The sequence below is a fragment of the Homo sapiens genome, chromosome 13, assembly GCF_000001405.40.
Source record: "Homo sapiens chromosome 13, GRCh38.p14 Primary Assembly".
NCBI lineage: Eukaryota > Metazoa > Chordata > Mammalia > Primates > Hominidae > Homo > Homo sapiens.
The window spans coordinates 45886195-45946090 of NC_000013.11; the positions used below are offsets into that span (position 1 = coordinate 45886195).

Consider the following 59896-nt stretch of genomic DNA (forward strand, 5'->3'; position numbering starts at 1 on the left):
ATGAAGCTTGAAAACATATGCTAAATGAAGGAAGTCAATCACAAAAGATCACTATCTTAGTCTGTTTTGTGTTGCTATAACATAATACCTGAGACTGGGTAATTCATAAAGAAAAGAGGTTTAGACTGGGCACCTGTAATCCCAGCACTCTGGGTGGATCACTTGAGGCCAAGAGTTCAAGACCAACCTAGCCCACATGGCAAAACCCCATTGCTACTAACAAATACAAAAATTAGCCAGGCGTGGTGGCATGCACCTGTAATCTCAGCTACTCGGGAGGCTGAGGCAGGAGAATCACTTGAACCCAGGAGGAGGAGGTTGCCGTGAGCTGAGATCACGCCACTGTACTCCAGCCTGGGTGATGGAGTGAGACTCTCTCAAAAAAAAAAAAAAAAAAAAGAGAGAGAAAAAAGGTTTCATTTAGCTCATGGTTCTGCAAACTGGGAAGTTCCAGGCATGGTGCTGGCATCTGCTGAGGGCTTCTGTGCTGTCATAACGTGGTGGAGAAGGTTAAAGGGAAGCAGACACATGCAAAGAGGCACAAAATGGGAGGAGGAATCTCACTTTATAACAATCCACTCTTGCAGGACGAATTCATTCCCAGAGAATAAAACCAGTCTCTTGAGAATGAGAACTAAGTACTGCGCGAGAATGGCACCAAGCCATTCCTGAGGGATCCACCCCCATGACCCAAACACCTCCCACTAGGCCCTACTTCCCAACACTGTCACATTGGGGATCAAATTTCAACATAAGTTTTGGTGGAAACAAACCATATCCAAACCAAAGCAGTCACATATTAAAGATTCCCCTTATATCCAAAATAGGTAAATCTGTAGAGACAGAACACAGGGGCTGGGAGGAGGGCAGTATAGATAATGACTGCTTAATAGGTATGGAATTTCTTCTTGGCGCAATGAAAATGTTTTGGAGCTGGCTAGAGGTGGTGGTTGCACAGCAGTGTGAAGGTACTAAGTGCCACTGAATTGTGCAATTTAAAACGGTTAATTTTATGTTGTGTGAATTTCACCAAAATAAACATAAATTTTTTAAGATCTAATTTTTATTCCTCATAGTGCATTATTTTCAGTTTAATGTCTAGAGTTGTATGGGCATTCAAAGAATCTATAATGTAATGGAGGAGACAGACAACAATCTAGAAATGGAGGCAATAATTTCAATATCATTGAGAGCTTTAAAGCAGAAAAGTACATGAAAACTATTCATGGATAAAAGCTGGACGAGGAATAATAGAGAATTTAGGCACCGTGGTGTTCATGCCTCATGGCCTTAGCCCCTTGATTAACAGAGGGTTTTCTTTGTTTTTTTTGGGGGGGGGCGCGGGGTGGGGGTTTAGCAGCCACCAACCAAGTTGATGGAGGAAGAGAGAAATAAAATGATGATGGAGGCACAGATTCTGCCTGCCCTCAATCCCACCTGCTGTCCACTGACATTCTAATGAGGGACAGAAACCTGCCCACAGGCAACTGGAAAATGAGGTAAAATAGTCAATGCTCTGGGAGGAAGGAGACATCAAGCTCCGTGCAAGCCCAGGAGGAAGGGAAGTCATCTCCATCCAAGAGAAGGAACCACTGTCTACTCATGCAGGGCTGATGGTACATGCCAGGGCTCTGTGCCCCAAAGGCTGTTCTGAAAAGAAATTCATCCCATCAGTAAAGGAGGCCAGTTATGCGTGTGGCAAATTATTTTCCAGTTAGATCAGCAGCCTGCGGAGAATTTAGGACATGCTCAAAGTGCCAGCTGATTCTGGTCTCCTTCTTAGTTTTCTCTCCCCAAGAGTTGCCCATCTGGCTTCCCATATTCTTTGGGGTTGGGTGTTGAAGGTGGGAAGCATCAAGGACAAGGAAACTCTATTTCTGGGTTTTGCTCTCAGCCGGGACAGGTGCTCAATGTTTCATTTACAGTATCTCTCACAGTCATCCTTTGAAATAGGGATTATGACCATCCCTCTTTTGCAGATGAGGCCCGGAAAAGTTCAGTGATTTGCTCAAATTCCACAGTCTTTTGACCTTTTGGTAATGAAATCAGGATTGGAACCAAGGCCTGTCTGATAGTCCAGGCTCTGCTCTGTGTACTTCACCCTACAGCCTCCCAGTTTGGCTAAGAATCAACACTATCGGGCATAAACCTTAATTAGGAGAAGTTTCCAGTTGAAAACATGAAAGGAAAAATTAGTGTGAAGCTGGAAATGTTAAGGACCAGTAGTTTAAAACATCATGCACAGCAGACGTCGTAATTCCCTGGGTGACTGAGGCTGACTCCATTGAGACCTCGGCTCTCCTTCCTATGATAGGGTCCAACTTGACCTTAGGGTCAGGTTGCAGTGGATCAGAAGCCAGGAGCCTGGGGGAGGGGAGGGAGAGTCAATTCAGCCCTCAGCTAGATCATGTCTGACCTTTTAATGTTTTTGTTTTGTTTTTTTGTTCTGTTTTGTTTTGAGACAATGTTTCACTCCCATCACCCAGGCTGGAGTGCGGTGGCCGGATCACGGCTCACTGCAGCCTTGACTTCCTGGGCTCAGGTGATTCTCCTGCCTCAGCCTCCTGAGTAGCTGGGACTACAGGAGCATGCCACCACACCTGGCTAATTTTTTGTATTTTTAGTAGAGACGGGGTTTCACCATGTTGCCCAGGTTAGTCTTGAACTGCTGGGCTAAAGCAATTAGCCTGCCTTGGCCTCCGTGCTGGGATTACAGGCATGAGCCATTGCACCTGGCCTTATTTTTTTTCTTCAAAAATTTTTTTAGCATTTTTGAACTTGAACCCAGTGTTAACAATTCAGGAGATTTTACATAAAATACTGATTTCTGCCTCCTTTTGACAAACGACATTGGACCTGTGCTCCTAAGCATTCTGCAGGAGTTGGGCAGCAGTGCTTCAGTTGGGTGGGCTCCCTTCCCCGCAGGATCTGCCTAGCTCCCTGTGCATCTGTGACCTTGGTTGCCACCTGAACTCATGCCCTCAGCCCAGAGCCGAGGCCTCAGGGGAGGCGTCTGATGAAGAAGGAGCAAATTGTATGCAGACCTGAGTTCACTCTGCTGTAAGGAAAAGGCCAGAATTGACATTTTTAAAATTCAGTATCGTCTAATAATAAAACTCTGTATTTACTGAGAGCTGTGCTTCTGAGAGCACCAGGCTTTGTACAAACATCACTCTGGAATGACAACAGAGGCTCGGGGAAGTGAGAAGGTGACTTGGACTAGGATCTCCATAGTTAAAAGAAACAGGCATAAAGGAAAAGTGGCCTGCTCCAGGCAGGATACAGAGAGGCCAAAGCATCATGACGTGAATTCAAAGAACAAATCTTTGCTGAGCACAGACACGTAACAGGCACTGCAGCAGGCAACGAACAAGACAGTCTCTGCCCTGCGGTGCCTCTGCTTCCCAGGTCTTGCGCTCAGTTCTCTACTCCTTGACCACAAAAGAGATGAGGGAGGAAGGCCGCCTCTGTCCCTTCCCACAGGTCCACACTCCTCTCATGTTCACCCTCTTTATCTCAGGCTCTTGCATCTGTGATCTTTGGTGCACCCTAGTCCTCCTGAAACTTGTCCAGCAGCTGGGGCCCTGCTCATCCTCTGGCCTTAGTCCAGACACCACCTGCTCTGTGAAGCAATGATTGTATTGTTTTATATAAGTCTTTTTCTCTCTTCCCGCTGGGCTGTTCCCTCCATGGGAGGAGGGAGCATATTTGATAGGGAGGCATCTCTATTTTCCTGGCTGTGTTTCCAGGTGGAAGGGCTTCAGCCAGAACATTCCTGCCAACCCTACCCTGCCCCCAACATTAACTCCTTCTTTGAAGAAGAGTAACTGACGTATCTAGCTGATGAGCTGAAATGCCTGGTGCACTGGGCTCTGCCCTTTCTCTCTGTCTCTAATCTGGCTGCCCGTGGAGGAGGCAGCATATGCCCATCAGCCCTCAGCCTCATAGCAAGCTCCCTGGACACACTCAGCCCTTTTGGGGAGGACACTCAAGTGGTCTGGCTCTGCAGTAATGGATTGGACAAGCTTGTGAAGTAATGGGAGGTGGAACATCTAAACCACATCCTTCAATCCATTTTTACCAGTAATAAAGCTGGTATTTTAATCTTCCTCCTTCAGACTCCTGAATATCTCTCCACTGGTTTCAAACTCAGAGGATGATGACAGGAGTGTGATTTCTTTCTCCCTTAGAACTCTACTAGGGTCTCCTTATCGCTTCTATCCTCATGACTAGTGCGGGGCCTGGTACATAATATAGGCGCTTGCAATCTGTTGGATAATAAATTAGTCCAAGATTCTGGGATGGGAGGCCCCTACTTTCCTTCCCCACTGTAGGAAAAGTGCAAAGCACACCCACTGTCATGCAACACTGGGTACACGGGATTTCCAGGCAGGGGTAGGGCAAGGGTGGGGCAGGAGACGCCTCCCAGGCTGAAGTATGAGGGTCTTCTAGCTTTGATAAGATTATGTATGAAATGGAATTGTTCCAGCCCAGGGCAAAGACCAGTAAGGAACTTTCTGTTGGAAGAATAAAATCTACGTGAATTTGATGAAGTTGAATTCTTTTTTTTTTTTTTTTTTTGAGACGGAATCTCGCTCTCTCGCCCAGGCTGGAGTGCAGTGGCGCCGTCTCGGCTCACTGCAAGCTCCGCTTCCCGGGTTCACGCCATTCTCCTGCCTCAGCCTCCCGAGTAGCTGGGACTACAGGCGCCCGCCACCACGCCCGGCTAATTTTTTGTATTTTTAGTAGAGACGGGGTTTCACCATGTTAGCCAGGATGGTCTCGATCTCCTGACCTCGTGATCCACCCGCCTCAGCCTCTCAAAGTGCTGGGATTACACGCCCAGCCGAAGTTTAATTCTTTTGAGGGAAATGGAAATAACGGTCAAGTTTTTCTTTAAAAAGCACTCATCTGTCTAACTCAAAAGCAGCAAATGTTGAACACAGGATGCAACCAGATTTCAAAAGATAAGTCCCCTCACGTTTGTCTTCCTCCCTCCATCAACAGAGTCAGAACAAGAGAAGCCCTGGCTGTAAGGAGATGAGAAACTTCATGGGAGATGCCAGTGGCCAGAAGTCAGGTGTAAATTTTAATGTGGTCCAGGGAGAGGAGATCACTGAAGCTGGGAGAGTTTGCATAACCCCCAGGCAATGACAAAAGTTAAAAAAAAAGTTTGTTTGCTTGTTTGTTTGTTTAAAGCATGAAAATAACAAGGGAACATAATAGAGATCTGAAGACCTCCACCCACAGCACAGAGGAGCAGAATGTGGAATTTTCGGCAGGAAAGTAAACAGAAAATAATGTGAAATTTAAAATGAATTGACAAAATAAGTAGCCCATAATCATCATATATTTCTGTTGTCTTGGTGCTAGAGCGGCATTGACTCCTAGATCTAAATCTTCTGTGGGGCAGGGGCTGCCAAGGTTAGGGAGCAGGAGGTGGCAGGGCTGCTGGATGGAAAAAAGCCCACGCAGACAGGGACCCACTGATGAAACTCAGGTCTCTTCCAGATACGTTCCCACAGCTTTCTGCTCTTTTGGTTGTGGCAACTCCGTGTGGTAAAAGGTGGGGTTGCTGCCAATTCATGCCCAGTTATAAATGTTGGCTTTGCCACTCACCCAGTTGTGATGTTTAGCAAGTCCCTCAGTTTCCCCATTTGTAAAATGAGGATAATTGCATCTATTATCTCAGAAATTGTTACGCAAATTATGTAACCTAAACTAATACTATGTGCCACAACCTAAGAACATTTTATCACCTTGTGGATCCAGAAATTCCATCTTGTCAAAAAAAGATTCCCTCTTGTCAAAGACTTGTAGTTCTCTTAGGAAGGGTAAATTCAGGAAGTCCTAATAATCAACAGTACAGATTGCTTCCTCTCTCTCTCTCTGTCTACCTTGTGTATGTTTTCAGTTTTTAGTTCCCGGCTGTCTTAGTCCATTCAGGAAGCAAAACCTTTCAGGGATGGGCCACAGCGTAGCCCTAAAGTGAATTACGATAACGTGATAGTAATGCTTTCATTAATTAGCCGTTCATCTGTTTCAGGCATGAGATAACCCTCTCAACAGTGAGAGAGACGCTGTTATCATTCTCCTTTTGCACATGAGGAAACTGAGGCCCAGAGAGGTTCTGTAGCTCGCTTCAGGTCTCATACCTAGTAAGTTCTGTCAAGTCCAGCCCTGCTGGGCGTATGCCCTGCCTTCATCTCCCTGTGCCCTCCTTCCTATCTCCCTCAACTGCATTCCTAGCTGGGACTGGGAGGAGAGCATAAAAGATAAAAAGAGAAGCCAGTGGAAAGACCCAGGAACACTGGGGTGGCCTCCCTGGGTCTCATCCTCTCTGCTTCATGGTCCCCTCTGCATAACAGAGATATGGGCCTCCTAGGACTGTCATGAGAATTAAATGAGGTAATTACAGAATGTGCTTGCCAGGGTGCATGGCATGTATTCAGCATTCAATAGATGTTGGCTGTTATGATCATTATTGGCTTTGTCCTCTCAACCAGAGCATGCCTAGAGGGAGAAAGAGAGAAAGAAGCAACAGGAGGAAGGAGGAGGGGGAATAGGAGGAAAGGGGAGTAGGGGAGGGAGGAGGGAGGAGGCAGAGGAGGGCACTACCCTTGATCATTAGCACCCTGTACTCAGATCTTAGCAGACTCTTGTCTCAGAGATACATGGGGGTGATTGCTTGAATCTGCTAAAAGAAATAACTAGTGCTTGTGGTCACCAGATTAAACAGCTAATCATGGCTCTGCATCTGTGATTATAAAGGAGCGAAAGCTGCTCAGAATGGAGAGCTTGTTAGGTAAGAATTGAATGAGCGTTAGTCACTTCTAGAGGCAAAACTTGCAATGAACATCAGAAGCTGTTGTGTCTTATGCATGAATCAAGCAATGTCTTATGAGGGTTTATTCTTTTTAAGTATCCAAGGCCAAACCTCAAATGTCTTAAAAATGAGGACCCAGGATAAAAAATGAATCTGAAACATAACAGGTTATTATTCAGTTCAAAAGACTGGCCTCTGGCTTCAGCTACTAATTAAAGTGTTTAAAATACTTTTTTCCTCTCTCTTTCTCTCCCTTATGTATATTTTTAGTTTTTGTTTTGCAACTGCCCTAGTCGATTCAGGCTGCTATAATAAAATACCTTAGACTGGGTAATTTATAAACAATGAAATTTACTTCTCATAGTTCCAGAGGCTGGGAAGTTCAAGATCAAGGCGCCAGTGGGTTCAGTGTCTGGTGAGAGCCTATTCCTCGTAGACGGCAACTTCGATGTGTCCTCACATGGTGGAAGGGGCAAAAAGAATTCCTCAAGCCTCTTTTATAAGGTCACTAATCCCATCCAGAAGGGCTGCACTCTCATGACCTAGTCCACCTCCCAAAAGCCCCATCTCTTACTACAAATACATTGGGGATTAGATTTCAACTTATGAATTTGGGAGCCACACCAGTAGCAGATCATAGCACCAGTAACTCTGGGCTCACCTGTAGTCATTTCATTTCTCCCCAGGTCTCATCTGCAGTGTGTCAGAGCTTTGACATCTGAGGAAATGAGCTGCCATATCTTCTGATCACCAGGTTTCTCTTGCTGCTCTGACTAGGGAGCAGAGTGCCTTTCTTCCTCAGCCTTCCCTAGTTGCAAGGTCATGGCAGAGGGGGGCATTGATACTATTGGACATGTCTGCTGTGGTGCCTGCCTGACCAAGCTCCCACTGCTCACACCCATGGTGCACACCTGCCCCTGCTTCCTGGTCTCTGCTCACTGATTCAAAGGAAGGTACCTGTCCCAAGGGCTGTGATCATCTGGCTTACAGAGATGGGCTGGACCCATCCCAATTTTTTTTTTTCTCAGAAAGTCTAACCAAGAAAGATACAGTGCATGTGCCCACTGGTTGCAGGAATTGTAGCCAAAAGGTCATGCAGCAGAGTCAGGGATAAGGAGACCTTATCTAGGTGAAGAGCCCTGCTGGTGGCTCCACAGAAAAAAAAAAACAGATGTGAAGTGTGTGGCTGCGTCCAGTCAAGGTGGAACAGCAGAATAAAGTTTCAACCCTGTGGCAGAGTCCTGTGGACCTAGAAAGAAACTAAGGCATGGCTTAGGCAACAATGAATGTATGTGAGCCAAATTTGAGTGACCACAGCCCAGGAAACATTTCGAAGTTACTTTGGGAAGTGCTCCTGAGAACAAAAATGAAGTTCAAGCTTTTAAAGAAAAAAGGCCAAACCAGTGGGGCAATTTCAAGAGTTGTTTTTCAAATATTACAATTGGTGTGATTGTATCTAAAGCAGCCTTGGAGTCAAGGGGTTGGTTGTAACAGTCTAAAAGGGCGCCTGTGGTCAGGGACTGCCCAGTTCAGCAGGAAATAATGAAGGTAACAGCAGGTGTTTTGGCAGTTGCTCAAGCAGGGGCTGTGATCTCCAGGGTCTAGTGTTCTCTACTTAAGATGTGCCTGAGGCTCAAGCCAAAATGGCCTCCTGGCTTCATTTTAGGTCCTTGACTAAATTTTTGCCATCTTCCGCCATCTTCCTCTGTCAGTCCCCAGATCCGGGTGAGTCCCCCGGGAGCTTGGCCTGATTACAGCACCATAGGGGTCCTCGGGGCCAAATAAGATTCTCTTTCTTGCAGCCAAGTGAACCCAATCCTGGTACTGGGTACAGAGAAAAAGGATGCCACTATTCCTGTGGCTAGAATACTCTTCTAGAAATGGGGAGGATTTCGTTCTGATGCCACTTTTCTCTTGTCTGCCCAAATTGCTTCTACAAGACGTCATTGAGTGCAGATCCCTGGCCTCAGAGCAAATCAGCCTGGCGTGGCTCTGGGCATGGAGCAGGCTGATCTGTGGGAGCATGAGGCCATGGGGCAGACTCAAGTGACTGCCCGTCTGCTTTCGGGTAGGGTGTGCGAGTAGCTGCAACAGTGGAAACAGCCTCTAAAACAAGGGCTTTAGCCCCACTTACAGATAAGTGGCAAATGTTTCTTATTTCTGAACTTGCTTATTGGTGCCAGCATACACATAGCCATTCAACAGGTACTTTCTGAGTCCTCTGATGTTCGAGTCACTGGGCTAGGTGGTAAGTGTGATTCAAAGATAAAATATTCAGGCAACTGTTGCTCTAGACTTATAATTTGGAAAACAAAGGGCATGTATTACAGACATCAAGACAAAACGTGTTAATTGTCATAAGAAGTACAAATAAAATGCAATAGGCATTCACAGTGGGGCTCAACTACTTCCTTCTGAAAGCATTAAGGGAAATATGGGGGCTGAGCTGACATTTTGTTTAGCTTCGACCATGGGGTAGGATTTGAAGGCTGGTGCAGGAGGCATGAACAGGAAGCACTTCATGTTTAGCTGGAGAGTAAAAAGCAAGAGAAGGAAAGAACTTCATCAAGTGGTAGGGGCAGATTGAGGGAAAATCCTAGGTGATGAAAAATACCACAATGTGGAATTTGGTCTTTATTTTGAAGACAAATTTTCTCATGGAAGGTTTTTGAGCGGAACAATGGAAGGCAGAGCCAGCCCTTAAAAAAATTACCAAAAATTGTAGGAAGGAGAGAGGCTCCAGATGAGCATGAGGAATTTTCCATGTCTCACTGAGTTGAGGGGAGGGTTGGCACACTTGCCCACCCTCGGGCGCCTCCATCTCTCTTCCCCGTGCTGGAGTCTAAGCCACCTGACCATGTGCACTTTCCCTCCATGACAAATGCCTTTTCTCTTCCTGACGGACCCCCGCCTGGCCTCCCTCCACTGTAAAACATTGCCAAATGGATTTAATTCAAATTCTGTGTAATAAAAACATAAAGTAAGGCAAAATAAATGGGAATGTTTTAAGTAACATGCTCTGGCATCTCATAAAAGCCTCTTAAATTGATTACAAAGAGAGCATGGTGTAGACTACAGAAAAAGGAGGGTTTTATGGGAACTCTGGCAGAGCCCCAAAGTGGAGCTGCACTGTGGTTGCTGCAATCATAATTCTTCCTCATATCAGGTTTTGTGCTTGAAATGCAGGGCTCTGCACAACTAGTTTTCCTTCCATAACCAGGGCATATATTTAAAAACAAAACCCCACAGTGGTTAGAAATTCCAGACAGCTCTGACCAGGCGCATATCGGGCATCTAAGCTGCTGAAATCTTGAGGTGTGTTTTCCAATGATTGGGAAAACCAGGAGTGTAAAAGCATTATCCCAGTAGTTGGGGAAGATCTGTTTTTGCACCAGTCTGGCAGCCCTGGTGGGGCTGATTTTGCATGGTGCTTAGCCTTAAGCCTGGTATTCAGTACAGAGCAAAATGATGGCACTATGCCTGCCACTGGAAAGCTCCTCCAGAGATTGAAAAGATCCCCACTCTGGAATCTTCTCTTGTCTGCCCGATCCTATTCAGCAAGATGCCAGTCCTGTGCAGACCCTTGACATCAGAGCAAATCACCCTGGCCGTGGCTCTGGGCTTGGGGCGGGACTGACAAATGGAGGCATGAGGAGGAACCCTGTGTTCTGTAGTGACATACGGACCGCCTGATGGCCACACGATTGCTCTGAGAATGGGGATACTTGGCGAGGCTTCCACTTACAGAAGCGGAAACTGGGTGTCAGACTACCAGAGAAGGTGATGTACTGCAGGTCAAACTGAAGAGGCCGATTGAGGTGTATTTCTATGGATGGTTCAGATTGGTGCTTACCCAATAACTAGAAGAAGAGGAACAACTCCCATGGCTGGACTGTGCCCACACACTCAGCAGATACCAGTACACTTTTCTAAGTGTATCTATCTTCTGGTTTCTATCTTCTTGGGAGATAGATCTGGTCCTTATAGCTAAACCAGGGGACATCTTTTCACAAAACTCCCTGTATTTGCAGTATTTTTCCCCCAGAGTGTAAGATTCTTCCAATAAGTCTAGAACTCCTCTACCTTCTCTGTCTTTCTCTTTCTCTCTCTCTTTCTCATTTGCTCTCACTCTCTCTTGCTTCCTTCCTCTTTCCTTCCTCCTTCCTTCCTTTCTTTCCCCTCCCTCCTCCTTCCCTCCCTCCCTCCCTCCCTCCCTCCCTCCCTTCCTTCCTTCCTTCCTTCCTTCCTTCCTTCCTTCCTTCCTTCCTTCCTTTTTCTCTTTCTTTCTTCTTTCCACATCACCTGGGAGTCTACTAAGTGCCACTCTGCTAAGGGCAGGGGGGACAAAAATGAACAAGATCCAGTCCTGGCCTGCCCAGAACTCCCAGTTCCGTGTGATGATTCTCAACCAGATGTGCACTTGCTCAGAGTCACCTCCAACACTTAAGAAAAAAAAAAAGATTCCTGAGCTCTACCCCAGTCCAGTCCTACTACATTGGAATCTTCAGGATTGCAGCCTAAGAACAGGTATTTTGAAAAAGTCTTCCTGTGTGTCTTTGTTATGTAACCATGGAAAGAACTACTAGCCTGCTGGAGAAAAGTAGTTACAATATTATATGATAAGTTCTGGAATAGAGGTATGAACACAGAGATGTGTCAGCAAGGAGGGAACTATTCAGTTAGGAGAGGGATGTGGTCAGGGAAAACTTCAGAGGTAATGCTCGAACTGGGTCTCACGGGATGAATAGGAGTTTGCTAAGAGGTTATAAGGGCAGAGAAGGGAGAGTTCTTTAGATGCACACACAAGAAGAGAAAACTGATTCATTGCAGGGGCTCCATGCAGTGGAATGAGCAAATGGGGAATGCTTTGGGGCATGGCCAGATGGGTGGTTTGGGGCCAACTGATGCTAGTTTTAGAGGTCTTGCCAACTCATTTGTATTTTTCCCCTATAAACCATAGGACAACTTTGAAGAGTTTTAAAGAGGGCATAATTGAATCACATTTACATTTGGAAAGGATAAACTAGGGGCAGTGTGATGAGGCTGAAGTAGGCAAGATCAACTAGGAAATTCTTTTTTTTTTTTTTTTTTTTTGAGATGGAGTCTTGCTCTGTCACCCAGCCTGGAGTGCAGTGGCACTATCTCGGCTCACTGCAAGCTCTGCCTCCCAGGTTCTCGCCATTCTCCTGCCTCAGCCTCCCAAGTAGTTGGGGAGGCGCCCGCCACCACACCCAGCTATTTTTTTTTTTTTTTTTTTTTTGTATTTTTAGTAGAGATGGGGTTTCACTGTGTTAGCCAGGATGGTCTTGATCTCCAGACCTTGTGATCCACACGCCTCGGCCTCCCAGAAATTCTTAACATGAATCCAAAAGACAAATTCGGCATCTCATATGACCCAAAACCATAAGGACAAGATGGATTCATCAGAACCTTTACAAATGTGTCCAGGTTCTTCAGTTTTCACTTATTCTCATGAAAATTTAATTAACAGTCAATTTTCTATCTCCCCATTACTCCATCAACCACACACACTTGGTGGGAGAAAAGGGTTTACAAGCCTCAACCAATACAGTCACTGCTCTTCCAGTCCTGGGTCCTCAAGATTGCAGCAAAGATAATGCTGCTGTTCCTGAGCCAGTCAGCCACTTTACTTCCTGCTCAGTATTCACCGAGTGTTTGTTGATCAACTATGGCAGGTAATCGCCATAGAAATAATCAATGCCTTCATTTTGTGCAAAAGATGTTTTCAACAAAGTACAAGCTTTCATTTCATGGTTAAGTCAAGAACAGCTTGTTACATTTATTGTCTTGTGAACCCATCCCCTATTTTATGTTTTTTTTTTTACTCAAAATATACAGAATTGATAAAGAAAATGCCAGTGAATGAAAAACTCAGAAGAATTCCCATAGAGCACACAATATTCATAAGAAGTTATTAAACAGCTCAAAGATCACTTTTAAATCAAATGCTTATCTAGATCCAAGAAGTTTGCTTGAGTGTGCTTCAAAAAGCTGTATGACCTAAAATTAAAGCAAATATAAAAAGAACAAGTTAAAAACTTCAAATGAATGAGGTTAAAACCATCTCTAAGAAGAAAATTTTAAATGGAAGAGCAGATTTGTTTATGGGCCAACTACTGAATAAAACAACTAAAAATCTAAGGATTACACATTGTGACTGAATGTTACAAAAGAATTCTTTAGAGATGGCAATAGATACAGTGATGTTTATAATATATGCCAGGTTTGTTAATTGGGGTCTATTATTTTGTACCCAGGTTGCTATAAAAATGGCTTTTTCTATGGTGAAGAACATGAAAAAGCAGCAAAAATGGACTGAAAATTGCCTGGAGACTTAAATTAGGCTCATCAGTCTAAATTGTGATTTTTATATGCCTAAACAATGACGAGATCATCAGAGGTCAAAGCAAGCTGCAAAGCCCTAGAGAAGCTATTAACAATTTAGCATTTTCAGATCATGTGGAAATTTTAATTCTGTTTACCAAAGATACGTGCAGAAATGGTTTTCATGATGATTAAGACCTGTAACTGTAAAAAATGTGAAATTTATAGCATCATAAAATGGTTTGTATAAAATGCAAATATCCCAGCTGGGTGGGTTGGCTGTGGAGGTCGCAGTTGGGTTCCTGCCTGAGCTCATTACCATTCCAAGTTCAGCATGGGGATTGTTTGTTTTTTTATTTTTAAAAAGGGCATGTGATTTTCAAGTAGCTTCTTTGATTATCTTTTGAGCATTGTGATGACCTCTTCAAATGGTGAACAGCTGTGCAAAGCAAACACATAAGCAAAAAGTATGTTAATTCAGGGGGTAAATTAGGGCATTTTCATATATTCTTGTGATTATAAAGTAGTATGTTCAAGTTTTAGTAAATTAATATTACGTTATCAGGTATGCAAGAGGAGTGAGAACCACTAAGGTCACATGTTTATGGACATAAAACATTGAAGGGGGTATAGAAAAATGCAAAATGACGGAAAGTGGAAACAGAGAAAATGAAAGGGTTAAGGTTGGGATTCAGAGGAAAAGAGAAGGGAAAATAGATGACTTGGAGGTATTGGTTCCAAAAGTGTGACAAGAGACAGCACAGAAACAGGGCCTCCTGAGCAAACATGACTATTATTGTTGTAGGACCTTCTCCTTAGTCCAGCTAAAAACAGGGTCATTGTCACACAACCATGAGAGATTAGGCTTGCAGACACTTTGAAGGGTGAGAAAAATGGAATTTTTTGGGCAAAAGGGGCAAAAAGGGAAACAGGAGGTCTCAGCAAAGCGAAAAGTCCTGCTAGCTAGCTGGCTTCCCACCTCACAGATGGAATCCCAGGTGCTACACTGGAACAGGAGAGGCCAGGCTCCCCCCAGCCCCCTCCGCAAACCTCATAAATTTCAATAGGTACTAGTGAGCACTCCTCCCAGTGTGCAGGCCAGTTGGAGGTTCTCCAGTAACCCCTTTATACTTGGCAGTCTCATTATCCCTTAGCTTCCATTGGCCTCATCCTTTAGTCAATCAACAATTAATACATATTTATAGGCACTTACCAAAAGCTAGATGTCCAGGAGCAAAGAGGGAAAAAATTGGTTAATTATCTGGGAATAACTGCCTGGTCACAGACCCCTTTCTGGGAATAATCCCTCTCTCAGCTCCTGTGGAAGGGGCAGGACTTGGCAGCCTTCCAGTCATGGCTGAGTGGACCAGGGTCCAATTTAATGGTTGCAGGATGACCAGTTTCTCTCTGGAAAATTTGAACTGAAGACACTGAAACTCTGTTGAAAGCAGATGCTGTACCCATCTTATCACAGAGTTGGGGTCATTTGGAAAGGCATTGAGGTAATTCAGTTTGTTACAATGAACAAGTGGGGAGATGTCACTGGCATTCATTGGGGGATGCAAAATATACACCAACACATCAGACAATCAACTCAACAAAGAATTGTCCCACCTGAGCTGCCAATGGCACTTCCATTGGAAAAACACAAAGTCAAAGAAAGATGGTTTTTTTGTTTGTTTTTGTTTTATGGGAGCACAGGCATGAAGAGAAAGCGGGCTCAGAGAAAGGAGACAGAGGGACACAAAGATGAGGGAGACCCCACGGCTCTGAAGGGTGGTGAGACGGCTCTGTTCCAGGCACTGTTCCTGTTGTCTGCAGGTCAGCTACTCTTCCTGCTCTCCATTCTGTGGTGGTGTGAGATGTTACTATAACCTTCCAATAAGGCATTAAAAAAAAAAAAACTTGACCTAATTTGAATTGAATTAGTTTTTTGCTACTAAATGAGTCTAGACTTAGAAAAAAAGATATGCCACAATCCCTTCCCCAAAAAGCTTAGAACTCAGTGGACAGACAGGACAGCATAGGTGACCATCACATAGCCTTACATAGCACCTTCAGTAATGAGGCTGGTGTGTCCCAGTGACAGGATTCATTGTCAGTCTTTGCTTTACTGAAGGTGGCATAATAAGGGTGTCTCTCCCACAATGTATGGTTAAATACTCATGAAAAAATGTCAAATGTTTCCTCACTCCTGCAAAAAAAAAGATAGATAGAATAATATGTATATATACTTGGGTTGTGTGACAGAAAGGAGGAAAAGTAGATTTTAGGGAGGGAGTTGTTTGTTTTGTTGTTTTGGTTTGGTTTTCATTTTGAGAAAGAGGTCCAAGCCCTATTAGGGCAAGAAGCAGAGGGGAGAAGACCCAGCCAAACCCAAACTCCAAAACGCTGCAGGGTCCTGCTACCCACCACCCCTAACCCCCAACCCCCAAGTTCTTGCACTTGCTGTTTCCTCTGCTTAGCACTCGGATAGGCAACACTGTCTGCATAAAAGCCAATTCTGGAAAAATAAATATGTTTGCATTTCCCCCTTTCCAATGAAAGTAGCAATACTGTGCACCATAAAAACAAAAATTCAAATGTACAACCTAGATGATCTCACTTTATGTCATAAAGGTATGTCAGGGGGAAAATTTGCACTATTTTGCTACACACATATTTAAATCTGAGTTTATATCAGAAGAACTAACATGGAAGCAACTTTCAGATCCATCCTCCAGGAACTGGACTGTAGACTCTAAAATAACTCAATGGGTCCTGTAAGTAACGGTATAGTTGCTTGAAATGGTCCCCATTTGTACCTGCTGTGGAACTATTAATAATTCCTCACCACCACCCACCCCAGCAATCTCAAAGGTGTCCCAATCCAGATGATATGGTCACAGTAGCCATGAGGCCTGCAAGACTCAGACCAAGGAGACACGCTGAAAACCCAGGGAAGGAAGCGTCTTTGGGATCCGGAAGCAGCCAGGTATATCTTCATCTGAGTTGTTGTTGTTTTTGTTTGTTTGTTTGTTTGTTTTTTTAGGTGGAGACTCACTCTGTTGCCCAGGCTGGAGTGCGGTGATGTGATCTTGGTTCACTGCAACCTCCACTTCCTGGGTTCAAGAGATTCTCCTGCCTCAGCCTCCCGAGTAGCTGGGATTACAGGCGTATGCCATCACGCCCGGCTAATTTTCATAGTTTTAGTAGAGACGGGGTTTCACCATGTTGGCCAGGCTGGTCTCAAACTCCTGATCTCAAGTGATCTGCCCACCTCGGCCTCCCAAAGTGCTGGGATTACCGGTGTGAGCCACCGCACCCAGCTCCATCTGAGTATTAAGAAAGAATTGTTCTGCACTTAGAAAGCCTCTGACTGTGCTGGGGGCTGGAGAAACATCAGAAGTATCCCGCCCTTGAAGAGCTCTCATCTGTAATTCTTGGGACAAAGACCCCTCCTCCTGTGGGCTTAAATTCTAGCAGGAGGAGACGGAGTGAACCACACGCACAATAAATATGTAGTATATAATATGTGAGAAGATGATAAATATCATGAAAAAAGAAAAAATAGAGCAGAGAAAGGAGATTATAAGGGTGGTGAGGTAGGGAGATTCAGGTTGCAGGAGCAGATAAAGTAGTCAGTGTAGGTAAGCCTTTTTGAGATTTTATATCATTCAGCAATTAGCTCATTTGACGGTTGGTCCTATATTGCCAACAGGATGATCATGATTTCCATAGTGCTTGTCAAATTGTAATGGCCATACAAATCTTTTGGGGATGTGGCTAAACTGGAGATTCTGATTTAGTAGGTCTGGGGTGGGGTCAGAGAGCCTGCATTTCTAACAAGCTCCCAGGGGATGCTGAGGCTGCAGGCTGTGAGACCACACGTGGGGCCGTGAGCAGCTACAGGGCAGGACTGCGCCTTCTATCTCTGTTGTGTTTTTCTAAGCACCCCGTTCCCTGCGTGGTTGGAACAGGTGCTCCATAAATATGTATCGACTAAATGAACTGAGAAGAGTGACGTAGCATCGATGTCAAGTAATATTAATGAATAGCAAAACTATGATGATTGACTCTGTTAATGGATTCCTTTTCAGAAGCAGGGCCTCATCACAATTATGTCCGTTTGCACTTCACTATAATAACATTTAAACCATATAGAATTAATTTAGCTTTAAATGGGGATGTCATTAGTGCTCCTGAAAGATTTCTTGTCCTGGAATTTTAAATGAATTCATCATGAATTTAAATGTGTTCTCTCTACAGCCTCAGGGCTGGCCCTGTGCTTAGAAAATGACCCATCTAGTATAATTTGATGAGTGCTGGAATAGGCCATCTGCACAAAAATACTTCCTCCTCTAACTCCAGAAAATTCAACATCCTATTTCACTTAATAAATCACAAATAATTTGATTGATAATCAGGTCAGTAAATATTTACACAATACCACTTGCCAAGAACCATGGGTTGTAGAAAGATGAATAAGACAGCTCCTGCCTGTGAGGATCTCTCAGCCTGATGTGAAGAAAAGAAATAGCTGTTTAAAGATGTGTGCATGATACAACGCTATTTGTTAGAAACCCTAAACTTCTATGCAAAGGGATAACTTTCTAGTTCCCTAGGCGTGGCAATCAATCACCAGGAAGTTTCTTGAAGAAGGAGATAGAGGGATGACATAGTCTGCCCCTATGGGGACTTTGGAGTTAGCTATGGGTGCTAATTATGTGCAAATTGGGTACATTCCAGGGAACTATTTTCCTCTCTAAGCCTGTTTCCTCATCTGCAAAAGAGTAATAATAACCTTTGCCTCCCTGTGTTATCTGAGACTTATTGCAATAGCATATTCAAAGCACTTAGGATACTACACTTTGTACAATGCCTGAGTAGACATAAGACAAATGTTGGTTCCTTCCCCCCATCATTTCCTTGAATGGAATAAGCTGTGCGCATCACTCCTTCCTTCATCAAAACTCACCAAGCATTCCCTGAGTCCCAGATATCAGATGCGATATCAGATGCGTGGCCCCATCTTCACACCATCTTATGGGGTATCCAGAGAAGTAAAGGCACATGGCACAGGCTGCTCAGTGCCGGGACAAACATCAGGGAAGGATCCTCTGGACAGGTTGGAGCTGAGTGGGAGAGTCAGAGAGGCCTCCTTGGGAGGGGACACTGGAGCTGAGTCTGGAGGATGACCAAGAATTGGCCCAGAGAAGGTAGTGGGGAGATTTTAAGAGCAGGTAACAGCACAGCCAAAGAACCCCAAGCCAGGGAAAGCAAACACAATGGGGGTGGGGGCAGCGGGGGCAGCTGGAGGCAGAGGTCAAAGGGCAGGGACTTTGGTCATCTCTTGGAGACGTTAGGATCTGAGGCTCACAGTGGGAGTTAGAATAGGAAGAAAAAGATGGGCACAGGAGACACCCAAAGAAGAGTAGACAGGATCCTTGAGGAAGGCATCAAAGATGGCTCTGTTTTGCAGCCCTGCACCTGCAGATGAGAGCCTCTAGCAGAAGAGGACCTGGGAGTGCAGCTGGTTTGGGCAGCAGCGATGGCCCCAGCTTCAGACCTTCTTCCCTCCCAGACCAGCCTCTCCTGGTTGCTTAGCTGACTGCGTGAGAACCACTTGAAGTCAGGGCCATTCTCGTGAATGACTGCCCTCCTTTTGAGTCTTCAGTTTCACCCTCTCTATTGCATTCTCCTCTGCCTAAAAGGATGGTCTATAGCATCCTATCTTCAAAAATAAGCCCAAGCTGAACTGGGCATGGTGGTGCACACCTGTAATCCCAGCACTTTTGGAGGCCAAGGCTGGAGAGGATTTGACATCAAGAGTTCAAGACCAGGCTGGGCAACATAGCAAGACCCCATCTCTAAAAAATAAAATAAAATAACCCCAAGCCAAGCCTTTGCAAACCAGCTACCCCTTGAGTTACTGTTTTCTTTTTTCTTGTCACTTCACTGCAGGACTTTTTACAAGACAATCTTCATTCCTTGCTTCTACCTTCACCACAGGCTCATTTCATTTTAAGAACAACTTTTTCTGTTTCCCTGTTTATAGGCATGACTCATAACTACAACAGAAATTTGGAAAATACAGAAAAATATAAAGGAGCAAGTAAAAGTCACTCATAAGCCACAGTACAGACATAACCACTGACTACTAACGTGTAGGTTTCCTCTTTAGTCTTTTTCTCTATGGAGCTAGAGAAATAGATGGTAGGTGGATAGATTGACAGACAGACAGATAGACTTTTTGCCAATTTTTTATTTTACAGATTTCTGAATATAGTGTTTTATACCCTGTAGTTTGGTTTAACATAATATTGTAATCCTAGGTGATTCAATATTTATAGTAATGGTAACAGTTAACTGATATTTCATCTTTGATATTCAAGTTGGATACTTGGGCAGTTTTCATTTCCTCATCATTATAAATAGAGCTGGGGTAACTAACCTGATGCCTCCATCTTTGTCTATATGCTATGCCTAGAAATAAAATGTTGAGCCAAAGGATGTGAGTTTTTTTGTTTGTTTGTTTGTTTGTTTGTTTTGTTTTTTTTAGACAGGGTCTTCCTCTGTTACCCAGGCTGGAGTGCAGTGGTCCGATCTCAGCTCACTGTAGCCTTGACCTCCTGGACTCAAGCAATCCTCCCACCTCAGCCTCCCAAGAAACTGGGACTACAGGAGTGTGCCAACACACCCACGCCTGGCTACGTTTGTTCTTTTTTTTTTTTTTTTTTTTTTTGTATAGACGAGATCTCACTATGTTACCGAGGCTGGTCTCAAACTCCTGGACTTGGTGTCCCAAAGTGCTGGGACTACAGATATGAACCACCATGTTCAGCTGTGGACACGAGTATTTCTGAAGGTCTCAATACATGGGCACATCATGTATATTCTGTGAGCTATTTGAAGGGACATCTTACCAGCCCAGGTAACCATCCTTCATTCACTTGTTAACTCTTCCATCTAGCTTTTTCCTTTGTGATGGTGACAAAATTGCCACCTTTCCAAGTTCTCTGGTGATTTTCTAATTCTTGAATCCCAAAACCTCTTTTGGTGCCTTCTCCGTCTCTCAGTCTCTCTTGCTGTGTCTCTGTAGGACTCCACAGCCTTATCTTCCCCTTGAAGTCCTCTCCTCCCTCAGCACCCATGACTCTCCACTGCTCTGCATCCCCACAATCTCTCTGGTTGCTTCTCTCTGCCCTTGCCTCCTAGGCTACAGCTCCTCATGGGTACCCCTAGCCTCCGCCCCCCCTTTTTTTTTTGAGATGGAGTCTCACTTCCTCACCCAGGCTTGAGTGCAGTGGCGCAATCTCAGCTCACTGCAACCTCCGCCTTCTGGGTTCAAGCAATTCTCCTGTCTCAGCCTCCCGAGTATTTGGGACTACAGGTGCCTGCCACCACACCCAGGTAATTTTTGTATTTTTAGTAGAGATGGGGTTTCACCTTGTTGGTCAGGCTGGTCTTGAACTCCTGACCTTAGGTGATCTACCCGCCTTGGCCTCCCAACATTTTTTTGCATTAAATACATGAACGGCCCATGAAGAAGCAGATGCTGCCCTCAAAGAAGTCAGGCCCATCATAAATACACATGAGGTCAGTGGAGTCACAGCGGGTACAGCGACCTAAGTCAGGTGGAAAGAATCATTCACAGGAGCTGGCCACGTGGAGGAAGGAGTATGGCTTGATGAGGAGGAGGAGGGAAGAGACACAGCAGACTGAGAAAGGAGATGTGACATTCCTCCCTGGTGCCCCAGGGCTGTCCCCATCCCGGCAGTCACCCGGGCAGGACCACCGAGAGGCCACACCCTGGATGACTCCCTCTGGGCTGGGTCGCTTGCTCTGCTTCTTCCCTTCCAATCCCACCGCCACTGCAGGGAACATGGACAGCTTAGCCTGGCCAGGGACAGGAGGCTCAGCCTCGGCAGAGCCACAGCAACTAAGAGAGAGGCCAGGACAGAGGCCTGTGAGGATGGGAAGGGGAGGCAGAGGGGAGCAGTAAGCCACAAGCAGAAATCCCCAGGTCCCGGGCAAGTTGTGTGGCTTGTGGTGGTCTCACCTCCCCGCCCCCCAGTTAGCTCTAGTTCAGGCTCAGGACAAAGTCTCACCGTGCTCTGTTCAGTGTTCAATCAGAAATAAAAATAGTAAAAGCACATCTGCCATTCCTGGCAATTCTGCCACGATCCATGATGAGTCCTATTAAAACATCAGGAGCAGAAACAGCACCATCGATTGAATGCAGAGATGGGGTGAGAGGCCACGTCCTTTTCTCTCCTCCCTTCCTTCCCATTACCTACAGCATTTTTATGCCAGAAGAAACCATTACTTAGAAAACCATTTCTGTCATCCTTAGAACAGCCAAAAGGCTTCAACATCTTAATGGAAAGAAAATTATCGGTGTGATCATAATCAAAGACCTCAGCTCCCTGGGGGAACGTTAACCCTTCCGTATCCAGCCCAGCCTGCAGAGACAGCAGAGGTCTGGAATTCGCGGAGTTAACATTGAGCTTTAGACTCATTGCAAGGACGGAGGAGCTGCCGTCAGTCATTTAACGAGCATCTCAGAGTGGCTTTGTCTGTCTTTAAAAAACTGGCTGTTCATTTTTAGGGAGAAGATTTTATGCTTGGGAGAATTGGGAAGGTCTCAGTGTATCTCTCTCGCAAACATTAGAGCTGTGTATACATTTTAGTGAGGCATTCATATTTCATTCATTTATGTAAAACTACCCTAGTGCTTACAGCCTGCCAGGCACAGTTCCAGAGGCTGGGGGTGAGCCCTAGTAAGGCAGATAAGGTACCAGTTCCCCTAACTTACATCTATGTGCGGATACAGAGAAAAAACAAGAGGTAAATAGTAAGATAATTTTAGACTGTAACGCACAGAAAACAAAACAAGGCTAGCGAGTGACTAAGGGTGGGAGGACTACATTAGACGGGATAGCCAGGGTCTCTGAGGAGGTGACATTTGGATTGAGGCCTGGGCAGATAAGAAGCCATCCAGAGTTGTGTAGCATCTTCACCTCTCTGAGCTCCCATCTTCTCATTCTGTAAAGTGAGGGCATTGGGTGCCAGGTCCTCACAGGGTCCCCTGCAGTGCTAGCTTTCCACCTATAGAGGTGAGGAGGTTAGTTAAGCCTCTTCCGACACTGACTTTGAGCCGTAAGTCCCTTGGCAAAGGCCTACCTCAAGTCCTTCCTGGAAGATACTGGTGAGGTTTTCAGGAGATCCTTGTTTCTGGTGAACAATTCCTAGGTGAGTGATCAGATTCAATGTCTGTGGGAAACAATATGCCAACTCCTCAAAAAAAGAAAAAAAATAACCATAGAATTACCCTATGCTCTGGCAATTCCGCTTCTGGGTATATGCCCAAGAGAACTGAAAGCAGGGACTATGCCTTGCACCTCAAGGTTCATATCAGCATTTTTCACAACAGCACACAGATGGAAACAATGGAAGTGTCCACCAGCTGGTCAGTCTATGAATGAAATGTGGTGTGCCTGTCTACAATAGAATATTAATCACCCTTCGAATGAATGAAACTATGACACGTGCTACAATATGCAAGGACCTTGAAGACATGCTAAATGAAATTAAGTCTGGGGGTGGGGAGGATGGAGCATTATTGTTCAATGGGTACTGAGTTTCTATCTGGGGCATAGAAGTTTTGGAGATGGATGGTGGTGATGGTTGCACAGCAATGTGAATATGCTGAATACCACTGAGTTTTGCACTTAAAAAATCATTGGAATGGGTGAAAGGACGAGTTTTGTGTTATATGTATTTTATCATTGGAAAAAAAAAAAAGCCAGTGGAAGATAGATCAAACAGAAGCAGTGACAAGCTCACTCTTAGATGTTAACTAAGATGTTAGAGGTTTAAAATAGATTGAGTGGTATGTGGAGACCAAGGATCACGCCAGGTTTCTGAGGCACCTGCCAGCCCTCTAATTCCACATGCCTCACTGTCACCTCCAGGGCAGACCTAGCAGACACTGTCAGAGGAGGAAAGGGCTGGAACCTCTGAGTTGGGCAGAGCTGGGTGGGAGATAAAACCTGTGCCGAGTCCCTGCTGCTCCAGTATACCAGCCACACAGGCTGGGAAAAGAACCACTTGCCCCTGCTGTCACTTCTAGGGGCTGGTGTGGCTCTCAGGGAGAGGAGGTCAGCCAGGCCACTGAGCCTAGAAAGTATGGTGAGGGTGGCAGGATCCCTGGCTGCAGAAGTGGATCTCCAAGGTAAGGTAGATGTGCAGATCGATGTGAGGTAGGTGTGGTCCTCTGGGAATGTGTTAAAAATGCCAATTCTCAGGCCCCGCCCCAGACCTTCTGATCCAAAACCCCAGGTCAGGAGCCCAATAATGTGTGTTTTAGCAAGTTTTCCAGCAGAAGGTTCTGGTGTTGGCCCTAACATTGGAGAGCCATGGCTCTTAACCAATGCAGAAAAAATGCCTGGGCACTCTTCCAGGCATCTGCCAATGTGTTCAGTGGGCTTGTCCTGAAAGCAGAGCCCCAGCCTGTCTGCAACAGGGAGGCACAATGCAGCCGTCTCAGGCAACACCCGTTCCCATGTGGTTGTAGGACCCTGGGCAGCAGGGCCCCCGAGCGGCTGTGAGCTCAAGTCTGGGGCATGGGGCCCCACCCCTCCTGGAGACGGATCCTCTGGGGTGGGCACATTCCGCATGGTCTACCAGGGCCCCTTCCTCGTGAGTGCTGTGGTGCCATCTGTATACATAAAGCCAGTGTTTTCCTCCACTCACTACCCCCAGCCAGGCTACGGGGATGAGCCTGGTACCCCTGCTGCATAAAGGATCCCTTCACAACATCTAGGCCAGGTCCCATGACTTTCAGGTCACTTTCTGATTATCAAGCTCATTCCATCCCAGTTTGAAGCTTCCCGTGCCAGAGACATTTCGTAGCTCATCTTGTCCTTTCCCAAAAGTGCCAGGACCCACCATGGGAATGGTGGCAGGGCCTGCCTGAGGATGTCTCCTTCATCTCTTTCCTTGGGAGCTGGAAGAAATGACTGGGGAGAGGAGAGGTGGGGCCAAGCTCCTCTCTGCTGGGCCTCAGCTGCAGTTCCCTTCTTGGCAGGCCTCACACCCACTTCCTTGGATGCCCTCAGTGTGTCAGCTCCTATGGCGGCCCTCAGGAAGCACCAGAGACTTTGAGTCCTCGAAGAGCCCTGCAGGCCCTTTCTATGTCTCAGTTCCCAGGTGTGGAAGAGCTTGCTAAGCCCCACGCGGTGCCCTTTTCCACTTCAGCCTCCACCGTCAGAACAGGCCCCAAGTCTCTTGCTGCCAGGGTCCCTTGACACAAGGACAGGTTTCTTTGGTCAAGGTATGAACAAGATGATTTTGCTGCCAGTTTTCCTTCACGGGGTCTTCTGGACCAGGGGAATCCCACATGTCCTTACCACTTCAAACTGAGTGGGAGGACTGTGTGCCCCAGCGCCTCCCTTGTTTTGCCCTGACATCTTTCTCCTGTTGATGCGGGCACAGGATAGAATGTCCGCGCTCTGAGCAGCATCTGAAGAGAGAAAGGACTGCCAGCAGGACTGGCCACTCCGTTTGCAGGGCCCAGCCCAGAATTGTTTAACAGATATTAAAAACGTCAAGATGGTGACAGAGGAGAAGTAAACCAAGTGTGGGGCCATTCTGTGCGAGTGCATAGCTCACCTGCCTGTGAAGCTGGCCCTGAATCCAGGCCCCCTCCTTCCCAGCCCGCCATGCTAGAGGGTTTTTCTGGGGCCTTCCTTCTCCTTGGCCAGAGGGAAGGAAAGCCTCTCTTTCCCACCCTTGACTCGTCTCACTCCACAGGAGCTCTACCACCCAGGGACTGTCCCTCCCCTCACTCCAGTCATCTCCTTGAATGGGCTGAGGATCCCACCAGGCATGGTGACTGGGGGCTGTAGGGCCACTTGAGCAGTCTCTTGAGTGCACTCTCAGGGTGGCTGTGTTTACAATGTGGGTGGACTAACACCTCATATTCTTTAGTGGAACTGCACTCACAAATCTAGGTCAACAAGAAAAGTCTCCTCAATGTCCTTAGCGTCACAGTGCTGGGACTTCCCAGGCCTAGCCACCATCAATTCATCCAGGGCAGGGCGCCTGGGCAGGCAGGGTCAAAGGAGCCCCTCAGTGGGATTCTGAAATTTGAATCCAAGAGAGTTGTCTGCCTCTTTCTCATGGCTGAAACTGAGGCTCTCATGCTTGGTTGCTGGTGGCTGGGTATTACCCACACCAGGCTGAAGTCGGAAGGAGGCCAGTCTGCAGAAAAAGGGAGAGACAGAGAGAGGGAGAGACAGAGAGAGAGGGTGAGAGAAGGAGAGAGACAGAGACGGGAAGACAGGAGTGGGAGAGAAAGCAGGAGAAGGCAGCTGGTGACCTGCTTCTGGCTCAGCTGCCCTAGTTTTATCCCGTCCAGGGTCCTGTACTCCAGTACTTTTATGATGAGTTCCCCTTTAAGCTTTGGGAAGTTCAGTTTCCATCATTTTCCCTGAAGAGTCCAGACTAACACGACTCCACACTGACGAGTGGTGGTTCCCCATCACTCACTAAGAGTCTGACCTGCTTGGCCATGATTTCCTTGTAACTGGAGGAAATAAAAGAAGAGGAACCCAGAAGAAGACAGGGCCTGTGTGGGAAAGAGAGTGGCCTCAAGGTTAGGGGTGCTGGAAACCCTCTAGGGTTCTGTAGGCCATCAGGACTTAAAAAGTTACCGTGGCTTACTGATACCTCAAATTATTTCACTTGTAAAATGGAGACACTCTACTCAGTTTGGTAGTTCTGTGTTTTTAGCTAAACCGTAGTCTGCCTTTGCCAGTCTGGCTCAGACGTCAACCCTCTGTTTGGGCTGATTGGCTTATGCTGGCCAGAGTCACATAAACTCTGCCCCACCTTGTCTTCAGAGGATTTAGTGTAGCTTTTGAATTTATTCTTTCAACAGTACCAAGAGCTCTGGTAGCAGGCACGGTGCTGGGCTCCGTAGATACTATGGTGAATAAGAGAGGCGCATTTCCTACCCTTATGGAGCTTACGGCTTGGCAAATGAATCAGACTCTAAGCAACTCATCACACAAACAATATATTAATGAGCATGGTAATAACTGCTGAAAAGGAGTTATTCCAGGGATATGAGGTTCTGTAATAGGAATCCTAACCAGCTGGATTTTCTTTTTTTGCTTTCTCCAAATTCCAAAGCCCTCCATCTTTTCTGTGAGGTCTCCAGACAGTTACTACTGCTATCATCACCATTATTCCAGAGACATAGACATTCTCATTCACTCTACCAACTGCTATCCCCAGAGGCCCAGTTTGCACCATCTTCAAGCTGTGCTTCCAGTACTAGCCACGTGTATAGATCACGTGAAATATAGCTGGTTCAACTGAGGATCTGACGTTTTAATACAATTTAATTTAACATAAATTTAAAAATAGAGGCAGTAGAACATATTTTTCCATTAAACACACTTTATTATTTTGTTAGGGCCACAATTTCACTTTATCTGTTGAATTTAGTGTTGACCTGCGCTAGTATGTTTATTGCAGCACTATCTATAGTAGCAAAGACATGAAATCAACCCAGATACCCAACAACAGTGGATTGTATAGAGAAAATGTGGTACATATACACCATGGAATATGATGCAGCCATAAAAAAGAACAAAATTATATCCCCTGCAGCAACATGGATGCAGCTGGAGGCTATTATGCTAAGCAAACTAAGGCAGGAACAGAAAACCAAATACCACATGTTTTCACTTATAAGTTGGACCTTAAGCATTGGGTATACACAGACACAAAGATGGGAACAATAAACACTGGAGATTCCAAGAGGTGGGACCAGAGGCAGGGAAGGGTTGAAAAACTACCTGTGGGGCACTGTGTTCACTATTTGGGCTATGGAATCATTAGAAGCCCAAACCTCAGCATCATGTAATATACCCATATAACAAACCCGCACATGAGTATATTAAAAATACTAAAATTAAAAATATAAATTTAGAATACTAATGATAATTCTAATGAATAAAATAAGAAAAATAACAATGAGCATCTTTAATATATTTATTTGCCATCCATGTAACTTCTTTGATGTCTATTAAAATATTTTGTCCATTTCTTAATTGGGTTGTTTAGTTTCTTACTATAGATTGTAACAGTTCTCTGCATATTTGGTCACAAGTAGTTTATCAATGAGGTGTTTGGAAAATATTTTCTTCCAGTCTGTAGTTTATCTTTTCATTATTTTATTTTATTTTACTTTTGAGACAGAGTCTGCTCTGTCACCCAAGCTGGAGTGCAGTGGTGTGATCTCGGCTCACTGCAACCTCCACCTCCTTGGAGTGATTCTCGTGCCTCAGCCTCCTGAGTAGCTGGGATTACTGGCATGCGCCAGCATGCCTGGCTAACTTTTGAATTTTTAATAGAGACAGGGTTTCACTATGTTGCCCAGGCTCGTCTCGAACACCTGGCCCTCCAGGTGATCCTCCCACCTTGGCCTCCAAAGTGCTGGGATTACAGGCATGCGCCACTACACCCGGCCTCTTTTCATTATTTTAACATTGTATTTCACAGAGCAGATAATTCTTTTTTTTTGTATTAATTAAATTTTTTATTTTTATTAAATGTCTTTATATATTCACTAGTATTTATAACAGTTTTGTGAGGTAGGCATTAATATTCCAGTTTTACAGATGAAGAAACCCAAATCACGTATAGAATATGTGGTAGAACTGAAATTAGAAGACAGGTTATAACCTCTAGTCTAGTGCTGCTTCCACTAAACTTCAGCTGTTTCTAGAGATATCACACATTCATTTGGAAGAGCAATATCATCATCTCAGGGTAAAATAACACAATACAAATTTATATATGAGAGAAATACATGAGCAAATTATAAGAAGATATTGGTATCACCATCATCATTCTATTAAAATGAAAAAGGAGTTAAAAACCAAATTTACCTATTTGATTTTAAGTCACATTCCCTGACTTAATTGACTTGTATTTTGAATGTAAATAGGAAGTACTAGCAATGATAGTGTGAGGAGATGGCTGTAGAAAAGGTAGGAAGAAAAATATAAGTAATATTTGAATGCCTACTTAATATATATTACATAGATGATACATATATTTAAATACATTTTTATTATAGTCATTGTAAGAGGACATAATTTAATCTAACTGGTTTTAAAATCTAGACTGTGGTGCTCACGACTAAATCTGACAATGAATGAAGAAAGGGCATGCACCTATGTAATAACCATGGCAAAATTTCACTCCATCTCTCCTCTAAAACTGTTCTTATTCCTTTCATTTCTAGGCAATTGGGATCCAAATTTAGCAATTGCCTCTATGTCTAATTCTTATTTACTACCTGCTTTTTAAATTGTTGTCTGTAAGGCCATCCTAACGGGCATTTTTGATAGGAAATTTTTTTTCTTTTTTTAAGCAAAACTATACTGAGTATATCCTCTATTTAAGTTTCACTGGTAGTTGTAGAGGGTTTATAAAAAGATATGCAAGTGCCCTCAAATGTGTAGCTTTTTTTTTTTCTAACTGAAATGGGAGGTTAAATTTTTGTATGTGAAATATATAGTACATAAAACAAACATGTATAGCATCATATCATGTATAGCTTATTATATACGAAACAGAAGAGGCAAAATAAGTACTTTATAAATTCAAATCAGGTATTGATGGCAGCGGCGGCCTGTCTGGGATGGCCACTACCATGATGCCGGCTGCAGTGGGGGAGGTGCTGCTGGGGCTGTCACTTCACGGAGCCTGTGGGGGCCAGAAGCAGGCAGGAGCCCCAACTTCTCGGGCACAGCTGCAGCCGCCCAAGTTGGTGCTGCAGACCCAGGCCTCCCTGTGCTCTTGGGGGCTGGAAGCAGGCAGGAGCCCTGCTCTCCCGGGTACAGCTGTAGGCTCAGAAATGTCTGCTCCCACTGCCTGGCCTCTCCCTGCTCCCTGTACCCACTCTGATCTTGGAGCGAGGTTAAGGCCAAGCCCAGGTGCTGTTGGAGCCCATCTGGGTGTGTACACACTCGGGGCAGCACTGACACCCCAGCCCTCTGCCGCCTTGACCCCCTCACAGAGCAGATAATTCTAATTTTAATAAAGTCTAGCTTATGAAATAAAGACAGGAAAGAAAATTTAGTGTGCAGACCAAGATATGCTGTAATGTAAAGACACACTGGATTTCAAATACTTACTATGAAAAAACTGTAAAATATCTTAATCATTTTTATATGGATTATATGCTGATGTGATAATATTTTTAATATGTTGGATTACATCTGTTTTTAAAATTAATTTCTGTTTCTGCCCCTTTTAATTCCATTAATGGCTCCAGTGGTATTTCAATTATATGTTGGACAGGAGACAAGAAAATCTTTTCAACAATATTTGACGCCAGGGTACTGTGGCTTTGTGCTTGCGGTGTGGTAGGAATGGGGTGGGGGTATCTTCAGCCTCCAAGTCACTGTAGAAAGGTCAGATGTTTGTTTCTCTCCTTCCTCTTCTTCCTGTTCCCCAAACACCATGCTCACAGTCCTTTGTGATGGTGTTGGGCCCTTGCCAGGTGGAAGATTTGAAACCACCCATCCTGAAGAGCATCCACTCCCTCCATTGCCAAGTGGCTGCAAGTTCTCTTCCTAGAATATAAAGAAAGGGGTTTCCTCGCTGCCACCAAGACTAGCCTGAGGCTGGCCTCCCAGGTCCAGGCATAAGAAGGAGCCTCTCTGTCTCCCTATCCTTCCTACAAAGGGCATTGGTGACACCACTTGAGATCTCAAATCAGGTTCGGGCTAGGATATCCTGACGGCTGCGGTGATCCCTTTAATACATTAAGCTACTTTAGTCCCATATTTATCTGAAACCTGCAGACAGATTGTGTCAGTAGATATATCCAGACTTAAGAACCTCATGAAATCCTAGCCTGCTGGGGTGGAAGGTAGCTATTGCTCATGGGCCTGGATTTTGTAATGTGAGCTGGCTCTGAGATAAAAACAAGAGAACCGTAACTGAAGGAAGACACCAGGGTCTGGGCAGATCAGGCTTTGGGAGACTCAAAGCTTAAACAATTTGAAGGATCTGCTTTAAGAAAATAACACACAAGTGTCTTTTATATATTTATTTATATTTATATTTATATATATTATATATTATATATATAATATATATGATATATATGATATATATATTATCTTGCTCTGTAGCCCAGGCTGGAGGGCAGTGGCACCACCATAGCTCACCGTAACCTCAAACTCCTGGGCTCAAGTGATCCTCCTGCCTCAGCCTCCCCAGTAGCTAGGACTAGAGGTTCGCATCACCACACCTAGCTAATTTTTTGTTTTTGTAGAGACAAGGCCTCGCTATGTTGCCCAGGCTGATCTTGAACTCTTGGCCTCAAACAATCCACTCTGCTCGGCCTCCCAAAGCACTGGGTTACCATGCTCTGTCTATATTTTTTAATTTTACAAAAATATCTGATCAAATGTACACATTTTTAGCTTGCCTCTGATACTATGGAAGGAGCCTGTGCAAGGGAGGGGCTGATTAGCTTCACCACAGGGCACAGGGCTCCCCAGGCCAGCAGCAGCAGCAGCAGCTGAACTTGTTAGAAATGCCAGTTCTTAGGCCCCACCCTCCAGACCTATTTAATCAGAAACTCTAGAAGCCCAGAAATCTGAGTTTTCACAAGCCTTCCAGGTGGTTTCAATATCACTCAAGTTTGTGAACTAGTGACATAGTGGTTAAATGTGTGGACTCTGGAGTAAGGCTACCTGAGCTGGAAGCCTCATTTTGCTTTTTATTATATGGGTGACCTTGGCAAGTTAATCAACTGCTGTAAGCCTCAGTTTCACCATCTGTAGAATGGGGCAATAATAGCATTGATCTTAAGAGGTGGTTATATGGATTAAGTAAGATAATGTGTGTAGTGCTAAGCCTAGTGCCTGCCATGTTGTATGTGCTTAATAAATTATATACAAATTGAGTATTCCCTTATCTGAAAAGCTTGGAACCAGAAGTGTTTTGGATTTCAGGTTTTTAAAGATTTTGCAATATTTACAAATACATGATGAGATATCTTGGGGATGGGACCCAAGTCTAAACATGAAATTTGGCCAGCCGTTGTGGCTCAAGCCTGTAACGCCAGCACTTTGGAAGGCCAAGGTGGGCAGATCACTTGAGGTCAGGAGTTTGAGACCAGCTTGGCCAACATGGTGAAACCCCTTCTCTACCAAAAAATACAAAAATTAGCTGGGTGTGGTGGTGCACGCCTGTAATAATCCCAGCTACTCGGGAGGCTGAGGCAGAAGAATCTCTTGAACCTGGGAGACGGAGGCTGCAGTGAGCTGAGATTGCACCACTGTACTCCAGCCTGGGCAACAGGGCAAGACTCCGTCTAAAACAAAAAATAAATAAACATGAAATTCATTTATATTTCATATGCACCTCATACATGTAGCCTAGAGGTAATTTTACACAATATTTAAAATAATTTTGTGCTCGAAACAGTTTGTATACATTGAGCCATCAGAAAGCAAAGGTGTCACTATCTCAGTCACCCATGTGGACAATCTGGTTGTTTGGCATCACCATCATTCCTGACTCTGAATTTATGTTACCAATAAGCAATCATTTTCTTACACTTATTCACACATAGGTACTTAACAGTGAAAAGAATGACACACCATTAACACAGTGAACGCATAATGCGTTCAGGGTAACTCAGCCACACAGTAGCATTACCAGAACACCTGTATCAACTGTTACACAACAGCAACAGCAAGTAGCAGGCTTTTGGTCTCCACCTATGATGCTGTATTTTGATTAAAAGGCAACTGCAAACTCTATTTTTTTTTTCAGGTGAGAAGAAACATCAGAAGCAGTTGAGGGACCAGAAAGTGGGTCCTCTAGGGTTGACAAGGCATTCTGCTGGATGGCTTCTTTAAATGTCACCTCCAGAGTCATCGGCCTCATTAACAATAATTTTTGTCTTAAAAGTGTCTCTTTGATTTTATAAACTGACACGATTTTCTGTTCTGTTATAAATGCATGCTGCTCTAGTCCTGCAATAAGCTCATTGCACATTTTCACCCTGCTGTCGGTCGGCACTTTTTGTGTAGTACTAACAACTTCATCTTCATCATCACTATTGTCATGATCTCCTTGATTCAGAACCATTTAGGCTATTTCACCAATGGTGAATGAATGAACAACTGGACCCCGATGATAGAGGTTAAAAACTTCTTCAATATTCACTTCCTCCAGCTTACTGATGGATTCTAAAGGAAACTTTTTCGCATGCATAAGGAAGGCAGACATCATTTTTCTCTCACATGACATATGGAATCCTTCAAAGTCACCATCTTATTCATCACCATCACTGAACACAGTCGCAGGTCTGAGACTGTGACTCAGGTACGCACCACTGTGTCTTGAGTCACTGTGTTCCAAGCACTGGTAACAGGATATAGGCATCTTTCATGCTAAACTCTTTTTGAAAAAGCTTCCACACCCATACCTCTGTTCACTGCTGCTAGCATGCTGTTCAAGAAAGGGTTCTTATGTTTACTCTTCATAGATCTAAGGTTACACTGGTCACATGGCTGAATTAATGAAGTCACATTTAGTGGAAAGTACATGGCATCAACATTATTTTTGATGAGAATTTTCAGCTGGAGGATGAGCAGAACAGTTGCCAAGGAATAACAAAATCTTGCCATTGTCATCTAATCTAGGTTCCCCGTAGTTGAGCATGAGCCACTGGTACAAAATGTTTGTGAAATTAACCAGAAAAGATGTCCCTGGTGATGCAGGTCTTTTTTATTAGCATTATATTAGACTGGCAAGAAATTGAGTCCATGAAAACAGTGAGGATGCAAGCTTGCCTACCACAGCAAGATGACACTTAATGTGTGCCTGCTGCATTAGCACATCCCAGCTCAGTTATTCTGTCCTTGGCATCTGAATTCCTATAGGGACTGTCTCATCAGCTGTAGTCAGTGTCTTTTGGGGGCTGTAATGCCCAAACAGTGATATTTCATCAGCATTGGAGAGTTGTTCTGGCGTCAAGTTTTCATCAGCAATGACCTTGGCAGCCTTGTCAATGAGTTTCTCCGCTGCTTTGTGATCAGTAGATGCTTTAGCACCATGAGTCCTTAAAAACTTAATGCTGTATCTTTTCTCAAATTTCTGCAACCAGCCTGTTAAATACTCACAGTTCCCTTCAACCTTTAGTTTATTGTGATAGATCTTTGCTTGTTTCACGATCGGCATACCATCATGTTACACGTGTTCACTGCAACACTGATGAATGCGTTCCTTTAATACATGATCAAGATCTCCATTTTCAGCTTTATGCATTATTTCTCTGTTTTAATTAACGTCTGTTCATCACTTTCAGCATAGAACTTCGTTTATCCTTCTGTTTCATGGTGGTCATTCCAACGCCATAATCTTCTGTAAGATGTTTTACGCTTACACTGCTGTCCAATTTCTCCAACAGCTTGACTTTCTGTGCTATAGATAAACATAGATGCATCCTTTTTTTTCTTATCTGCATTCCCCATAGGGATATATGCAGGCCTTTTTAACATTTTCAACAATATCCTTATACCACAGAGCAGAGAATAAGCAAAACAGCACAGTGCGTAATGCACATAGATCTTTGTCCCATGTAGGGCATCATGGGCTGCATGCTATCGTTGCATCTGGCCTGCACACATGCCATTTTATGACACTTTGTGGGTGTGCTTGCATGGGGAATCTGAGCATGCGTGGAAAAGATACATCCAGACTAAAAGGAGCTGGGGTGTCTTTTTCCCCTTGGGGATGCTGAATAAACTGTGTGTTGTGCGCCTGTGTTTTGACTGTGACCTGTCACATGAGGTCAGGTGTGGACTTTCCCACTTGTGGCATCGTGTTGGTGTTCAAAAAGTTTCAGATTTTGAAGGATTTAGGGTTTCAGATATTCAGATTAGAGCTGCTTATTCTGCATTATTATTCTGCAGAGAGTGTATACGTAGTGTTGGAGGGAGGATGAAAAGGAGGGCAGATGTGGAAGTAAGAGGGGATCTTTGGGCACGATCAAAAAGTGGCTCAAATGTGATCAAGGTCTGCCATGAAGCCCTCCAAACTCCCTCTTTTTTAGGGTCCTGGGCCAACCTTCTAAATTGACAACATTAGTACAGCTAATTTAATGAAACTTACACAGTGGGAACTCATGGACCCCCTTGAAAATACAGTGAAAATTAGGGATGCCCCTCTAGAGGCATATATGCATATAACACACACACTAAATGACAGGCCACATCATGGAAGCACTGCAGCCCCAGTCTGGAGCCCCTGGTTAAGAAGTCTGAGGTAGGCCGGGCACGGTGGCTCACGCCTGTAAACCCAGCACTTTGGGAGGCCGAGGCGGGTGGATCACGAGGTCAGGAGATCGAGACCATCGTGGCTAACACAATGAAATCCTGTCTGTACTAAAAATACAGAAAATTAGCCAGGCATGGTGGTGGGTGCCTGTAGTCCCAGCTACTAGGGAGGCTGAGGCAGGAGAATGGTGTGAACCCGGGAGGCGGAGCTTGCAGTGAGCCGAGATTGCGCCACTGCACTCCAGCCTGGGCAACAGAGCGAGACTCCGTCTCAGAAAAAAAAAAGAAGTCTGAGGTAGTACATGGTGGTCACTTATAATATTGAAGGAGGAAGAATGGGAAAGATAGATGGAGGGAGAGTTGTTTGCTAACTGTTCAACCTGCCGCCTCTTTGGGGTAATGTATCTGATATTAGCAGATGCCCTCTGAACTCAAATGTTGCTTTCCAAATAAGTGCCTTTGACTGGGGGAATGTTAGGCATGGTGGCAAGGAATAAGATTGGGATAGGGGTGTATTTCAGCATCTTTCAAATCACATCCCAAAGCATTTTCCAGCTCTTCTTATCTGTAAGGGAAACTGCAGAAATGTTCATTTTAAAGACATTCAAAATCCCAAAAAGACCATTTAGTGGCTGGAGATTATCTAGTGCTGATAAAAGCATAAATGTGGTTAAATCAGACAAACAGACAAGCCAGGATGTGTGTATGACATATTAATTTTCAGCCTGTTTCTGTCACTCTCCCTGAGCTTATGAGGTCTGTGACACATTTGTGTTGTATTTAGCTGTCACCCAGCTGCAATTTCCACCTTTCCTTGGAGTCACACTCTGGGTTGACTGGTTCAGAAAGAAATTCACTGTGACAGCTTTTGTGGCTGTGGGCATTTCAAATCCCTCTGATGATGTTACTTGGTTTGAAATCAGATTGGCAAGTAAACAACACCTTTCCCTGAACAGAAAGAGAGATAATTAGAACATACCGGATGGCAGGTATCCAGGAACACAGAAAATTTCAAAGGGCTTTCTCTGATATTCTGAACGTTTATCCCCTCTAAGGGTACCAAGCAAAAGAGGTGGTAGGAGAGTGTGCCCGGGAACAGGGCAGCCCAGCCTGTCTGACCTCCAGCCTGTTGTGCACCAGGGCTGCCCTCAGGCTAGTTCACGGGAGGAAGGGTCAAATGTCAGGTGGTCACTGGTCTAAGCAATGACAAAACAGGGAGAGAGGAGACAAATGAAGATGAGAACCATCACCTCCCTGCCCCTTACACTCACTAGGCAGGCTTCCATGGCCCAATGATAACCTGAAATCGCCACTTCAGCCTCCCTGACCCTGTAGCTGCCACCCTCCCCGACCCTTCATCTTTCCTGACACTGACAGTGAGCCTCAGCCCCACTGCCTTTGCTCCTATGTGCACTAAGTGCTCTCAGGTTAGCCCTGCATCTGTTCCTTCAGCACTTTGTGAGCAGAGACCTCCCACTCCGGACCATGCACACAGCTGGGTGTGGTGGGTCACACCTGTAATCCCAACACTTTGGGAGGCTGGGGCAGGAGGATCCTTTGGGGCCAGGAGTTTGAGACCAACCTGGGCAGCATAGTGAGACTCCATCTCTACCAAAAATTCTTTTTAAAAACTTAGCCGGGCATGGTGGCATGTACCTGTAGTCCTAGGTACTCATGAGTTTGAGGCAGGAAGAATCGCTTAAACCTAGGAGTCCAAGGTTTCTGTGAGCTATGAACACACCACTGCACTCCAGTCTAGGCAACAGAGTGAGACCCTGGCTCTAAAAATAAAAATAAGCAATAAATAATTTTAAAAAGGTAATGGCGAGGCATAGTGGCTGACACCTGTAATCTCAACACTTTGGGAGGCCAAGGCAGGAAGATGGTTTGAGCTCAGGAATTTGAGACCAGCATGGGTAACATAGTGAGATCCCATCTGTACAAAAAAATCAAAAAATTAGCCAGTTATGATGGTGAACGCATGTGGTGCCAGTTATTCGGGAGTTAGGTGGGAGGATGGCTTGAGCCCGGGAGGTCGAGGCTGCAGTGAGTCATGATCACACCACTGCACTCCAGCTTGGTCAACAAAGCAAGACACTGTCTCAAAAAGAAAGAAAAATTTAAAAAATGAAAAGGTGTGAACTGGATCCATGTAGATCTATAGTTAATACTGACAGATTATAATGTTGAACCAAAAATAAATAAGTAAATAAAAAATAAAGCAGCAAGGCGCGGTGGCTTATGCCTGTAATCCCAGCACTTTGGGAGGCCAAGATGGGCGGATCACTTGAGGTCAGGAGTTCAAGACCAGTCTGGCCAACATGGAGAAACCCCGTCTCTACTAAAAAAAAATACAAAAATTAGCCAGGTATGGCAGTGCGCACCTGTAATCCCAGCTACTCGGGAGACTGAGGCAGGAGAATCACTTGAGAATCAGTTGAACCCAGGAGGAGGAGGTTGCAATGAGCCGAGATCGCACCACTGCACTCCAGTCTGGGTGACAGAATGAGACTTCATCTCAAAAACAAAAACAAAAACAAAAAAGCAAGTTGCAGATCAAGCACAGAGACAGGAGACCACCCTGTACTTGTTCTCTTAGCCTTTTTTTGAAATGCTGGAGCAGCAGCTAGCTTGCCAAGTCCTAAGACTGTCTCTGATGGAGAGGGACTCCTTCAGCTATCCTCTGCCCGGGCCCCTTTCCCAGGAATAGCACTGACCATTGAGTCTAACACCAGCCTCTAGAAGAAAATGAAAGGGAAAGGGAATCTAGCTGAGGTGCTGGCCAGCCATGCTGGTAAGGTGCCTGGTTGGAGCTGCTGCATTGGAGCCACAGGTACCTTCGCTTCCTGACCATAAGCTAAGCCACTCGACCTTCAGAAGCTCTGGTTTCATCATCCATAAGGTCTAACTCACAGGACTGTTGAGAGGACCAAATGAGATAGCACATGTGGCAGCGCCTAGCAGATAAAACGTGCCATTGCCCACCACCTCCATTTTCTTCATATTCTCCCAGGCGGTGGGAATGCAGACACTCAACTGCCAGTGGGCAGTTTGCGAGTGGGCCGTGGGGTGACAGCCAGGGCAGCCCACAGCCCCCCATGCAGACACAAGCCTGAGGGGTCCCCGGCCACCGCCTGGCCCTGCCTGTCTGCCCACTTTCCCCTCCACTTGTTTCGCTGCTCCCTGTTCACCCTCTTCATCCTTCCCCATCTTTCAATGAGGAGGGGAGAAAGGAATGTGTTACTTACTACATACTATGGATTGTGCTCTGTGAGTTTCATTAACTAATTTAGTCTCAGTAAAATCACCATTTTATAGATGATGAAAAGGGTGTGGAGTTTGAGTAACTTGCTCCAAGCCACAGGGATAGCAGAGGTGGGACCAGGCTTTACACTCTGGCAGGCTGACTCCAAATTCTCTGCTGTTAAACTTACTATTCTATCATTCAGTAGTTCTCAGAGTGTGGTCCCGGGACCAACAGTATCAGCATGACCTAGGAAATTTTTAGAAATGCAAATTCCTGGGCCCCGCCCCCAGACTTACAGAAACTGAAGCTTTGGGGTGCGGCCCAGCCATCAATGTGTCCCCAAACCCTCCAGGGGACTCTGAGCACACTGAAGTTTGAGAACCTCTCTCCACTGTGTCTCCCAGCAAACCTGGTGTCCCATTGTTTTCTAAGTTGAAAAACTTAAAAAATGAAATCGGCTACAGCTGATAACATCTTGTTTTTAAGGGTATTGGTTGCAATTTGATGGAAAATATTGATGTGGAGGTAAAGAGTGAGGCTGGCTGGGAAAATACAGGCCTGTCTCCAGGTACTTGTTGAGAGGGGAAAAGAACCATAGGTGCCAGGGAGAAACCTGGGTCTCAAATGGGTCTCTTTCTCATTCCACACTTTTGACCTGCTCACGCAAATATTTTCTTAAACCCTCTATTAGATTGCTGTCTCCCAGGCAAGGCCTTGATCATTAATAATGCAGTTCAGCACAAAAAGCCTGGAGATGCTCATTTTATTTTATGTTTATTCTGCTTCTTTCATTCCTCTTGACACAAAGGCCCACGCATATATATATATATATATATATATATATACACATACACTTATTACCCTTGATTCAACCTTATGTTTACAAAATCCATTTCTAAAAGTTTTTGAGCATTGGTGTTTCTCAGAGCTGTCATGTATGGATGCACAGGCTGTGCACTGCACAACTAGGAGGAGCCATTTACAGATGCAACTATGCACCTGGCCCCTGGAGTTGTGTGATGCTGCGGCTCTGCTGCTAGTGCTGCTGCCTCTCACCACCCTGACAGCTGACTTTCACTGTCAGTCTTCTGCCTTCCTTGTTGGCCTCACCTTCTCATCTAAGCCTTGCCTTCTTTTTCTCTTCCAAGCCTCTCCTGCTTCAAATTCTTGCCTCAGGACTGAGGGCTACCCGGCCCCTGCCTCACCCCCTGTCCCCAGGGGCCTCTCAGTCTATACAATGTTGAACTTGCCTGCTCAGGGCTCCACAGGCTCTGGATTTCCAAGATAGAGCAAAGTCTCCTGTGGGCTCTCTGGCTCTTCACCATTCTAAACTCCCCAGGGCAAGTAGGAAAAGTGAGACTGTCCCAGATAAAGCCACCAGGAGGTGATGTCTGGCTGCTACTAAATATTGTTAGTAAATGACGAGTTCCATTTATGTATGTATTTATTTATTTAGAGCCTGGAGTGCAGTGGCATGGTTATGGCTCACTCTACCCTCAACCTCCTGTGTTCAAGCGATCCTCCCACCTCAGCCTCCAAAGTGTCTGGGACCACAGGCATGCACCACCATGCCTGGCTAATTTTCTTATTTTTTTGTAGAGCTGGGGTCTCACTATGTTGCCCTGGTTGGTTTTGAACTCCTGGGCTCAAGCCATCCTCTTGTCTTGGCCTCCCGAAGTGTTGGGATTACAGGTGTGGGCCACCACACCTGGCCAGAGTTCTTATGAGAAGCAAAAGCCTCCATGTGTCTGTATTATAAACATGAATGGACACCTGAGCAGCCCATGAGAAGCATATCTGGTCCTAGACAGTGTGAGGAAATGACAGTCGTGCCTACGGTGCCTTTGCTAATCCCATTCTGTGTGTGTGGTAAGGGGCTGGGCAGGAGAGGGGAGATGATCTTATATGAGAACAGCTGCTGCCTCTTAGAAGTTTGCTTCCTTGGCTTCACCTGGGAGCTCACGGCTCCCTTACGCATCTGTTTCACATTTATTTCTTGCGTACCTAGGGGTTGTCTGAGTGTTTGCTTTTGGAATTAGAGGAGAGAAAGTAAATAAAATATCAACTCTGGATATTATAGATCCTTTTGATTAGCATTTAAAACCCTTCAGCCATGTGTTCAGGGCTGATTCCCTCCATCCAGGGGCTAAGTGCTGGCCATCCACCATGTTTTAAAAAGCAGGAACCAGCCAGGCACAGTGGCTCATGCCTGTAATCCCAGCACTTTGGGAGACGAGAGCATCACTTGAGGCCAGGAGTTTGAGACCAGCCTGGGCAACATAACCAGACCTCATCTCTACAAAAAAAATTTTGTTAATTAGCCAGATGTGGTGGTGTGCACCTGTGCACCTGTAATTGCAGCTACTCAGGAGGCTGAGGATGGGGGATCTTTTGAGCTTGGGAGGTGGAGCCTATAGTGAGCCATGAACCATTATTATACCACTGCGTTCCAACCTGGGCAGCAGAGGCCTGTCTCTAAAAATAATAATAATGATAAATAAGTAAAGTAAAGTGAAAATCAGAGACTTGCTTCTGTTATTTTCTCCAAGACAAGTTTACTGGTTCTAAAAGGCATTCTCAAAGAACCACCCTCTGGGGCCCCTCCCTATGTTTCTGTCTCTTCAATATAAATTCTTCCATGGACAGAAAAGAATTTGGCTTTCAGTTTGGCTCTACTGACCAGTTCTGCGTCCTTAAGAAAACATTTAGGGTCTCTGAGCCGCTTGGTTTCATCCATTTATTTTCCACCTATAACATGGAAATAATGAAAACAATTGCATTTGCCTCATGGGGTTGTTTAGAGGATGCCAGCAGACTTTTTCTGCAAGGGGCCAGATAGTAAATATTCTAAGCTTTGCAGGCCATAACAGTCTTTGTAGCAACTACTCAACTATGCCCTATTAGGGAAAGCCACCACAGACAATGCATCAAAGAATAGAGTTGGGTGTGTTCCAATAACAAAAACACGCAGCCAGCAGAAATTGGCCCACTGGTGGTAGCTAAATCAAGCAGATGACGCAAGAAATGTGTATGAAAGTAAACTGTAAAGTGCCATCTAAAAGTGAGGGTGATGAGGTAAAGAGGCCACGCAACAGGCTCAGTGATACAGACTTGGTACAGACTGGACCTGTTAGCAGAAGCCTTGGTCTTTGTGCATACCCACCTCTCTTGAGAGCCTGGGAGAGGCGCAGTTGGGTCCAGGGGAGCTGGACGTGCTGGTCAGCAGGGGGATCTTCTTGCCCAGTGGTTTCCTTGTTCATGGAATAAGCATAAGAATGAACTTGAAGCTCAGGGCAAAAAGTGTCTACATGAAGGCACCAAATGATCTATCTGAGCTTTGGCACCAGCTGTTTACAGCCATGGTTGGGAAAGGCAGTGCCCACATCTGCAGACCTTGGGGGAAGTTGGATCGGTCCATCCTGCTGTGGAAAGAGGAGCTTCTAGTACCAGCCAGCTCAGGGGAGGCAACCAGGGAAGAGTCCCCAGGCCCTTTCCAGACAATCCTGCTAATTTCCACAGAAGATGACAGGACAATTTCATGACCCCCAAAGGAGGCAGCATGAAGTCACGGAAAGATTAGGAGCTGTGGGGTGAGGTGGGCTCAGATCCCAGCCCCATTCCCAATCACCATACCATAAAGGTACAATCTTCAATGGCAGGTAACCACTGAGTAAAGCAGATTGCTTTTATGATAGGAATGGGCCTAGTCTAATCTGTTGAAGGCCTAAAGAGACCAAAAGGTGGAGAAAGAGAATTTGCTCTCTCTGCTTGACTGTCTTTGAGCTGGGACATCGATCTTCTCCTGCCTTTAGACTTGAACTCAGACTAAGACTTATACCACTGGCTCTCCTGCTTCTCAGGCCTTTGGGCTTGGACTGAAACTGACACCACCGGCTCTCCTGGGCCTTCATCTTGCTGACTGCAGATCCTGGGACTTGCAAGCCTCCAAAGCCCTGCGAGCCAATGCCTTACGATAAATCCCTTTGTATAAAGGCTCCATCGCCTGTTGTTTCTGTTTCTCTGGAGAACCCAGACTGATATAAGCAGCTAACATTCCTTGAGCTCTGATTTGCCAGACGCTGTGGTAAATGCTTGCCAAGCAATTCTCAGGTAACCCCTACCTCCACCAGATGAGAGAAGCACCATTGTTCTTCTTCCCTCAGAGATGGTAATGACCTTTCCTAAAATCACCAAGGTAGTGAATAGTAGAACTGGAATTCGACACTAAATCTGCCTGACTCCAAAGTACATTATTCCATACCACTCTGGGCTCTCCATTTTACCGAAGCCCAAGGCACTGATCTCCCTTGAAACTGTCAGCCACCTCTACCCAGCTGCTGGCCCACAGTCCCACCTGCCCTTACAGCGCTCTGTAATTCATTGACTCACCAAGTGCTGAGCATGGACTAGTGTGCTCCGCCACGTGCAGGGCACTGGGTGTGTAGTAATGAGCAGTTGTACATAGCTCCTGCTCTCTCAGAGCCCACAAGAAGGAGTCCTTCCTTCAAGGGAAGAAGATGTTAGTTGCACAGGCAATTGCTGCCCATATGATAAGGGATGGAGTGATGTGGAAGTACAGAGCATAGGAAGCACAGAGCTATTTGGAGGAAGAACAGCTGCAGCGAAACCTAAAGAATGAGAAGGTGTTTAAGAGGCGAAGAATAGACTCTTTGGAGTCAAGAGGTGTATGAATGTGTTCAAGTGATGGTTTGTAATTCTATTAACTACAACATGCCCTTCTCTGTGAGATATATATATATATATATATATATATATATATATATATATATATGTATTTGTAGTTGATGTTGCTATGTAAAAATATTTTGTTAAGGCTCCTTTTCAGTAGTATAATCTACCTATATACATAATTTTTAAAAACCAGTATAAAATCCCAATTGTAATATAAAGGGGAAACAAAAGGAAAGTAGTTTCAGTAAAATAATCTGCATCTCCATATGCAATCGCTCAAGCATAACCACACTAGTGTAGTGAAGTAGACAGAAGTTAGCACCTCTCAGTGGAATTATAGTGAATGTGATGGTCACGTGTTATGTTGGCAACTCAAATACCATGAGCAGCATTGCCAACATTGCTGTGAATTTCATAATGATTAACAACCTTGGTAATCATCCAAATAAAACAAACTATAAATCTTTCTTTGATTTACAGAGTTGTTGCATCCCTGGAAATCTTAGCTTGTGCAAAAAAACCAAAAACCAAAAAGCTTTGTGTTTATATGTCCAATGGAGTTTGCACCCCTGTTTTACAGCCACCTGGGGCCCAGACAGGGACTGTGAGACTCAGATTATTATAACTAATTTTTCACCTATCTAATGTCTGTTGGGACATTCAAAATGATGCAGGTCATGGGATAATTCTTTTGTTGTGCTGGACTGCTTCGCTCTGGCCAATGTGGGACTTCCACGTTCTTCATGCCCAACGCACTCTATGTGGTAGCACCTCCTCCAATCAATGTGGCAAAGAGTCCCTCAGATTTTCCAGAGGGTCTTTTAGGAGTGGTAACTGCCCCCCTTAGAGAAACACCAAGCTAAGGAAGCTCTGAAGCAAAGGTGTCTAAAAAAGAAATAAAATAAAATAAATGAAACCATTGAAATTAACTTTAATAATATAATTTATGTAACCCCATATATCCAAAATTCTTTCATTTCATACACATAATCAATATAAAACATCATTAAAGATATTTTACATTTTTTGTACTGTCTTTGAAATCCAGTGTCTATTTTTTGTGGGGGGAGGGGTCAGGGTCTCCCTCTGTTGCCCAGGCTGGAGTGCAGTGGTGCCATCATAGTTCACTGCAGCCTCGACCTCCTGGGCTCAAGAAATCCTCCCACCTCAGCCTCCTGAGTAGCTGGGACTACAGGCACATCCCACACTATACTGGCTAATTTTTTATTTTTTGTAGAAACAGAGTGTCGTTATATTGTCCAGGCTGGCCTCAAACTCCTGGCCTCAAGCAATTCTCCCACCTTGGCCTCCCAAAGTGCTGGAATTACAGGTGCGAGCCATCTCAACTGGCTTCAATATGTGTGACTGTACATGTGTGGCACATCTCAGAGGAACCTGTTTCAGACACTCAGCAGCCGCAGGTGCTGGAGGCCGCCATATTGGATAGTGCCACTCTAGAAAGTATCTGGTCCCTTTCTTCAGCACAGGGCTTCTTTTTGAACACTCAGTTTCCCAGAACTTTTATACTTAGGAAAACACAGACTCAGGTTTTCTAGACAGGTACTTGGAAACCAACCCACAGACTGTGATCCCAAGATGCAGCGGACACACCGTTCACAGCCAGCCACAAAGCAGCGAATGCAGGGCTACATCACACTGCCAGCTCCCTGCTCCTAGTCACAGAGCCGTGCCGAGTCACAATTAACTGCTGATAACCACACACGGCTGAGTGCTGGCTGCAAATTGAAGGCCCCCTTGAAAATGCTGGAAACAGATGTTCTGTAGACTCTGACCTCTCATCATTAATTTTAGAATTTAAATGCCTGTTAATTTCCCCCCTTTTATTGCTGAGCTCCACACAGCAGCATGCTCAATGTCAATGGGAGCATCCGTTGGGGGCATTCCATCTATCAAATCTGAAGGTCACTGGAAATCTGGGAGCTCAGAGGAGGAAAGAAGGACCAGGAGCAAGGAGAGGGGGCCCTTGGGCACACAGGGTGAGGCTGAGAAGAGGCTCCTCTGGCTACAACTGAAGCCTGAGCAGAGGAGATGAGCACCCACCTACCTGCCCTTGTCCAGTGCATAGAGAAAAGAAGGGGTTTGGGGAGGAAACATAGGTGAGTGTGAGAAAAATCAAAAGCAGTGATCTGAGGGAGTCTCACTCACTCCCCACATCTGACACCTTCCTTTTGCCATCTGATGACCTAAAGTGGCTTATCGGGAGCTAGTACCCAGAGAGAGACAACACACAGACTTTGGAGTCAGAAAGACCAGGTTCAAGTTCTGTTCCTCTTACTTTCTAGCTGAGAGACATTGGGCACGCACATACACTGAGCCTCTGGTGGCTTGGGTCAGGAATGGGGATAAGGTCGCTCATTCAGCTTTATGAGAAGGTCACAGTATGATGATAGATATAGTGCCTATATCTATCTATCGATAGATATATCTATCTATCGATAGATAGATATAGCTTGGTACACAGCAGGGACTTAATAAATACCCATTCATTCTCCCTTTATCGCCTATTCTCAATGCCATAGTTGATGAGGATGATAGAATTTACAGTGGCTGGTGATGATGACTTTAGAGGTCTCCCAGAACCATCCTCCAGGAAATGGAAGATGTTTTGAGCCCAAAACTTTTAGGGGAAGAATCAAAGCAACCTCCTTATTAGACCAGAGACTGACTCCAGCACTCCATCACGGGGCCTAGCCTGCTGGCCGGCTCAGGAACATTTCATGCCGGCCCCTGCTAGGTGGCCCTGAGGGAGATGGGTTCTTGATCATTCAGTTCCCCCAAGCTCCCCAGCCACAAGATCACCCCTTCCCACAATGAAATCACTTCTCATTTCAGGCCTCCAGGGCTTTCTTTTCTTTAAATGGTTTGCTAAAGTGCCCTAGATTGGGGTTGAGATTTCAGCCAATTTTTGTGAAGAAACATGATTACACTTTGTCAGTACTTCGGAGAAAACAGTTTCCTTCACAAAAGGAGGACCTCTAGGGCTTTTAACTTTACGTCTATAAGAAAGAAAAAAAATCCCTCAGGAGCCTATGGAGTCTCAGGCAAAGCTCCAGAAAGCACCTCAACTTTACATTGTCATTTTTACCCTTGGAATTTGACCCGCTTCCTGGGGAGGACAATCACTGCATCAGAGAGACCACCGAATCCCAGTCAGCCCTGAGAGCTGCTCCCCAGCCCGGGTGGGGAGAGCCTGCCAGTGCTGTTGGCAAGATGACCTGACTGCATGGACCTTGGGTCACCTTTCCTGCCTTCTCCATTATGGATGAGGTCATTTTCCTCTATGGAACTGAAGCCAGAGTAATAGCAGTTGTTAGAACCCATGCCCTCTACCCTTGCCCTGCAACTGTGGTCCTGCTTTTAGTGTTTGCACCCCTGTTTACAGCCATCTTTGGCCCAGACAGGGACATGAGGCCAGCATCTCCAGGATTTGTAGGAAATGATCTGCCTTCCTCCACTGCCAAATACTAAGTCTCCTCAGATTCCTTACTGGCCAGGAGGCTGATAGGCAGACGGATAGGAACCCAGTCTTTTTCCTCTCTGTTTGCTGAGATCTGTTTTAAGATTGACAACCCATTCAAAAATATCTCATCACTGCTCTGTGTCCTGATTAGTACTCTACACACACACGTGCACGTTCACTCCCACACACATGCACACACACACATGCATACATTCATTCCCACACGCATGCACACACATGCACACGTGCATTCCCACACACATGCACACACATGCATACATGCATTCCCACACACATGCACACAGGCACATGCATATGCACATGTATACATACATATTAAAATCAGTAAAAGTTGAATAAGAGCTATAGTTTAATCATTAGTATTGTACCAATGTCAATTTCTTGGTTTTGAAAGAGCTGGGTGAAGGGTACATGGAAACTCTTTATACTTTTCTGCAACTTCTCAAATTATTTCAAAATAAAAAGTCTCTCCCAGAAGTTCCCTCAGGTCCTTACAAAAATTAAGCAACTTAGCCTAGGGTCCTGTTCCGACAGCCAGAGTTCCCTCTATGGAGCTGCATGTCCCTTTTGAGCATTTACTAAGAGGCATTTTCCTCCCTGGGCACCAGACAATGTCCATACTCATTGTGACTTTGGTTCTTGGCTTTGTGCCCTGTTTCTTTACCTATTTGGGGAAGTGTTCATTACAAAATTGTTTTTATAACTGCTTCTCTTTTTTTGCCATTGACAAGGAAGCATTGGGGGAAACAGGATCCCCAACGTACTTTGCCATAGCTACTTGGTTTCCCTGAGTTTCACACTTTCACACACCAGCTTGTGACAGCAAATTGTCCCATCCTCACACCATCCTGAGATCACTCAGCTTCTTCCCTTTGCTCTCCCTATGGCTGTAGCCGCTGCCTGGCACGGGACAAGCACTCGAGAAATGCTTTTTGAAAGATGAGTCCTAAATAGAATCAGGTAGGACATCAGAGATGCTGGGGAAATAACTTAAATCAGACAGTTTCTTCCTCCTTTTGGCCATTCAATGACAATTGTGCCCTGCATGTGATTTGTGAACTTCAGGGGAGAGGTTTGTTTTCTTTGGGGAAGGCTAAGTTCAGTATGAGCCCAGGGATTCTGAAGGCAGCCCTCCTGCCACTGGGAAGAGGCTATTCACAGAACGAAGACAGAGAAAAGCAAGATAACAGATAGCCAGGGCTGGGGTGGGAAGATGGAGAGAGAGAAAGAGAGACAGAGAGACAGAGAGAGAGAGAGAGAGAGAGAGAACTCTGAGGGCACTGCCCGAGCTGCTGGCTTCAGCTGTGCCTGAACTTTCCAAGTCATATAAGCAGAGCTGCCACCTCTTCCTCTAGCAGATGCACCCAGAGCAGCTCCTGCTTCCACGAAAGCCTGTGCAGCGCTGCCACTCTACAAGATCCCTCTTCGAACTGATCAGAATGTGTATCGTCACCCAGTGCACCGGCTCTCCACGCTGCATTGCTCATCCTCACACATTGAAACTAAACACGTCGAAAATGTCACAGATGCTCCAACAGCAAAGGAAATTGGCATCTAAAAAATCGAGCGGGGGAAGTGATCATAGAAAGCTTCGTGGATACACCACATTTTAAAGACTAAGCATCGTCGGGGAAGCGGTGCCAGGCCAAGGGTGGTGTGTGGGGAAGTATACAGAGCCGTGAGAGAGGCAGAGCGAGGCATGTGGGGGATGAGCAGAGGAAGAGCTGGAGGAAAGGCATATTGAGGAGTGTAAGGAGGACGAGGGCCAGGACTTGAGGGCTGATGATGTGAAGTCCTGAGCGCTGCGGGGAGCTGCTGGGGAGTGTTAGACAGGCCACAGTGTCATCAGAATCGAGTGTGGAAAGTGTTATTCTGGCAGTCCGGTGGGGATTGTTTGGGAAAACTGTAGGCAAGGACATCACCTTGCAATTCTGGCAGCCGGGTGGGGGTTGTTTGGGAAAATTGCAGGCAAGGACCTCACCATGCAATTCTGGGCAAACAGAGATGATGCCTGTGTCAGATGCTGGTAGGGAGAGCTTTCCTAGAGCTCCTCTTTTCTCAATAAAATGGGAGACAAGCTCATCAGCTGAGCGTAAGATGTAGGAGGTGTGGAAGGTTTGAGGAGAGGGGAGGTGGGGTAACTGAACCGTGCCAGACTCCTGAGAAGCCACGAAGGGATGGAATTCAAGTCACAGGTGGGAGGCTGCATGTAGATGGCTGAAGGGCCTTCTGTCCTGGCACGGAAATGGTGCAGGAGGGCAGGTGCAAAGAGAGGCTGGTGTGTATAGATGGAGTGGGGGACACTCCGTCTCTGGGGTCTTTGGTCCTGTCCTCACTAGTGTCTTGAGGGTTGCACAATGTCAAGGCACCCCCTTGGCAGGGCAATGCTGATGGCCACAGAGCATGGCCTGCACTGCTTGGTTTTATGCCGGAAGGTTTTCCCAACTTCCAGTATCAGGAAGAGGAGGCTGGAGATTCTGTTCCTGGGCTCCCAGGAGGCCCTGGGTTTTCCTCTGCAGGTTCCTCATCAACCCCAACCCAGAGGTCTGCGTACCAAGGAAGGCCATCTCTACAATAGAAAACAAAACAACAACAATTAAAACCTCGAAGCTTCTATTGCACTCTTTAGGCTTATGAAGGGAAGCAACTAAGGTGATTCTTCACAGGTAACCTGCTACCTCCACCTCCAGATATAAAGAGGTTGGTTTAACTGCATATTCCACACCAGCAGGCTCTCAGCTGAGACTTTGGCAGAAGCTTGGGCTGAAGGGCCTCTCCTGACACTGACCTAGAGGTGGAGTCTGGATTCCAGCATCCCTTGCACAGAGTTTCTATTATGTTTTAATATAGTAAATGACATTTTTTTTTTGCTTCTTTTGTACCCTAAAATGGAATTCAATGGCCTTGCTGATTTGAATCCATCAGCTTGCCTTGCTTTCCAAAGCCCCATTCTCTCCCGTCTCTCCCCATCCCACAGGTAGTGTGTCTCCTCCTTCCCAGCACTCTTCACTTTTGGCTCTTTGTTACTTTACCTTCATTTCCTATCCAGTCTGTTCAGCTTCCTCCTCTCTTCCCAGTTCCCCAACTCCCAACCAAGGCTCCCTGCTCACCCCATTCTCTTCTCTCATTTTTTTACTTGAAAAAGACAGAGGTCCAAGCACACAAGATTTTCATGATGTATTTCGTGAAAATACAATAAAAAATGAAAGGCCAGCTCACCTGTGTCTTAGTCAGCTCGTGCTGCTACAGGGAAATACCATAGACTGGGTGGCTTGGGCAAGTGTTTACTTCTCATGGTTCTGGAAGCTGGAAGTCTGAGATCGGGGTGCCAGCATGGTTGGGTTCTGGTAGTAATGTGAGGCCATGTGAGGCCATTATCTCTTCCTGGCCTTCTTTGGTGCATGCACACAGAAAGGCCTCTGTCTCCTCCTCATTTGGTATGGGCATTAATCCCATCACGAGGCTCTGCCCTTGAATGCAACCTAATTACTTCCCAAAGTCCCCATCTCCAAATAGCATCACATTGGAGATTAGAATTTCAGCATCTGAATTTTGAGGAGACACAAACATTCTGCCCATAGCATCCTAATTCTGGAGATGTTGTCTGGAGGCAGTGGGGTTGGGAGAAGGGCCGGTCCTGGAAAGTGAGTCTGCAGCCCAGACCCACCAACCCACAACTGCCACAGTCAGGGGTAGGGTTTTTGTTCTGATGACATTGACAGTATTCAGAAATGCCCAAAGTATCAGTCAGGCCCTGGCATGAGAATTGATAAAGAATTCCATAAAGGATTAGGCAAAAGCTGGAGGTGAGAGAAAATGCCAAAATCACATTTCTCAGCCTTCCTGGAAGTGAAGGAACTGGAGTCTCATTGGGGGGGAAGTATGAGGCTGAAGGGTGTTGTGTCCACAGGTTCATTCCATTCATGAAAAAGAGATCCCTTGCTGGGGCATCTTAATGTCAGAAGCTTCATTTGACAAGCAAAGAAAACACATACAGGACGTCTCTGTAACCTGTAAATGTGCGTATAAAACACAGGGCAATGGCTGTTTGAAGAGGGAGCAGAAAGCCCATTGTGGCTCTTTGGATAACTGAAGAAACAAGTGTGCAAAAGTTTCTTTCACCGAAACCAGGACCATCCCCGCAAATGTGAGGCTCACATATGGGCTGTGGCAAGTATGTGAATTTATTTATGAATGACTGCAGGCATAAGTATATAAAAAAGGCAATTGACACAATCTTTCTTCAACCCATGTGCCAAGTCAGTGTTCTGCTTGTTTGAAAGGTTAGTCTCAGTGAGAACTTTAAAAAGGTTATTTGGAGAAACAAAGAAAAATGGGGTGGTGGGAGGGGCTGCCAACATCCATCGGAGATTAAGCAATTTCTCTCCTTTTCTGGCATTGGCCTCAGAAAAGCCAGCGTTGGTCATCAGACTACTTCGTGCAGAATCTGAAGCTATGTTGAGCTGTTAGTGACTGCTAATCGGATCCTAGGATGTGTTTTTTCTTTTCTATGCCAGGTAAACCATACATGCCAGCAACACACTTTGAGATTATTCTTGCTCTGAATTGTAGAAATGCATGCTTAGGGTACATCCAGCAGAGTGCTTTGATTAGAAATTTAGATAACCGGTAAGAAATCACCGGAGGGAGATAGAATCTGGCAAACAAATTGCTTCTGGATGTTGAGTCACTCCTTATGCTAACACGGTATCTTCATTAGTTAATGGGTCTGTTCAAAGAACTGATAAAGCTGGTTAAATATTGATGATTTGATCAGCCTTATTTAAAGAACTCAAGGGACTGGGCTAATTGAAATGTCTTTTCTGAATGTGGAGGACAGCCATGCCAACAAAAAAAAAGTGTAGTAAAAACAAGGACCATAAAAAAACGGGAGGTTTGCCATTTTTCTTCAAATTTAAACTAGATGCTTTTTGAAACTGCTTCTAGTCACAAAATCATTTTATAAAGTTATTGAAATGTGAGTCACTAATGCTGATTTTTATTTTTCTGTGGCTCCTAAAACTTCAGACTTAATTGTTTTCTCTCTACAGAAAAATAAATACTATTGCAAAACAATCTGTTGTTGTAGCTGGATTCATTAGAAAACAGGAGTTCTTTAGAAACATTACCTATCCCAAGCCTTGCAATGATCTTGTTTGATATTTGTATCTTTTCACAGCTGAGGCATGAAAGGGTTAGTTTGCCCCGCACATAGCTCTAATCCAAAAAAACAAGGATGTAACCCCAGTCTCTCAAGCTTGCCCAGGCAGAGTGTTATTTCTAAAATTATACACTGACCAGAGGCTGGCAACCAAGTCCCTTTTAAAGGAAATAACATTAAGACTAATATTGGACTTTTGAATGTCAATGTTTTATGCCAGAAGGTTAGGGGTAGCAAATTTAAAACACCCAAGGAAAGAAAATGTGGGCCAAAGACTGTGAATTTAGACAAACTGATCTTCAAGTATAAAGGCCACAGACAAACTGTTATGAACATATTAGAATTTAGGGAATATTGTACCCCCGATCCTTTCCTAAGGAATTGACTTGAGAACATGCTTGGACCAATCAAAATGACTGGTGAGACATACTTGCCTATAAAGCTAATATTAAATGGGAGAATATGGGAGACGGTATAGTAATAATTGCACACTCTGATAATGTCTCTGCAGCCCAACCATTAAACTGTGGAGAAGGAAGGTGGAGAGTGCCTGTATATGGAAAGAAGAAAAGCTAACTTCATGGCTTTCTTGTATTAACTGTGAGTAAAATAATATTATAGTACTTCAAATTAGATGCTAGAGAACAGGGAAGAGAGGGGAAAGAAAAGATGACTTGCTATGATCAGATTACTCAAAGGAGGGAACTGATAAGATCCAAAAAGTGGGACTGAGTGTTACATAAAAGCAGTCATATAGGTTGGGTGCAGTGGCTCACGCCTGTAATCCTAGCACTTTGGGAAGCCGAGGCGGGCAGATCACCTGAGGTCAGGAGTTCGAGCCCAGCCTGGCCAACATGATGAAACCCCATTTCTACTAAAACTACAAAAATTAGCTGGGTGTGGTGATGGGCACCTGTAATTTCAGCTACCCCAGAGGCTAAGGCAGGGAGGGTTGCTTGAACCTGAGAGGCAGAGGTTGCAGTGAGCCAGGATGGTGCCAGTGCACCAGCCTGGGCAACAGAGCAAGCGAGACTCTATCTCAAAAAAAAAAAAAAAAAAAAGCAGTCACATAAAGGTCAATTTTGGACTAAAACACAAACCCTCCTGTTGTCCCTGCCTGAATCTCATGTTAAAATGTAATCCCTGATGTTGGAGGTGGGGCCTGGTGGGAGGTGGTTGGATGATAGGGAGCAGATTTCTCATGAATGGTTTAGCTCCATCCTCTTGGTGCTGTCCTCATGATGGTGAATGAGTTCTTGTGAGATCTGGTCGTTTAGACGTGTGTGGCACCTCCCCCTCCCCTTTCTCTTTCTTGCCCTTGTTTCACCACATGATGCACCTGCTTCTCCTTCACCTTCTGCCACGATTGTAAGCTTCCTGAGGCTTCCCCAGAAGCCAAGCGGATGTCAGCAACAGGCTTCCTGTACACCATGCAGAACCATGAGCCAATTCAAACTCCTTTTTTTAAATAGCCCACTCTCAGGTATTTCTTTATAGCAACACAAGATTGGACTAATATATTCCCTAAACATGAAAGCTGTATCAGAAAGAATACATAAAACAGGAGGCCACATAATAAAAAATACGAAGTGAACTACATCAATCATATCAGTGCAACTAAAGAGACTTAGCTATGAAAACAGTTTCAGATTGGCTAACAAAGTCAAAAAGAAAATTATGCTGTATTTAAGAAGATCATCTGAAACAAAGAGATTCACATAGGTTAAGAAATAAAAGGCTGACCACTGAAAAAAAAATCAAATCATTTTTAGTAATCATATTGTTGGCAGCAGTGAGTGTTACTATCACGATTCTGAGGTTGTTATGTGAGTTGCTGCAAGGTAAAGGAAACGAGCAGTTACAGTGATGCTGCTGGGAAGCATAATTTTTTTTTTTTTTTTTTTTTTTTGAGATGGAGTCTCACTCTGTTGCCCGGGCTAGAGTGGAGTGGTGTGATCTCTACTCACTGAAACCTCTGCCTCCCGGGTTCAAGCTATTCTTGTGCCTCGGCCTCCCAAGTAGCTGGGATAACAGACATGCACCACCACACCTGGCTAATTTTTGTATTTTTAGTGGAGTTGGGGTTTCACCATGTTGCTCAGACTGGTCTCGAACTCCTGACCTCAAGTGATTTGCCTGCCTCGGCCTGCCAAAGTTCTGGGATTACAGGCATAAGCCACCGCACCTGGCTGGAAGCAGAATTTTTAATGTGAAAGAAGGAAGGTATTGGTGTAAGATAGAAGATTTGAAGTAAAAACCTTATTGCTCTGAATTGCATTATACCAGTTGTATGGGTATTAGCGAAGACTCTCTTCTGACCAAGCCTCTAGTCAGGCTCTGAGTTCTTTCTGACTAGGCCTGACCTTGGGTTTCCCTCTCTGTCCTTGTAGAAACTGGTTTGAGCAAAAATCCTGCTGAGTCTGTGTACAAAAATCCCCCACCCTTGGTATCTGACCCCCCTCGATACCTAATCATCCTGGCTTGGCTTCAGGAAGAATCCTATGGAGACAGTTGGACCAGAAGCCCCTTTTCCTTTATGTTTGCTCTTCTTTTCCATCCACTGAGCCCCGCTCTGCTCCTTGGTTAAATCCCACCTGTTCGTGTTGGAGTCAGAGTTGAGTCCCATCTGAAGACTGTTGCAGTGGTCCTTCTACCTGTCACCATGGCCCCCTGGAATAAAGTCTTTATCCATCTTTAGCAAGTGTCAGGAACGAATTTTTTCTTTAGCAGAATTCGTAGTGGATTTTATTTGTCCAGAGAAGTTATTATGTATTTTGTAGTTCAGTTCATTGAATGGGCCCACAAATAAGACTGTGGTCTCTAAATACCATTCTCCACTAAAAGAAACAAGGATCTTTGAGGAAATGGCTAATTCCACATCTTAGGCAAGAAATGTACAAAATGATTCTGAAACATCTTCTAATACTAGGAAATAGGGAAGCTGTTTTTTTTAAAGCTGGATTGTGTCAATATGTTTAGGAGTCCATTTGAAAAGGTTCCTATTGGCCAGAGATGATATAACTGGGGCATCTGTATGAATAATAATGGCAGTGGATTGAAGCAAATCAAAAATGTGTAAATCTGCGAGTTTTTAATTACATAGATTTTAAAAACTCAGCTAACTTCAGGGGTGACTGGTAAGTAGAGGGAAAGAATAAGTGTTTATCTCCCCTTTCCTGTATGAACTGCGTCTCACAACAACCAAGCTATCGATGAGGAAAATTTCTCTTTCTAGGAGGCTTCCAGTTTATAAATGGAGAAAGAATGATGGAACCAGATCATTATCATTTTGCAACAGCTGATAAAATAGTGGGCACAGACAACAACAGTTAATGGCTACTGACATCACAAAGAGACTATCAGACATTATAGGCTTCCTTTTGGAATATACAACACCAGCACGAAATATTTCTGCCAAATAATCTAACCTCATTGTATTCAAGTCTCTGCTCCTTACAGAAGCTCTCTCTTTATCTAAACTGGGAGGCAGCTGGGAATTTGGATTGAAGAGGAGGGCTGGGAGGGCGAGAGAGGGGTGAGAGAGGAAACAAGATTAACTTCAGAATTTGAAGGACAATTTCACAAAATAAATCCTTTAAAAATCTGGATTCCTCTTTGTGACATTGGTTTTGCTTTGATGAGAGCATGTTGATGCATGAAGACTTCATGTCATCTTGGTTGAAAGTGCGCTTTAAAGTTCAATAGTCATAGCCGTTTGACCTTGAGCAAATCACGTATTGTTGTGAACCCCTGTTTCTTCATGAGAAAATGAAGGCTGATAATATCTTCCTTACAGGTTTATGAGAAGTTGATGAGATACAGAATGGGAAAGTGCTTGGCACGTAGTCACTCAACCAATAGCTCCTGTGCCCATTCCTCAAGTGGCTGAGGGTGGTATCCCTTGACAATGTTGCCACATTCAATTTGCAGAGCACTTCAGAGTGAAATTGCCATGAGTAAACTTGAATTTTGTTGTGAATATTTGTTCTTCTTTCAGTTAAGCATCTTTGAACATCCTTCCTATGCTTCAGGGGATTCTCCACCTAGTGAATCTGTGCTTCCCCAGATTCAAGGAAGAAACTCACCTTCCCAGCCTCCCTCTGCAGCTGGGGCCATGTGATCAGGCTCCACCAATCAGAGCTGCTACAAAGGACTTTCAATTCAGCAGCCAGAGAAGGAAAAGGCAGCTGCCACAGTCTCCATTCTGCTGAGGGAGGCAGCAGTGCCAGGGCTCCTCGTGGGACCATCTGGGCTCTGTATATAAAGGGTAAGATGCAGAACCCATGCCCAGAGGCATAGTGGTGCCCACCACATGGGAGTGATCCTGCAGTGGGGTTTGGGCCCTACTCCTGGTTGCATAAATTCAAGACTGGTTCTCCAGCCCTCTAATGTCCGTTCATACTTTTTTTTCAACTTAAACCAGGCAGAATTAGTTTTGCTGACCCTTCTTTATTTCTTTATATATGGCCCCTCTTTATTAGCCAGGATAGGTGTACTGCCGTAACAACCCCACATCTCAGTGATTTAATTTAACACGCCAGTCAGGTGGCCCTCCTCTGAGCAGTGATTTGAGAGATTCAACCCCTTCCAGCTTGTGAAGCCACTGCTCTGGAAAGTCTTGGGGTTTTCTGCTGGATTCTTGGTTGGGTCTAGACAGTTTATGAACAAAGAGAAAAAGTGTGAAGGATTTCATGGGAGTCAGTAGGTGCTGGACTGGAAAATTGCATCCATCTTTCCACAAGGCAAGTGGGTGAAAGGTGTAGGCTAGCTGTGTGCCTGAGAAGAAGAAATGGCCAGCCCCATCACTGTGGCCTTGGCTAAGTCCATCCAAGCACTACTTTCCTTGTATCAGGAAGTTCTCCCTCATGGTTCACTCCAGTTCATAATAAGGATTAAAATCTGATAATGTGGGCACAAGGGCTTTGTGAAGTGTAAAGTTCTACATTGATAAAAGATATATCACACAAACGTGGATATCACTTGCAGACATGCTACATTTTACAGCAAATGTTGGTCAGAGTCTCTGGATAATCATCACCTGAATTCTATTTTTAAACCCTAAACCATGTCAATTAAAATAAATCCAGGCCTAGGTAAGGGGAGACTTTTTTCAAAAAGAGGAGATTTTTGCTATAAGGGAAGGAACTGTTGCAATAGGAAGAACACTCTGACCATATGACCTGAAGCATCAAAAGTCAAGCAAAGAGGGCTTTTCTTTCACAAGCAAGAGAGGACAGATGTGGGGACTTAGAATGGATGGTGTGATGGGACATAGAATGGATGGTGTGATGGCACAGCTGGTTAGGAAGTATCTTGTCTTGTAATCAGCTGATTCTCAGGAGGGGAAGTCAAGGAAGGGTTGTTCCTTGTTCTTTAAGCTCATGGGTGGGTCAAGATCCAGGAGCTTCTGGGGAGTGGGGAGACTTGATTAAAATTTTATCACATCAAGTCAATGGGTATTTAATCCATATTGGTCAGTGGGGCAAACCGTTCAGCAAATCATTTGTGAGAAAAAGAGCATTCCATGGTTTGATTTTGACCCCCCAAAGTTCATGTGTTGGAAACTTAATCTTCAATGCAACAGTGTTGAGAGGTGGGACCTGTAAGAAGTGATTAGATCATAACGGCTTAGCCCTCGTAAACGGATTAATGCTGTTATTGAGAGAATAGGTCATTGAAGAAGTGAATTCTTGAAGAAAAAAAAGGATGACTTTAGTCCTTTTCCTCTTTTGCTCACTCTTATGCTCTTTTGCCCTTCCACTTTCTGCCATGGGATGACACAGCATGAAGATCCTTGCTAGATGTTGGCACCATGCTCCTGGACTTCCCGGCTTCCAGAACTTGGAGTCAAATACATTTCTGTTCATTATAAATTACCCAGTCTGTATTAACTTTTTTATAGCAACATAAAGTGGACTAAGACAAAATGAGAATTTGGAGGATCCAGGTCTGGCCTTATCACAGATAAACAAAGTCGTTAAGTCCACATGTCTTATCTAAGTCATATGGGGAAGGGTGGTTCTTTGCAGTAAGCCACTTTTGCAACACAAAAGTGTGAGACTCAGGGAAAGTTCAATATCATTAGCTGAATATTGATAATTATATAATGACTATAAAAATAGGAATGTAAAACAGAATGACATCCCTAGCTAGCCAACTGATACCAGTAGTTAATTTTCATTTACCCAATCTATTTTAATATACCACAGTGCTAAGTATTAGACAGGGCATGCCTCTAGGACAAACAACTGCATCATGTATAGGACAATAATATCTGAGCTACGAAATAAAGTAATGAATTACATTTCAGTGTTATGAAAAAAACCCTGGGCATTTGGGATTTTCATTCAAATAAAATATTATTTCAGCCTACTTATGGATAAGATTAGGTTGAAGTCTTTTTGATTCAATATAGATGTTTTTAGTTCACAATTTTCAATGTTTAAAACTGTGTCCAACTGAATAAGTCTTAAAGCAGCTCATCTACCATGTAAATTTGTATGTACTTAGATTTCAGAGAGTTCATTATTTAAACTTATATCTTAATGTGTTTTATGAACCTGTTGTTAAAGTCATTAAAGTCAGTTACTACTTATACTCAGCAGGTTCATTTCAATTCGTAGTACTTAAGCTGTTCTCACAGTTAAAATACCAAAAAGGCTTACTCAATATTATGCACCAACAGCAGGAAAAAAACATTTTCATAACTGAAGTAACTTTCAATTTATGCATACAAAACACATTCAAGATCAAGAAAATGCCTCCTACTCATCCTGTATATCATAAACAAAGGAATTTTTTCTTCCCACACAGAGAGATAAAGAGGAAAGAAAGAAATTTCCACACAGTTTTTGGAGTGGGTGTCAGGGAGACAGAAGAACGGTATCCATGGCTCGTAGTTATCAGTCACTCTGAAAACAGGCATCTCTGCCTAACCTGGGCTTAAGGAATGGAAGGAAGCCCAGACTCAGTTTCTCAAAGAGCAGGAAAATCCACTCTTCCTTTTCACCAAGTGAACCATAAAGTTTCCTTGCTTGCATGTACCCTCACCCAAGCAACAGAGTCCCTCTATGTTTTTGTAAATATTTGGTCTGTCTGATATTTCACCAGGAAAGGAAGATGGTAAAGAGACCCTGGGGCACATGCTAGGGATCAGCTAGTTACCAGTATCCACGGAATGCCAGTGCAAGCCATAATCAACGGAGGTCTGGGTTATAGTCTCTCCCTGAATGCCACGATAGGCCACTGCAAAGTAAACAGAAGTTCCCTAACTTTAAACACACACATGCAACTCCCCCATCCAACACGATCTTCCTCTGGTTTAATTACATTGCATTTTGGATGAATTTATTTATTTATTTTAGAGACAAAATCTTGTTCTGTCACTTAGGCTGGGGTGCAGCGGCACCATCATAGCTCATTGTAGCCTCAAATTCCTGGGCTCAAGTGATTCTCCCACCTCAGCCTTCCAAATAGCTGGGACTACAGGCATGCATAACCGTGCCCAGCCCGTATATGGAATGTTTTTTAACATAATGGATTTTTGACTGAATGATGATGCTATTGGCGTCTGCTATTTCCCATCCCCTCCAAAGTCTGCTTGTGAAAGATAAGTGCCACAAGTTTAATTTATGCTGCACCCTGAGGAGTCTTGATCGAAAATAAAAGCCGGTATCTATTTAAGAAATGTAATATAAAATTCTTTCCCAAAGGAACTGGCAAAGAGCTTCAGGAGATATGGTAATAATATGTCACATGTAGCCACTAGAAATGTCATGAAGTTATATTGAAATTATCAGCTACCCTTTTAAACTTCAAAATGACTAAAAGAGCTTCTTGGTTGGATGGTTCATTTTAATAGGAAACCTGTCTATATTTGCCCTTTAGGGAATTCACATTCTTTGTGAACAATCAAATTCAGGGATGAACCCATTTAACATCGTCATTAGCGCAAAACACAGATTAATTAAGCAATCATCCCTCTAACAGTGCTTATCAGTGGTTGATAACAGGTTTGCAAGTTAACTTTCTGAAGGTGAACCTGTGATGGTGAATGTCCCAGGCAGCTGGTTAACCATAGTAAAAATTTTGACGAAGCTGATTGCTGCCTTCAATCGGCCTTGATTTGTAACAGTTATAATAAATTCATAAATATTGTGCTGGAGACAGCAGTGCAGAGGAAAGCAATTGGTGTGTGTCCGTGGAGGATATGAAACAGCAAGAAAGAAGCTAACAGTCGAGCTGCAATCACAGCCGCAGATGTAAAAACTGTATTATAGTTTTAATTTAAAAATAATTTTTTTTGCTTTTAATTATTTTGTTCTTTTTTTTCCCCCATCACTACAGATGAAACTTAATTGTCATGGAAAAATGATGCAGAGAACTGAAGTCTAGGCATAAGAAAGTAAAAATTAATGAGGGCTAAGAAATTTTTAATACCTATATTTACATCTTAATATGAAAAAATAGCTATCCTGAAAGAATGAAAGCTTGAAGTGGATTCAGCTAGAACCTGATCAATTTTATTAATTCCATCACAAACTTCCTCTGCCCTTAGTTAAAGGAATAAATCCAAAGGAAAAAATATGCCGTAAATTTTATGACATAGTAGACAAATTTTACTTCAACTTGATTTAGGGAACATTTGAGCGTTCCCCGTTTTCAAGTGAAAAAGCTGTTCACTGGAGCAGCGTAGGAGTGGGGACTAAAAAGATCAATTAGAAATGGCTCCTGAATTCATGTGGATTATCCTGTT

General features: G+C 44.5%; 1 long non-coding RNA gene across 2 annotated transcripts, besides 4 other annotated features; it reads left to right on the forward strand.

Moving 5' to 3' along the window:
- Nucleotides 21064-21615: an enhancer, noted in NCBI's record as "H3K4me1 hESC enhancer chr13:46481393-46481944 (GRCh37/hg19 assembly coordinates)". NCBI's record gives its function as "activates a minimal SCP1, AML or CMV promoter by ChIP-STARR-seq in primed H9 embryonic stem cells {active_cell/tissue: H9 hESC(primed)}" and the evidence as "EXISTENCE:reporter gene assay evidence [ECO:0000049][PMID:30033119]".
- Nucleotides 37106-37614: an enhancer, noted in NCBI's record as "H3K4me1 hESC enhancer chr13:46497435-46497943 (GRCh37/hg19 assembly coordinates)". NCBI's record gives its function as "activates a minimal SCP1, AML or CMV promoter by ChIP-STARR-seq in naive H9 embryonic stem cells {active_cell/tissue: H9 hESC(naive)}" and the evidence as "EXISTENCE:reporter gene assay evidence [ECO:0000049][PMID:30033119]".
- Nucleotides 37615-38122: an enhancer, noted in NCBI's record as "H3K4me1 hESC enhancer chr13:46497944-46498451 (GRCh37/hg19 assembly coordinates)". NCBI's record gives its function as "activates a minimal SCP1, AML or CMV promoter by ChIP-STARR-seq in naive H9 embryonic stem cells {active_cell/tissue: H9 hESC(naive)}" and the evidence as "EXISTENCE:reporter gene assay evidence [ECO:0000049][PMID:30033119]".
- Nucleotides 38132-38181: an enhancer, noted in NCBI's record as "active region_7683". NCBI's record gives its function as "activates an Ori minimal core promoter by ATAC-STARR-seq in GM12878 lymphoblastoid cells {active_cell/tissue: GM12878}" and the evidence as "EXISTENCE:reporter gene assay evidence [ECO:0000049][PMID:35858748]".
- LOC105370191 (uncharacterized) lies at nt 44482-54529 on the forward strand. 2 transcript variants are annotated; one of them, XR_941938.3, is made up of 3 exons: nt 44482-44595; nt 51653-51741; nt 54377-54529. It is a non-coding gene; the product is annotated as an uncharacterized LOC105370191 (long non-coding RNA). The 2 variants fall into 2 exon arrangements; XR_007063782.1 differs by lacking the exon at nt 54377-54529 and adding an exon at nt 53532-53678.
- The last annotated feature ends 5367 nt before the right edge of the window (nt 54530-59896 follow it).